This window comes from Adiantum capillus-veneris, chromosome 30 (genome assembly GCF_014529385.1).
Source record: "Adiantum capillus-veneris isolate H3 chromosome 30, ASM1452938v2, whole genome shotgun sequence".
NCBI lineage: Eukaryota > Viridiplantae > Streptophyta > Polypodiopsida > Polypodiales > Pteridaceae > Adiantum > Adiantum capillus-veneris.
Window position 1 is genome coordinate 27,408,734 of NC_140960.1, and position 72,089 is coordinate 27,480,822.

Genomic DNA, 72,089 nt, shown 5'->3' on the forward strand with positions numbered 1-72,089 from the left:
TTTTTTGAATGATGTCTCTCACATCTTTGGACATGTATTGAGCATCCTTCTTGCGTTTATCGTTGATAGAACACAATCATCATATTTCTTGTGTTCTAAATTGCAACCTTCACCATATATGGTGTGCAGATTCTACGATCTTATCTTATACGTCTTCTCGCAACCAGATATGGATATGGCTATTCTCGTCAACGGATTTCCTTCTGGCCAGCGTTCTATTCCTCCTTTCCAAGGCCAAGGATTTCCAGGGTGGAAAGCAAAGATGTTGTTAATTATTGAAGGCGATGAACTCTCTGATGTTGTCCTTGGAAATCGTGTTTGTCCACCTCAGCCTATTGATACAGATCATGATAACGCGCTTATCACTGAAGGACCTATATTTGAAGATTGGAATGTTGCATATACGGATTGGCAATGACGTGATAAAGCAGCTCGTCGGTATATTCTTTCTGCTCTTAGTGATTCTCTTTTGCTTGATATGTATGAGCTACCTACTTCTCACAACGTATGGAAGTACCTTATTGCAAACTTTCAGAAGAAATCTGTTACAGAAATACTTTATTTGAGAGGGTTGCTTAAGAAACTACAATATGAAGTTGGTACTGCCATGACGGGACATATTGAGTCTTTCAAATCTATTATTAATCAACTTGTTGTTGCCGGTGATCCTGTTCCACAAAAGAAACTGATTACACTTCTCCTTGATATAGTGAAGGACTCTGCTTATGATAACATTGTTACTATTCTCTCTAATAAAGATGGTCTTGATTTCGACCAAGCCTGTATGTCTTTAATTGAATACTGTCCACGTCAAGAACGACGTAATGTTGGTCATGATATAACTATGATTTCACAAGAGGAGACTGAGTCACAACAAATGGAACGTGTTTTTTATGCTCGAAGGCGTCCGTTTCAAAGAGGAAACCGCAGAGGTGGCCATCGTGGTCATATTTTCTCTCGTCTCAAATATCCTAGTAAGCAATGTTCTTACTGCAACATAAATTGTTGGGCATGTCAATATGATAAAGAACACAATATTACTACGAAACAACCACGTTTATCTAGAGACTCTTCTTCTTCTTCTTGTGAATATTATGGACGATCTGATCATCCCACTCATATGTGCTATAAGCATCGATTCGACACAAATCGTAATAGAGCATATGCTACTGAACATCAAAACAACATTGTAGCAGAAACAAGCTGCCTGCTATGTTCAGTTGCTCCAGACAGAATACTTCATGTACGTGATGGTTCACTTTTTAATGTTGATTCTAGTGCTACTGGAAAGATGACATATCAGTCTAAGTGGCTCCATAACTATCACCCACTACCAGCTCAACGTGTTGTTTATCTTGCTGATGATACGACTTGTCAAGTAAAGGATATTGGATATTTATATCTTGGTACCTTATCTTCTTCCACTTGAATTTTTCGAGGAGTATTACATGTACCAGATCTTTAACGTAATCTTCTTTCAGTTGCTAGACTTAATGTTGATCTTGGTCTCTTTGTTGGATTTGATCATATCAAATGCCGAATTGAGAAAGATGGACAGACTATAGCCACTGCTTCTCGAAACGGTAATTTCTTTGAACTCTCTCTCAATGATGCTATAGCAAATGTTGTTACTTCTCTAGGTGATCATGATTGCAAAGTATGGCATCACCGCTTTGTTCATGCTAATTTCTCAAAACTCCTTCATCTTCAGCGTCGTGATCTTGTTCATGGCATGGATCTTAAAGCTCATCCCCATATGGGAATTTGTGAGTTTTGTGCTCTTGGAAAACATAATCATAAACCCTTTACTCTTTCAAGTACAACTCATTCTCATGACATATTGGATCTTGTTTATACTGATATATGTGGACCTCTACCTCCTTCGAGATCACAATATTGCTACTTCATTACTTTCATTGATGATTTCTCACAGTATACGACTGTATTTTTACTTAGACAAAAATCTAAGGCCTTATCTGTTTTCCAACAATTCCACAAGGCTGTGGAACTTCAAACTGGTCGTTGTCTGAAGAAGCTTCGTAGTGACAATGGAGGCAAATATGTTTCTCGAGAGTTTGTGAATTACTGCGCTGACAGTGGAATTCATCATGAACACACTATTCCATATTCACCTCAACAGAACAGCGTTGCTGAACGAAAGAATCGCACTATTCTCAATGCTGTAAGATGTATGTTGATTCATTCTGGTTTATCTCATGTTTTCTGGGTTGAAGCTACTTTGACAACAGTATTTATTCAAAATCATGTTCCTACTACTGCACCCTCTGGTAAGATATCCATCACAACATGGACAGGTGACATTCCTTCTGTATCTCATTTCAGAACCTTTGGATGTATTGCTTCTATTCATGTTCCCAAAGAAACATGAACAAAGCTTGATGCTCCTGGTCTTAAAGTTATTTTTATTGGATATTCTGACACTTCCAAAGGCTACAAATTCTATGACCCTTCCTCCAAGAAAGTAATTGTGAATCGTGATGCTACTTTTAACGAACAGCTTATGGGAGGTTCATGGTCCATCGATGATTCTGATGATACTAAATCATTGCTTTAAGCTTTTCCATTTCTTTCAGATGATGCAAATGGATCTTTTGACAAGTTCAAGGCACTTTTAGTTGCAAAAGGTTAGTCCCAAGTAGTTGGTGTTGATTATCAAGAGACCTTTTCACCAGTTGTTCGCATTACAAGTGTTCGAGTTTTATTGGCATTTGCTGTTCAATTTGATTTAGAAGCTCATCAAATGGATGTGCGAACTGCTTTTCTTAATGGCGACTTGGAAGAGGAAATTTATATGGAACAACCAAAAGGGTTTTCTATTCCAGGTAAAGAAGACCTTGTTGCTCAACTCCATAAGGCACTATATGGTCTCAAATAAGCTTCGCGACTCTGGTATACATGATCTTTTTCTGACCTCTAAAGGATTCATCTCTTGATCTTCAGACCCCAACTTATACATAAAAGGCCAAGGTAGCAGTTTTGTCATTCTTGCTCTTTATGTGGATGATACCATCCTTGTTTCCAATGATTTAGGATTTCTTCAGCAAGTGAAAAAATTATTGTCTTCTGCATTTGATATGGTGGATCTTGGAGAGATTCATTCGTGTTTTGGCATTAAAATCCAACGGAATCGTACAAAAGGTATTTTATTCCTTCAACAGTCAAAGTTCATTGCAAATACTATTCAAAAGTTTGGTATGGAATCTGCACATTCAACCAACACACCTTGTCTTGCGAGCTCTACGAAGAACACTTCTGACAATGGTGATCAACTTGTCACAAATCAGCCTTATGCTAACTTGATTGGATGTCTTTAGTTTGTTGGCATGAACACTCGTCCTGATTTTTTGTTTTTTGCTAATTATCTTGGACAACATCTTGCACGTCCTTCTCTTAAGCATTGGTCTGCAGCAAAGCGTGTGTTGAAATACTTGAAAGGCACTACAGATTTTGGTTTGGTCTATCGACGACAACTCACATCGGATTCTATACAATCTCTTTCTCTTTTGGGTTACACTGATGCAGAATGGGCAAGGTCACATTTATCTATGCGATCTACTAGTGGAAACTGATTCTTTATAAATGGTTGTCTTGTTTCTTGGACCAGTAAGAAACAACGTTGTGTTGCAGTTTCTACGACTGAGTCAGAATATGTTGCAGCATCACTTGCAGCTCGTGAGTTGATATGGCTTCGACAAATGCTGGTTGATATTGGTCACTCTCATCTTTCTAGAACACCCTTGTGGTGTGACAACCAAAGTTCTATTAGTCTTGCAAAAGACTATATTCAACATAATAAATCAAAGCACATTGTTGTCCATTATCATTATGTCAGGTATGAAGTACGCAAAGGAACCATTATGGTTGAATACTGTCCAAGTGATCAAATGATTTAAGAGATTCTGACCAAAGGCCTCAACGAGTCACGTTTCATCCTCTTGCGCTTAGAGCTTGGAGTTTCTTCGGCCTCACTCTTTCTAGTGAGGCGGTCCGGGGCGGACAACAAGAGAGGCGACCTCTAAACACCCCTCAAGGCTCCCCTGCTGCTCAATTGGGGCTGGGGCAACCACAAGCACAACACAACAACAACCCCACAGCCAAAACCCAAACAAGATAGGGGCACCACCTAGTTATGGTATGCGAACTAGGACGCAAGAGAGGTTTTGGCACAACCAAGAAGATGCACCACACAACACACACAAGCAACCTCACACCAAGACACACATGAAATGGACCAGAGAGAGCTAGAGCAAAGGGAAGAGAGAGAGGAAAGGATCTTGCGTAATACCTTATTTGTGACTTGCAAATGGAGATGGTTCATTATGATGCTATCATAGAACTTGTACAAAACTCACTCAATGCTTAGTGATTGCTAATCATTGACAAAACACACACACACTGTCTTAGGGTGTGGGAGACCTCTCACCACAATACCCTCTTACAATGGACACAAAACTGGCAATGAAAAACACACTAAAACACTTTCTAAAATCAAGATCAACCGATAAAAACTCAAATACACAAGTCACCTTGAATTCACCAAACCGTATTGCACAAATGGAAGGACAAAGATTTGAACGTTGAATCACGCCTTTGATGCACCAAACCTCAATTTATTGATGATGAAGGAGCATATACAATAGTGGTTTTGAGATTTGTGGAACTCACGCTCTCTCACTTGCAATGTGTAGCTTGAAGGCTTCTCTCACACCAAGAGTGAAGCTCACAAGTGGTTGCTACACCTATGTCTCTCCTCACGCATAGAGTGTTGGGGTGCTATGTGAGATGTTGGAGGTTGTTTTACAAGAAGGAGAGGGGCCTATTTATAGGTTGGAGACCCCTCATTAAGATTATTAGAAATCCTAATTTACAAGCTAACAAATCAGGATTATGATTTTTTTGAATATCAAAACATTGCGGGCCTTCTTTGTCTGCTTGAGTCATGGGTGTGGGCTCAAAAGAGAGCATTATTGATGGTAGATAAGGTGAAAGTAAGTAAGGAGAGAGAGAGAGAGAGAGAGAGAGAGAGAGAGAGAGAGAGAGAGAGTTACTATACACATGTCTTGAGGTGAGGTGTCTTTTATGGTTAGGTCAATGGCTATTTTGTGTTAGTATGTTAGTGGTTAGTGTTAGTAATCACTAGAAAGTTAATGTTACATTTACAATGGGTAGAATGAGGTGGATGGTTGAAGTAAGATGGTTGAATGAAGTGAGCAAATCCTTGTGATGGTGAAGCTTGAAGAAGTTTTGGACTTACTTGTGTAGGTTCTCAAAATGACTATCGATCTTCTTCTTCGTCTTCCCTTCTTTACGCCACCGCCGCCAAGGTTGATTATCGTGATGAAAATGGTAATTCTGTTGATGAGATCTCTTGATTTGCAGAGGTGAATCATGGTACACATGCTGAATTTATGTATATATATAAGGGGTAAGATGGAATTGTACTTTGGAAGTAATAGAGAGAGGCATAGAGATGGTGTATGTACATGGAGAGCTCATATGAGAGCTATGGGAGTAAGAGGGGAGGTTAGTGGTGAAGAAGGTGAGAGAAACCATTGAAGGTGCAGGTTTGAGTGAGGGATTGAGAGGAATGTGTGTGTGTGTGTGTGTGTGTGTGTAGAAGTGTGGAAAGAGGTGAGAGAAGACTATGGGCTACTTGTGAGAAAAGTGGGCAGACTGGGGTCCACTCAAAAAATTATAGCTCACTGCTGGTAGCTCCAAAAATCATGAAAAATTTTGAGGTGATTATTCAGCGCATGGGCTACATTTTCTCTTCTGACCACCGCTCCAAATTCGGAGTGAATATAGGTGCCAAAATTCTCACCAAAAATCCTGTTTTTATGCCTGCAAAAGTCTTTTAGTGGCCCCCTCCTTTGTTGAATTTGTACAATGGATCCAAGAGTGAGCCCCTCCTTTGTCATATTATAATACAAAGCATCCAAGTTTCCCTTGACTCATGCATGGAGGAGGATTATTGGTGAATAAAGAAATATATACATGGTGGGACTAGTGTATGGACTATTCATGGACTTTAGCTCAATGAGCACATGGTGTTAGAATAATGATAAAAATATGGAGGAGTTATGGATATGAAAAGATATTAGAATCATATGGTATGGTCCCTCCTTGAATTATTTTGGGTGAAAGAGGAAAAGGTATGCAAGTAAATAATATAATAAACGTAACGAATGAGTAGAAATCAATTTTTTGTTTTAACGAGGGTGAGGGTGAAAATGTGCGAGTGATTTGTATAAAGGAAAAATATGAGGTTAGAGTATGTACATATTGGCAAAAAATATAATTATGGTGTAAGAGGATGAAAGAAGGTGTACATAGGTTTAATAAAACACACACCTAAGTAGAAATATTTAAATAAAATACCAAAATAATTATAAAAAATCCCTATATTTAGGCCATATATACAATGAAATATTTACACACAAAGAGGCCCTAATATACTTTTATTTTTTTATTTTTTTGGCTCAACTAGCCCAGTGACTAGCTAGCTGAGGGTTTTTAAAGAAAATATGGGAAAAGCCCCCTAACTCACACACGCCTATGTACAATGAAATGGTAGGGATAGCCATAGTGTTTGAGTGAATTTGGTAGGGTGAGGTAGCTTACTATGACAATTATGGAAAGCCGAAAAACGGCTATGACTAGATTAGCTTCTTTGCTATTGTAATAGCTTTGTACATATGACATTGTAATCCTATAGGTACCATGCACTATGCACACTCCACATCTACACATTGTGATCTTTGAGTCACTTGTATATTTGTATATAGATGCACAATTCACTTTCACATCATCATCATTGGTTCATATTTTCACATTGTATAGGGGCTTGGGTTTTTCCCTTGAACTCCCCAAGGGTTTTTTCATCCAAAGCTAGAGACCTTTGTTTGAGTGGGGGTGTTGGAGCTATATATGGCTCACTCTACTCAACTTAGTCTCACCTATATATTTGTATCTTGTCCTCAATATGAATCCATCTTTGGGAGCATACATGGTGTGTCTCTTGTCTCGTCTCTCTCTCTTTCTCTCTACATCTCAACATTCTTGAACTTCACTATCATCCGTGTTGTCTGCGTTATCATTTTCTTCATTTCCATCAACATCCACTCCACTGCTTTATTGCTCATCGATGTTAAGACTGTTGAGGTGAATATGGAATAGTGTGTTCATGGATGAATTCCACTGTCAACACTAGAGAGATAAGAGTGATTACTAATAAGAAGTACATAAATCTCTCAAATCTAGAATAATGAAAGTGTAATACTACTCCATGAAAAGATGAAATGTAGAGAAGATTAGACTAATGAGAAAATAGGAATTAAATTAATCAAGAAGAGCTTACACTAATTATAATGGTTAGCACTAGCCTCTCAAGCATAGACATTAAGCTCAAGGCTAGGCCAAAGATTGAACACTCTAGAGAGAGAGAGAGATCTCAAAAGTGGATCCTCAAGAGTGGATACTCAAGAATGAAGCCTCCTTACACAAAGGATTTCTTTTAAAGGTTTTCACTACTTTCCCTTCTACTATGGGTTTAAGCTTGAGCCCTCAAACTACCATATATAACTTTGGAACTCCAAGTGAGCGCAGGACTTATACAAAGTGAGGAAAAATATTATGCACAACCATAGATATCTCCCGCTTGATTCATATTCGGTGTCGCCTATGTTAGCTGTTGTTAACATTCCCCCCTTCGTAATTTGGCGCACATCCTTGTGTGCCGATGAAGCAAGCCATGGTGACGTAATAGAAATCAAGTCCGTGGAAGAAATGTTGAGATGCAAAATAAAGATCAAGTAATGAGCATCAAAAGGCCAATAAGGATACAAAACATAAAGTACAATGAATAATCATGCAAAGTGAAATTTGTTTTGGTTATAAAAAATGGATGAATCATATTAAAAAACTAGACAACATAAAGAAAAAAAACACCTATATTATTGTGAAGACTAAACCACTTGAAATTTCAATTTTATGCATGAAACATAAGCAATCAATTAAGAACCTAGGCTAATGAAAGTTCATAAACTTACTAGCCTAAAACTATGTGACCAATATTAATAAATCATTCAAGTCTATAGTGTCTACGGGCTATAAAAAATCTCCTAATCTATTAGTACATTTGTCAAAGCTTTTTGAAGCTCATGGAAGTTTTGATTTTGTCATTCATTGAAAAATTAAAGCACAATACAAGGCTACCACCCCAAGGAAAGTCTAGGTGTGACTCTCGGCTCCTTGAACCCTCAAGAAGGTACTCCAAAAGCCTACTAGCCTACCAAGGTGACAGCTAACCCTGATCAGTCCAAGGCATTGGTTTAGGGCCTTGACTAAGCGCACCAAGGTGATTTCCCTCGCCTGCCAAGTGCCAATAAGACGTTAGGCCTCACAAAGACATAACATAGGAATTTTATGTTCATGTGTTTAGTATCATTTTTGCTACTTTTTGTTGACACTTTTTTGCTTCATTCATTCATTTTTAGCACTTTTTTATTGCTTCCAAATTGAGATGCTAATGGAAATTGGACTAAAGGACTAAAGCCTAATCATAGCCCTAGGTCATGTTAAAAATCAATGGAGTATTAAGACTATCACTAAGAGTCTAGGACTAATGAGAAATGAACCTACATTAAGCTAAGGTCAAGGTCAATTACCTATGATTAGCACACATAAAACCTAACTTTTTGATGAGTTAATTTTCACAAAGAAAAGTGTTGAGACTTTACAATGCCTACCTTTTGAACATGAAAAAACCATAGCTTAGAAGAAAATTTTACTTAAGCCAAGCATGGAGAATGGAGAAATGAACAAAAGAGAAAAATCATGGAAGGATTACACCTATTCATGTTCTTTGAGCATCTTTGAGCAAGCATCCCCTTTGTAGATAATTCTCTTTATGCTTTTTATTTGCAATAGCATCTTTTGGAAGCTAAGTGTATTCACAAGCTCCAAAAGCCAATTATTGAAAGCCACACAAAAAACACACAGAAATAAAAACCTAAAGCTAGGGTCTTGCATACCCGAATTTGGCAAAGGGAAAAAACCCGAAGGAAAAAAGTGCCTTTGGTTATGCACATGGTGCTTTTTGTAGTAAATTTATGCATACATACCAACAATGAGAGATAAAACGAGCTTCTACATAAGCAAATTTTTTAACTTTTAGTATCTCATGCATGATTCAAAAGTTGATTAGTTTCAAGCTCAATGAAATATGGAAAAAATAAGCCAAGATCTGAAAATAATGCAACTTTGAATGAATTTGAAGTGGATCTTGATACCCAAATTTTACAATTTGAAGTTTTCCGAACCAAAAAGTTGGCTAACAACTAGTTCATGAAATTTTCAATTTTACAAGCAAACTATGAGCTAGAGATGACTTCAACTTGATGAAATAAAAATGAATGGCTCTCAATAGCCAAATTATGTACTTGAAAGCTAAAGAGTTTACTATTGAGGTGGCACATGTCATTGAGGACTCATAGGAGTAGAAGGAAATTGATTCCACCACCCTCAGATACTAGATGGAAACAAAGAAGAGTATTGATCCTTGAACTCAATGGTGTTTTACTTAAGACCATTGAAATGCAACATGGTGATGTATGCCCAGATTGGCGAAAACATATGCATCTCGTTGAAGAGAGTACAAATGTGTGGCATTTTATTTGCAAAGATGCATTCACTTTCCATGATTTTTGCATGCAATGGTTTGAGGTGTGGATTTGGAGCACTAATAGATTGCAAAGGACTCGTCATATTCTTGAGTTATGCTTTCCACAACACCATCAAAAATTTAATGTCATAGCATGACATACAACATGGCAAAATACAGATCTTCTAATTGGATATCGATTTGTATACCACAAAAACTTGGATGTAGCATGGAGAAATTTTCTTGATTTGGATGGAAATAATACCTTAATTTTTGACAAGGCCCTTTACAGTGTAAAACCTACTTGATTTTTTCAAAAATGTGGAATCAATCAAAAGAAGAGTTTGAATTTTTTTTGGAGAGAACAATTACTGCATGGTTACTTGGTTGGATCTATGCAAGGGACAAACGAGAGTATACTTGCAATATGTTGGTAAATGAAGAAGCTTGTGATAGAGAAACCTTGTACGTATTGGAGAAATACATGAGAAAACGCAAAGTTTAATGATATATTTATAGTCGTTGAGCCTCTTGACATAGTATCATTTCCTCGAATGAGCTGTAAAATACTTGGATCCATGTAAATATATGAATTGGATTTTATTTTCTATCTTGAAGTTTCTAAACACCGCACTTTTTTGAGGTCCCTTCAATTCTAAATTTTGTTTTTGATTATTGTAGATTGTTTTCATGAGTGTTGATATAGCCAATTCTTTAACGTTCATGTCTCAAATTTGAGCTATTGATTCAAAGAACTTTTCCTACATGAATACTGTTGTATAGTGCAAATTGAGTTTAGTGCCATGCTTCCCTCATGCTTTTGATGTCATTGTAGTTGATGCATATAAGTATCTATATAAATACACATATCCCTATAGATATGTGTTAAGGGGTATATGAAACATAGAGTGTAACCGTCAATAGATGATAGCTCAAATTACACAAAAATACTAAGTTTTGAAATAGCGTTATAAGAAATGGGACTTGAATAATTCCCAAAATTCCTAAATAGGTCTTTTATGCCATTTCCCTCTTGAATAACAGGTCTTGAGTTCAACTCCTCGTCGACTAGATCTTTAAGGTCTCTTGGGATAGTTTCCTACGACATTAAGACTCTCTTCTTCTTCTTCTTCTCTCTCTCTTTCTCTCCCTCTCTCTCTCTCTCTCTCTCTCTCTCTCTCTCTCTCACACACACACACACACACACACACACACACACACACACACACACACACACAAACACAATGTGTGTGTGTGTGTGAGACAGAGAGAGAGAGGGAGAGAGAAAGAGGGGAAGGGAACATGAGAGTGAGGAGAGGGAAGGAGCATACGTGGCTCTCCTTCCTCTCCTCGTGTGTGTGTGTGTGTGTGTGTGTGTGTGAGTGGAGAAGAAAGAGAGAGAGAGAGAGAGCGCGGGTTACCTTTGCTTGCTTGAGCACGCATCGAAAACTCAGATCTGAGATCTGAGTTTTCAAACGCTCTCGGTTATTTTTTTACCCCTGTCGACATCTCTATAGGCGTCGCTATGAGCGTCACTAAGTTACTTATAATGTAGCGACGCCCATAGCGAAGCCATGGGTTTTCACATTTGAGCATCGCACTGCGAGTATCGCTAATATTAAGTACCCCTTGTAGTGCCTCTAGATCGACGTGTGCGGGGATCGGGCTTGGGTAGAGAATGCGAGGGTGTCATGTATTGTCATATACTTAGTAGTGTGTAGTAATAACAACTAGTGTTTTAATTATTTATTGCATCATTGGTAGATAAAGTATGGACAATAGGATGGCGTGTCCTTGTGCGCATTGCAAGCATCAGATCTTTCAAAAACGAAAAATCTGCTACCAACACATGCAATCACAGTCTCTTTGAAATAGAGCAACTACAAGACATGCGTTATTGATGTCATGGTCTAGAGATTGAAGGTCAAACTCCACAAGTAGATATTGCTCCAACTTCATCCCAGAGAAGAAGATTTTCAAACATTTAGCCATCGGTTGAGTCCTCCCAACTAATACCTGATGCGGCATTTCAAGAAGTACAGATGGAGCAGATGCTGGATGCGTTCTTTGACATGGATTCCAACATAGAAGGCGACAACATTGAAGACAACATTGTGGAGCCAACCTCAGCCATCCCGTTCATATCGATGGCATGATAGCAATGATAAAGAGGGCGAGATAATGCAAAGTCTTTCGCGCATGTCGTTCTACACTGGTGCAAAAATCTCAGTTCTCTGTACCACGTTGGCAATGCTTAATTTGCAGTCTGGTCTGACGCCTCAATTACGGAGCTTTTCAGGTAAATACATTGTATCCTAAGCATGATAAAGTGCAAATTACAGTTTATATAAAGTGATCAAAGGGCTGACTTGTTCATGTAACGATAGATTGCTCAATGAACAAATCTTGCCAGAAGGGAATCACATGCCCCCTACCCATCCAACATCTAAAAAGCTTCTTACTAATTTGGGCTTGGATTATTACAAAATACATGCATGTACTAATGATTGTATACTTTTTTTCAATGAGTATGCAAACTTGGAACAATGTCCCAATTGTGGATCAAACAAGTACAGGGAGGACAAACAAGGAAAATGTATCACTGCAAAGGTCCTTCGACACTTTCCTATCATTCCAAGAATAAAGAGCATGTTCAGGTGCAAGGCCATAGCCACTCTGATATAGGGCACTCAAATACTAGATCGATAGATGATGTGATGTGGGTACCTGCTGACTCTTGTGCATGGAAGCACATAGAGGAAAGTTGGCCTATAGTTAGGAACGAGCCTCGATGTATCCGCTTTGGTTTGGCAATGGACACAGTAAACCCATTCAGATTATGTACTTTGTCATGGAGCACATGGCCTATTTGTATGGTTAATTATAATCTTCCACCATGGCTCGCTATTAAGAAGGGCCATATGTTGTTGTCATTGATCGTCCCAAGAAAGTACAAAGCAAAGAACATGGACATCTATCTCACACCACTTATAGAAGAGCTCCAAATCTTGTGGACATGAATCAATCTGGTTGATATGTCCCAACCAATCGGACGACGGAATGTATATGTGCAAGACATTCTCATGTGGACCATGCACAGTTGCCAGGCTTTGGTGAGTGCTCAAGTAAGTTCCTTTAAAACCCTCACACACATGTGATTCTTGGCTATGGCAACGCTTTTATATTTTAGTTTTGTGATGTTTCAGGCTTGAGTTACTTGGACAATCATGCATGTATGAAATGTGGTCCTCGACTTGGCTTCCACCGCTTTGCACATTTGAGCAAGACAATTTACAAAATTATGAGGAGCATGGTAGATTTTTGTTTGAAGTACATGAGCTACATGGACCAAACATATGAAAACATGACATGCATCCACTCAAAGCGAGTGATTGGAAAAACATGTGGCTGGAGAGGGGAGATTGGATGCCACCTGGAATGAAAAGACTTTCTATGTGATGAATCATATGCTCAACCCAATGCACATCTTTGAGAATGTGGGGGAGATTATATGGAAAACCATCACTGGAAAAAGGGAGAGCAAGGCCCAAAGAGATGACCTGCAGGCTGTGGGTACGCATACGTCATTGGAAGTACGCATTTCATACACATCAAGCAAAAGGAAATCAATAAGAACAGAAAGAATACACCGATGAGCTGCTTTATATCCGTATACGCAACATGCCAATCTTCAAATACAGGTCCTTCAGTGATAAGCACATTGTCATGATCCGTATCAATAGGTTGAGGCAGGCATACATGATTTCCAAGGACAATATCAAAGAGTTCATCGCCTCAAGGAATCAACAACATGTTTTCTTTCCAACCTAGAAATCCTTGGCCTTGGAAACGAGGAACAAAATGCTAGCCAGAAGGAAAATTATTGACAAAAATGGTCATAACCATATCTAGTTGTGAGAAGACGTATAAGATAAGATCACAGAATCTTCACACCATATAAGGTGAAGGTTGCAATTGAGGATGAGAGAAATATGACGAAAGTATTCTGTCAATAATAAACGCAAGAAGGATGCTCAATAAATGTCAAATATGTGAGCGATGTCACCCAAAAAAGTAGGGAAAAGGAGACGTTAATAAGAAAAGAGTTCCCAAAATAGAGTGACATTGGATAGGGGGAAGGGGGTATGCACCCAGGACACAAACAATTTTCCTCTCTATAGCTCAGGGTAAACACAACACCCGAATCCACTGGGATTCACCTTCAAAATTCTCTTTCCTCTTATGCAAACCACCGCCTACGCACCTCATGAGTCGATCATACTATATTACGCAGTACATGACAAACTTCCTAGATTCCCACGCACACCCAAAGCTTGTTTCTCTCTCTTTTCCACAAGACATCGCCGGTTCAATGGTGACAAACCTCCCCACATACGCACCCAACACCGCGGGCACAACACAAGGGCAAGAGAATAAAGGGGGGAAGGAAAAGTGACACCAAAAATGTGGAAAATCCTTACTTTCATTTTCTTAGCACAGTCTAGTACAATCCTCCTTGTCGGCACAACCTCGATGGGCACAAAAGATTGATCATGGGAACCCTCGTTGGTGCCATCGTCAGGACTTGAATTTTCCTCCCTTGCCTTCGTTTTTGAAGCGTGCACGCATGCACATGAACTCTTTTCTCTCTCGATCCTTCATCACCCAAAATCCATCTCTCCACAAGACCCTCCTCGGACTTTCTTTACCCTTGAAAAAGCCGAAGAAGAAGCTCCTGCAAAAACTTGCCCGTTTCCTTTGAGGGAAAACCCTCTTCCTCTTGTTTTTTTTCCTCCTCCTCTACTTTTTTGGCGATACTTTCTCTCTTTCAGCTTAGCAAACAAGGAGATTCTCTTCCTCTCGGCCTTTGCTAACAAAGGGGATACATCCTCTTAGGCTTAAGCAAGGGCTTAGCAACCAAGGCAACCAAGGCAACCAAGGAGACTCTTTCTCATCGGCTTAAGCAAGGAGAGATCAACAAAGGCTTGTAAGAAGTCATAGGAGAAGAAATAATCTTCGACATAGACAGTGATTAAAGACAAATCAAACAGATGGAATCGACACAATAGGATTTTCCTCGTCAGCAGGCAAGATAGTTTAATTATCTCTTTCTGATGAATTACGAAGCCGTTAACGGCCCGGAGTGATTTGTAATGGGAGTTTAAGCTCCTAAACTATCATTAGCATTATTTAATGGTGTCGTTAATGACACTATTTCTTTCCTTCCTTGTCTTCTTTCCCTTTCCTTTCCTTCCTTGATTTCCTTCCTTGCTTTCCTTTCCTTTCCTTCACTCCTTTACTTTCTTTTCGTTCTTCCCTTTCTCGACGACAACATCCTCGCTTCTTTGGCTTCCTTTTTCAAAATAAATATCCCACCCCTTTTAGAAACTAATGCTCTTCTCCCTTAGAGTCTTAAGACTTTTTTAAAAAACCTTTAGGAGGGTCCCATGCCCTTTTGTGTGGTTGCACCTGCACAGATCGCCTACCACATCCCTTCAGCACTATCGCCCGAAACCCGCCATTGCCTTGCTCGTAGGCGTCGTGCATGACTTCACCGCTTCCGCTATTAACGGTCCACCGAACGAAGCGAGGAAAAATGGGCCAACATTATTCATACCCACCTTCTCGTAAATTGAATCCAACTTTTCCGAGTTGTATTCCTCTTTCCATAAACCCGATTGTTGCACCATCACTTTTGACTAGCTCTACATAGTGTACATCGCTCCAAGAACCTTGGCAAGGATAAGAAACTTCCAAATGGCGTGCTCGGTGGTACGACCAAACCATGCCAAAACTGGCTCTCGAAAAACTCTTCATCGATCCATAACTTGCACATCCGGATGTCGATGGATGATCTGCCACTTCCCATCAAATCCACATGCAATGCACCACCCTGGGGACCCTTGGCAAGGCTTCAAAACTTCAAGATGGCAAGTTCTCTAATATGACCCTATGGGGACATAACTGCTCCCCTACAACCTTTCACATGGCCATAACTTTTTCATTCAGACCCTAATCGACTTTGAGCATATATTTTTGTTGCCATTGTCGTGCCCACGTCTCCCATATTGGCTTCAACCCTTTACTATGCACCTCTCTGTATACACAACATTGCACTTAACACTTTTCAACATGGACCAACTTTGGCTGTCCACTTTGGCTGCACCATCATTGCCCACCCCCCTGTTGATTCATAACCAAAAGCATATTTGCAGAACTTGAAACCTGCAACACTTTGTTGGCACTCAAGCATATTGAAAAAGACACGACCATATATACAATATGTGCAATATGTACAACATTGTATATCCGCTACTTCTAAGTCTCCTAAAGCTGGTTTCCCAACCCCCTTGGCTACAACCTATTTTGCATGAGCCACCAAACCTCTATCAAAGTATAGCTTACGCTACACCCCTTTCACCATGTTTCTAAGAAGCTTGCATTTGCTCTTATTAATTGATAGGTCCTGTTTGGAAAATATTTTTGTACCTTGTATGGACCTATCCACTTCTTCTTGAACTTCTTTTGGAAAGTAAAATACAAATAGCTCACTACAACGGATCACTTGGTTACCGATGCCATTTTTCCGACGTCGATGGCGGGCACCGGTATAAGCATTGATAAAAATGGAGGGAGACATTGCTCAATTCAAAATTCAAATCTTAAATTTCATCACATATACGGACGCCTATACCAACGCTCATACCAGCACCTATACCGACGCAAACCCCAATGCATATACCGATGCTCATACTGACACCTATACGAACGGTTTTTTAAATCGACACATGTACCTATGTGTATACGGACGTCTATATCAGCGCCTTTATAGACATCTGTACCAATGACCTGCTGCTTTACAAGACCCAAGAGCTCATTTTTTGTGTTTTATCTCTTCTCCACACCGCACCCACCTCCATAGCTCCTCCCCATCTCCTCCTCCCTCCTTGTCGACCTTCATGGTGTTGCCTCTTCCGACTTCTCGATCATCTATGCTTCCACCCATTTCTACACAAAGAAGGTATATTTTTTGTTGTATTTGAGTAAGAAAAACTGTGTTTGGGTGTGTGGATAACAAAATGCTTATGCTTTGTTTTTGTAGGTATTTGCTTGACCCTTCGTACTTCTCGCACACTCACATTCTTTAAATGTAAGTGCTCCTTCTTTTTATTTCATGCACACACACATACATATAAATATTTGTGTTTCTATGTGTGGGTAAAAATGTTTATGCTTTGTTTTTGCAGGTGTTTGCTTAACTCTTCGTACTTCTCGCACACTCACATTCTTTAAATGTGAGTGCTTCTTCTTTTTCTTTCATGCACACACACATGTACACATAAATATACACACATAAATACACACACACATAATCACTATTTATGATTATGATTAAGATTATGATGCACATAATGAAAATGTTTATAATTCTAACAATACCTTTATTGTTATGCTTATGCTTACGATAATGCTTATGGCTATAGTTTATTTTTTGCTATGTCACTAACAATCGTTATTGTTTATTTTTTATTATGCTAGCAACAACGGTTATGGTTTTGATAACTCTTTTATGGTTATGGTTATGTTTATGTTTCACTACAAGAGGTACTTAATATTAGCGACGCTCGCAGTACGACACTCAAATGTGAAAACCCACGGCGCCGCTATGGGCGTCGCTAAGTTATAAGTAACTTAGCAACGCTCATAGCGACGCCCATAGCGACGCCTATAATGACGCCGACAGGGGTAAAAAAATAACGGAGAGCGTTCAAAAACTTAGATCTCAGATCTGAGTTTTTGATGTGCGCTCAAGCAAGAAAAGGTAACTCGCGCTCTCCCTCTCTCTCTCTTTCTTCCCCCCCCCCCCCCCCCCACACACACACACACACATACACATGAGGAGAGGAAGGAGAGCCAGGTATGCTCGTTCCCTCTCCTCACTCAAATGTTCCCTTCCTTTCTTGCTCTCTCCCTCTCTCTCTCTCACACACACACATTCACACATTATGTTTTTGAGAGAGAGAGAGAGAGAGAGAGAGAGAGAGAGCACATGCATAAACAGAAAATGTACACACACATGCATAAACAAAGAATGTATACACACACATTGAGAGAAGAAAAGAGAGAGAGAGAGAGAGAGAGAGAGAGAGAGAGAGAGAGAGAGAGAAGAAGAAGAAGAAGAAGAAGAGAGTCTTAACATCGTAGGAAACTATCCCAAGTGACCTTAAAGTTCTAGTGGACGAGGAGTTGAACTCAACACCTGTTATTCAAGAGGGAAATGAAATAACCAATCTATCACACTTGGGTGATAGAAAGGTTATACCATTTTCCTCCTTTTATTGGTGTGCACACACACACACACCCGAGAAGAAGAGAGACCTTAAAGATCTAGCCGACAAGCAGTTGAACTCAAGACCTATTATTCAAGTGGGAAATGGCATAACCAATCTACCACACTTGGGTGATAGAAAGGTTATACCATTTTCCTCTTTTTATTGGCACACACACACACCCACACACACACACAAGAAGAAGAGAATTTTAACGTCGTAGGAAACTATCCTAAGAGACGTTAAAGATTAGGTTAGATGTAGACTTACATTAGACTAGATTTAGGTTTATTTAAGTTAGATTTAGGTTTATTTTTAGTTAGATTTATGTTAGATTAGATTTAGGTTTATTTACAATAGATTTATATTTACTTTATATTAGATTAGATTTAGGTTTATTTTGAGTTTAAGATTAAATTAGATCTAGATTTATGTTTGATGAACTAGCTTCTTTTAGATTTAGGTTAGATTTTAGTGCATGTCAATGAAGGTGTGCTCATGATGGTAAGCATTGTATGAAAAACACTTGCTCGTATGAAAAACACTGAAAAAGACTCCGTTTTTCTACATGAGAAAATTTCCTACGCTCATAGCCTCGACAGTCCATGCGGACCAGCAATTCCACCTGCACGACAACTACTACCCTACAATAAGCCGTCATGATCAACCAATGGAAGAGTAAATTGAGCCTACACAGAAGTTAGCATGCAAGATGACGATTCCAAGGGTCTCTCTCTCACACACACACACCACAACCCATCAAATCTAGAGTAAGAATTAAGTGCTTTGAGTAGGCATCAGCTACATTGCAAGAATGGCATAGTTGCATGCTACAGACAAAGATCTACTGTGAAAAGATGTTAAGATGATGTGAAATGCTACAGCTAGAGAAGACGCAAAGGGGTTTTGTCCACTACATGCACTATCATGTAGAGGTGGGTCTGTAGATTTCTTGTACTTAGAAATATAGGCATTGACCAATAAAGACGAGATTATAACCCGGTGGTTCTGATCTTCGTGCACCTCTAGACTCAGGTATGCGGGGATTGGACATGACTAGAGAATGTGAGGTAGTTTACAGTGTGAACAAAGAGAGAGAGAGAGAGAGAGAGAGAGAGAGAGAGAGAGAGAGAGAGAGAGATAAAAGACGAAGAATGCCAATAGAAGATCAAATTTGTTGTCCAGGTTATAAGGTTTTTACCCTCATTATGAGTAGTGATGAGGATGTGGGGCCGTCCAACCAAAATACCTATCTTTCAACGAGGATCTTATGTCCTTGTAATCAATGCAAGCATGCTGTGTGACAGACAAGACGCGTTTCTTTGCAGCACGTTCGTGAATTTGGCGAGTTCGATCCATCTATTATAGATCGAGTTGTTGCCAATTATAACTCGTCGGACTTTGACACTGCCAACAGGCAGTAATCTTGCAACCCAATAGACGTATTCGCAGGCGCTTTGGTCAAGTAGCATATGTGAGGCCACAAGATGTAGGCTCTGACAGCTCGGGGGATGACCATGCGGACCACATTCCCAACAAGGAAATGTTTGAGCCCAAGATCGATGAAATGATTGAGACGATCATGGATTCAGAAAGGCTTACCTATGATGATATGAAAAGTGAAGCCGATATGCCATTGTATAATGGAGCATGTGTGTTTAGATTGAAGGCGCTCCTGGTTCTTCTCAACATGTAGGCAAAGTTTGGATGGAGTGACACTAGCGTCAAAGCGCTTTTCAGGCGATGCCAGATTCCTGAGAGGAAGCAAGAAAGATTTTGCGAAACTAAGGGATGGATTACAATTCGATCCACGCTTGTCCTAACGACTGCATTCTTTGTAGAGGGGAATACATAGACATGGAGAAGTATCCGAAATATGATTCCGAGAGATATCGAGTAGATCTCCATGGAACAAAAATTCTACAAAAGGTTTTTCGACATTTTTCTCTGCTTCCTCGCATCAAGCATTTCTTCGAATGTAAGTCCATGGCCACCTAGCATCATGGAATGAGGAGAACAAATCTTTGGATGGTGTGCTACGGATTCTTGTAGATTGTGCAGCCTGGAAACATATAGATGAAACATGGTCTGATTTTGTCAGGGAAGCTCAAAATTTGCACTTAGGCCTGGCTATGCATGGCGTAAATCCATTTGGTCAAAGATCAACATCTTACAATGTATGGCCCGTTGTCATCATCAACTACAACATTCCCCCGTGGTTGACTACAAAGAAGCGGCACCTATGGCTAAGCTTGATTGTGTCAGGGCGATATATATTGCGTCCGATGGATCGATAAAACTCCCTAAAGCACCATGGACTTTCACAAGAGCCCAAGAACGCAAAGTAGAAGAGACCATTTGATCTTTGCAGACCCCCACTGGCGTAATGCACTCACTCCGAATGTGTTTTAATAAAGAAGGAAAGCATACCGGTTTGAAGTCACACGACTGGCATAAAATGTGTGAGGTATGTTCATAGTGGAATATATCATAGTGGGAATTGTGTAACAAATTCGTGTGTGGACTTTAATATCATTGCTACACGTGTTTTGCAGTTTATTTTACCGGTGGCCATTGAGAGATGTTTGTCTTTTGACCTCCGTAACACAATCTACAAACTTTCGAAGTTGGTGCAATGGATCTCACAAAAGGAGATCAACATAGACTCCATACCATTCGCCAAACTAAACACTGTGGATGTTGTGTGCATGTTTGAGAAACATTTTCCTACTACCATGCTAACCATTTAGGTGCATCTTCTTGTTCACATAGTTGATGATGTGGAAATAGCTGGCACAGTACATTCTAGATGGATGTTCTTTTTAGAACGTTTCATGAAAACGCTCAAGGGATATGTGCAGCAGAAGGCACGTCCGGAGGGTACCATGGCAGACGGTTGGTTGGTATCAGAGTCCATAATGTACATTGTAGATTGGCTAGATGGATTTGATAAATCCCGGGACACGGTGGTGCAGCTAAAGTTGGTCGAAGCTAGGAGATGGTCAATTCCAGGCAGAGGCAGCAGCTGGGTGCGGTGCAGAAGGCTAGGGCTGGTGCCAAGGCCCTTGGCAGCCAAAGGATAGCGAGAAAGTATGCCTGATGCGGTTTTTTAGGCCAGAAGTGCAACGGAATGGTCTAGATGAAGATGTTTGAAATGCCAAGTCAAAGCTCTAGAATGTGGAGTTCAGCGTGCTCTAGAAGCCGGTCTAGACGGCCCATCAAATGGAGCCCCGGTGCTCAAGATATTGCAGTTTAAAGAAAGGGTATGTAGCAGATCCCCGATGGACAGGGCAACTAGGGGCAGGTGGCCCGGGCTGATGTCAGTGCATATGTGTGTAGTGCTCGAGTTATGGAGCCTGCCTGTCTTCTCAAAATGCGAATCGGGGCTTCAGATGACAAGTTATAGTCAGTTGAAGATTTTCCAGGGGCCGGGTCGGTGCTCATTGGTCTGCATTGGGAAATGTGCCATCTGGCAGTCTGATGGCCTCGCCAAGGATCTCAGAAATAGTTTGCATTACGTGGAGCTATTCGGAATCAACTGCGCGTCAATCAGATGCTTGGTCGGCCAGATACAGCAAAACTAAGTTGGGATCATTGGACGGTAAAAGGTTGCAGATGTTTTTCCCGGTTTTTTGTGACCTTGGATAGTGAACTTCGGGGAGTCGGAATATAGGGGGGTTTGCACAGCTTGGGAACCTATACAGCAAGGGTCTAGATTGGCTTTGCGGTGTGAGGGTTTATCACCGGGGCGGTATAACAAAGCTAGGAGAAGAAAGCAAGAAAAAGAGGTTTTCTTCATTAAAAGGGGAAAATTTTTGAAGGCCTTGGAGGCTACCCAAGGGAGGATCACCCACGGGATGCCACGTGGCACCGGGGAAAGTCCCACAGGCGCAAGGCAGTGCAAGGGCCACGTTATATAAAGACCGCAAGCGGGCACCCTATGGAGTATCACAACGTGGAGCGAGAGCTTGGAGCTCCGTGAGATGTGGGCTATGGTGGAAAGCGCCGGTGGCGGGTGGCAGTTTTAGGCAGCGATCGGCAAGGCGCGGCGGCTCCGCCCGTGCGAGAGAGGAGGTGGTGGTGATGTGGCACCCAGTCATGAGCTAAAGATGGTTGCACAACCAATTGAAAAGCACACAATAGTGCGGTGAAGAAGTGACTGAGAAAGAGTAGGAGTACTCTCAGGGTTGCCTGACCAAGGTAAGTTTGCAATGTACGACTAGTGACTTTCTAGATGTTTGAACGGCCACTCATAATCTTTGTTCATTGTAGTATAAGTCATACATAACAACATGGTGTAAAAGTCGATATTTTAGGGTGGAACGGATCGACAAAAAGCGTTTTACTCAAGATTGTGGAATCATGGCAAAATTTGAACAGTCTAGTCAACGACAATCCTCTCACATAGATCCTGTGGTGGTGGAACTCACTTACTTCGGCACGCTACAGGAGATTTTGAGGATTGATTGTAAAGGATTTTTTGTCGACTTGTTCGACGTGCAATGGTTCAAGATAGTCATGGAGGGTCGCAACACTATTGTGTGTAGAGGAGAGTCTAGTTTTCTTGAGATGGATTCAACTAAGAAATGGTCTAACCTAAGAGACACTTTATTAGTACCCGAGCATTGTGAACAAGTAAGTATGTACATAGTTAACATCCCATTTAAGTAGTTATGTGCTTGGAAGCTCTCATGTAAGTTATGTTTGAACGGTAGGTGATATTTCATCCTACAAAGTCTGCATCAAACTGGTGGTACGTCATAGAGGTAGCCCCTCACAGTGCACGGATGTATGAAGGCTACCATGTGCCAATCACAATGGCATCAATGGAGGAGATTGGAGAAGATGCTCAGTCAGAAGCCGTTGAGGTGGTGCTAGACGAGCATCAAGCTGCTACTCTCTATGGGGTGCATGTAGAGGATCTACAAAATGAAACGGAGGAAATCTGTCTAAATTGAGAGCTCTATATAGATATAGGAAGTTATGCTGAGATATGCGAGGATGAGAGAGATACCTCTTAAAGCCATAAATATTGTATTTGAACAATTTTGCTCCGTTTTATAAAAACTTTGGCTCCCTAGGTAACTTTCATTTTGTATAACGCTCTTTTGATTTTGCGCTCACATCTTGGGCAATCCATGGCCACATGCAATTTCACTTCGTTACCATCTATGCTGAGCTTTGTATTCACGTGCCTTCTTGTATTTGAACAAATTTGCTCCATTTTATAATATATATTGTATTCATGTGGCTTTTTGTCCATTTCTATTTATATGCGTCATTGTATTTAATGGTCTTTGCGTCCACTCCAGGTATGTATGCTTTAGGTATGTTCTCACAAGCAGGGACGATGAGCACTATGCTCCGAGTGGGATGGAGACTGATGCATATGTATCATGAGATGACGTGTATACGTCTTTTTGTAACTATTGAAAAACCATGTATATTTTTTGACTAGTGACAATGGTGTTGTAACTATTTACATTTGCAAAATTTAACAATCAACTGATTTTTCCTATGATGTCTACAATTGTTATGGATTTACTTTCATCAATTTACTTTTGTAAGTTTTGTATCTCTATTCTACAAACAATACTATGAATGATGGAGTTAATGGTTATATTGTCTTGTGAGTGACTACTTTGGGTTTATATCTAAGCTTGCACTTTCTTTCAAAGGTGAATCTTGTTGAATCGGAGGGAGAGAGAGCAACTAGACGAGAGAAGACACCATCATATGAAATGCCCAAAGTGTGTCTACTGATCACATGAGATGTGTTTATGTAGAGGGGACCAGGGTGCTATATATAGAGACACTATATATAGCTCAACACCCCCACTCAAATGAAGGTCCCTAACTGTGGATGAAAAAACCCTTGGGGGCTCAAGGAAAAAACCCACAGCTCTATATATACTCACCGTTATATTAAAATATTTTAAATATACATTTACAATGTTCAGAGGAGCTACATCACTCCTGTTTTACAATGTGCTCTTTCAAGGGTCTTTAACAATATATACAGTTGAATTGATGGAAATTCCTCAATATCTTTGAAAACCTTCAATCTCTTTGGGCAGCTTGAATATCTTTGAGCCTCTATACACATTGCTTGATGTGACTTTCATCCTGTGAACAATCTCAGCTCAAGAAACATATCGAGACGTGAAGGTTAGAAATAACCACATCACATTGTCCTTACAGACGGTTGGCGACGCCGCCGTGGAGACGACATAGAAACAAACATGATGCCGATACAATCACATGTGCAAACATATATACAAAGCGGATATGTAATGAACATATTGAGGTCCTTAAGATCTCAACAGCTGGCAGTTGTCATCATCATGGATTTACGTACCATGGCATTAGAGATGCTCAAAAAAGCTTTAAAATAGCAATCATCATGGCTTTAAGTACCATGGCATTAGAGACGTTTTGTTCATGGCTTTACGTACCATGGCATCAAAGAAGCTTTCAAAAAATAAAAACTATGAAATACCAATCATCATGGATTTACATACCATGGCATCAGAGACGCTTTCTTCAAATAGAAACTGTAAAATAGTAATCGCCATCATGGCTTTACGTACCATGGCAACATAGACGCTAGTTCTGTGCAAAATCTACAAAACCTCAAGACAATAAATATTGTAAAATAGTAATCACCATCATGGCTTTATGTACCATGGCAACGTAGACACTAGTTTTGTGTAAAATCTGCAAAACCTCAAGACAATGACTAGTCAATAGATAACTGCTTTGTAAAATCACGTGAAATATTTCATGAAAATTTGTGACGAGATTAGTAGCATGTATCAAGAACCAAAGCCATGATCAATGGAGAAAATAAAAACACAACAAATAATATCACCTTGATCCATGGATGAAGATAATAAAGACGCATCATGTAACTTCACCCATGAACCATGGAGCTCGATTTGATCCTTCACGTAGTTCCTTGTGTGAGGACGTTTGACGGCTCTCCAGGGGCTCAATTTGGTGAACCTCTTAAGGAGGTCATCTCTTTCATTCAGAAGGTGAAGTATATGTCACGCTTCGTTCACTTAGCCTCGGAGTTACTTCACCCTTTGCAAAAGTTGACACAACAAGTAGAATTTGCATGGTCTGATGAGCTTGAAGAGTATTTTTGTAACATTAAAGTCATTTTGTCAGAGCTACCAACACTCATGCCTCCTTGTTGGGAGTACACATTCTTTGTTAGCTCTAGTGTTGGAAGGGAAACAATTGGTGCTGTGTTGCTACAACAAGATCCCCACAGTACAAGGATGCGACCCATCTACTTTGCTAGTAGGGTCATGAATGCTTTAGAGAGAGGCTACACGGAGGCAGAACTCATGATGCTTTCTCTCATGTTTGCGATAAGGAAGTTTAGATCCTACTTGCTCCCAAAACCTTTTGTAATCCTCACCGCAGAGAATTTGTTCCCTTGGGTGTCATCTCAAATGAATCTTAGTACTAGGATCTCAAAGTGGATTATGGAGTTGCAAGAGTTTCAATACTCTTTCAAGGTAGAAGATAGTGTGCGTGCACAATTGGCAGGGATTCTCACTTATAGGGTGCATGAAAAGGAGATTAAGGTGCCTGAAGTAAAGACCCTACCATTGCCACCACCAAAAAGTATTCCTAATGCTTTTACCTTGTTCTTTGATGGAGCTTTTTGTTGAGCCACAGGAAAAGCAGGGGGAGGGCTAGTGTTGCTCAACCCAAGTGGAGAGGTGGTCATGAAAGAGAAGTTCAATCTACCAAGTTCAGCTAGCAACAATGAATCAGAATATGACACACTACTTCATGGTTTAAAAATATGCATTGGCCATGGTATACAACGTCTCATGGTAAAAGGCGATGCACTTCTCATTGTGAAGCAGATTTTAGGCATTTGGGCATGCAAAAATGAAAGACTAAGGGCCAAAGTTCATACCATCCGTAGGCTATTTAATCAATTTGAGGAGGTGCAATTATATCATATTCCTAGGAAACAAAATGAAGATGCTGATTTACTTGCACAACAAGCCGTTGCATGTGTAAAGAAAGAAATGCAGGTCATCATGGTGGCGGCTGCTGTGAAGAAACCGAGGTACCAGGGATTGGAGTCATTGGCTCCCATCATTGGCTACATTTTGGAGGGTGAGTTTCCACCAGACTTCACAAAAGCTCAGAAGAGGAGACTCATGAAGAAGGCAAGCATGTATCTCTTCCTAGAAGGCTCCCTCTATCAAAGAGGGAAGGATCAAGTGTGCAGACGAGTACCAACTATCGAGGAAATTCCAGCCATTCTAAAAGGTTTGCATGAAGCGGCATGTGGTGGTCATTTTGCCCAAGAATTAACTGTGAAGAATATTTTGCTTTCGGGGTATGTTTGGCCAAGTTTTCATGTGGATGTTCAACATTGGTGTAAAAGCTGTCACACTTGTCAGATAAATGGAAATAGAAGGTTGGTGCATGGCCCGAGGCAAATAGTGCTTGCAAATGGACCCTTTGAAAAGTGGGGCATTGATGCTATGGGTCCTCTGCCTAGGACAAAAAATGGTAAACTCTACATTCTAGTGGCTGTAGACTATATGACTAGGTGGGTGGAAGCACATAGTGTGGCAAAGGTAAATGAGAAGACAGTGAGCAAATTCGTCTACACTCACATTTGTTGTAGATTTGGCACACCTTTGGAGATTGTTTCTGATAATGGTCCAGGGTTTAGAAAGGGATTGCTCACAGAAGTCTGTGAAGAACTTCACATTCTACATCGTCACAGTACACCCTACTATCCCCAATCAAATGGTTTGGTAGAAAAAGCTAATGGTGTCATTGCAGGCATCATTAGAAAGATGGTGAAAAACAAGACGAAGTTGTGGGATGACTTCTTGGATGGTGCCTTGTGGGCGTATCGAACCACATATAGGGAAGCCACGGAGTTCACACCATTTCACTTGGTCTATGGTCAAGAGGCTTTACAGCCAATTGAGCTAAACATTCCAACAATGCGACTTCATGGCAAATCAGCACAAGATGATCAAGAAGCATGGATGGATCGACTTCTTACCTTAGTTGAGCTTGAGTGGAAAAGAGAAGCAGCATAGGAGTGCTAGAAGAGGAAAGCCACACAGACAAAGGAGAAGCTTGACAAGAAACTGAAGGACAAAGGCATCAATGAAGGAGATCTTGTGCTAAGGTATGACAATCGACTTGATAATCGTTTTGATGCCAAATTTGAAACTAGATGGCAAGGGCCATACATAGTCAAGAAGGCTTTCAATTCAAGTTACTATCAGCTTATGGACTTGAATGGTAAAGAGCACTCCAGGAAAGTAAACGGGTATCGCTTGAAGCCCTATTTGAGTCGCCTTCTACCAAAGGATCTACCAAACATCTGTCAAAAGGCCACTGTCTCATGTAAGTATTGTTACATGAGGCATGAGTGTAACTCTAGCCAAAATTCTGAGGGGCCAAACAATAAAGATCTCTTCAAGGACTCTGAAGCACTCTCTTTGGAAAAGATGCTCTATGATGGTACATGAATATACCATCATCCAGGGGGAGGGCTAATGATAGCCGTTTTTTGGCTCTTTGTAATTGCCACAGTGAGTTACCTCACCCTACCAAAATCACCCAAAAACTGTGGCTATCCCTACCATTTCACTGTACATAGGCGTGCGTGAGTCACGTGACTTTTCCCATATCTTCTTAAAAAACCCTCAATTAGCTAGGCATTGGGCTAGTTGAGCCAAAAAAAAAAAAAAAAAAAAAGTATATTATGGCCCATGCGTATGTAAATATTTCTTTGTATATAGGGCCTAAATAAAAGATTTTTTCATAATTATTTTGGTATTTATTTAAATATTTCTACCTAGGTGTGTGTTATTTATGCTCTGTACATTGCCTCACCATTACCACAATTTTTCTTACCATTTTTCATACTCTTTATTCCATATAGAAATAATTTCATGTAAGCTTCTATTATATTTGGTGTAACTCCATCCCAACAAAAATCCAAAAAAACTAGTTCTATTTATGTGTATATTTTTTTCACTATTGTGATTTTTTCCTTCCTACATATATTCTCTATTACTCTCATAAATTAGACCACCAAAAATATTCATCTTTTTATGGTAGCCTTATAATGAGAGAGATTTATTTTGACCCCTTTATATTTTTCCACCTATATTATTTATATTTGACATGTACATATTTTTAGACCCCTCAATATTTGATTTTCTTAGTTGTACTATTCACTTATATCATGATCTCAACAATATCTTCAATTATAGGCCTACCAAATAAGGTCAAGGGTAGGTGGCATGCATACATGCACTATGGAGGGCTCACTCTTGGAGGTATTCAAAAGAATCATCCAAAGAAGGACCCCACAAGGACCTTGTGCAGTGGAAAAAAACGGTCGGTTTTGCTGAATTTTTAAAGTTCACTTGCTCTCCGAATTTGAAAAGGTGATACAAACAAAAGTTGTAGCTCGTGGGCTGAACTTTTGCCTCAAATGTTTTCATATTTTTTTGAGCTACGAGCTGTGAGCTAGGATTTTATTAGTGGACCCCACTTTTCCCATGCTATGCAGCCACACTCTCTCTTCCACTTTATCATTTTCCTCTTTCACACACACTTCTCCACTCATCATCCCAACCTCTCTCACCACTCCTCTCTGCACCCTACTCACCTTCTCCTCAACCTTGAAGAATAAGAGAAACCATGGTGAACTCATACCTCCCACACACAATTCCATTCCAAAATTGACCACCTAGTCTCATTTTTCCTCCTCCAAGTTACCCATATCTTTCAAAAAAACCACAAAATTCAGCCTCTTCTCTTAAAAGACAGCATCATGGTGGTTGATTACTCAGCTTCAATTACCTTGTCTCTCAAGGAAGGTCAAGAGTGGAGAAAAAATGCACCGTCAAAGCTAGTGGACCGTCAACAAGCGTCAAAATCGGCCCTACTCAAGACACTTGGAGCATCAACCTTGTAAGAAATCCACCTTTTCTTACCTCTTAAGAGTTTTTCTTCCTTATTTGTATCCTACATGGATACTCCCATTGTAAATATCCAATTCCATTTGTAAATTAATACTAACTCTACTAACACTAACCCACTATGAAAAGTCCTATCACTTCCATTTCTCTCCTCTCTCTTTCCCCACCAACTTCTTGATAATTCCAAGCAAAAGAAATTAGATAAATGACTGAAAATCTAACCCAACCATGGTTAGAGGAGTAACCCTAGCCTTCAAAATTGCTATAAAAGGAGGGTGTGGCTAGCACAAAAGGAGGAGCCATAAGCAAGAGCACTATGCTATAGCTTGAGAAGCCAAGCTCAACCTCTCTAGAAGGAGCTCTTGAGTGGAAGCTCATTGTCTTATGCATGTGCATGTGTTGTAATAGGGGATTAGCAAGGGAACTCTATGCCATTGTAAGAGAGAGAGTGATCATTCAATTGAGAGTACGAAATCTATCATTTCTCCTACTAGTGTAAGCCCAACATTTGCTGAATCAAGGAGGGTGGATTTGGACTAAGCTTGGATACTTTGTCTCCCTTCCAACGTGAAGTAATGGACAACAATGATGCGTAAGTGTCTTGGTGTTTTTTGTTAAGTTCTTGATAGCTTGTCTCTGGTGTTGTCATCAATCTAGCCATAAATCCCACATACTGTAAGAGGGCGATAGAGTGGAGAGGACTCCCCTGGCTTTAAGACAGTGATTGGGGTGGCTTTTCTTGTGATGTGTTGTGGTGAAATTTACGCAAGCTATGTTGAACAAATACTAATCTCACTTTGATTTGTCATGACAGATTTGTAAGAAGGTATTAATGCAACAAGCACCCCCTCCCCCTTTCTCTCTCTTTCTTAAATATCTAGTTGTGTTTGCTTGATCATTGCCGATACGTTTCAAAGCAGCCCGAGCACTATCTCTCTCTCTCTCTCTCTCTCTCTCTCTCTCTCTCTCTCTCTCTCTCTCTCTCTCTCTCTCTCTCTCTCTCTCTCTCTCTCTCGTGTTTTAGTGTGTGAGAGTGTTTCATTGGTGTTAGGGTTAGTGTAAATTCCTTGCTTGTTTGTGGGTTGCTCTAACGATTCTCCTCTTTTGCGTCCTAGTTCGCTCTTAAACTAGGTGGTGCCCCTTGTGTAGTTGGGATTTGGCTGTGGGTTTTTTGTTTTGGTTTGTGTTGTGTTGTGCCCCAGCCCCATTGAGCAGCACGGGAGCCTTGAAGGGTGTCTAGAGGTTGCTCTTCTTGTTGCCCGCCCCGGACCGCCTCACTACAAGTAGCAACACGTTAGCTTACAAACAGATATACACAGGTAATATCTATTTTGTTTGATCCAATCAAGAAGTGATCAAACTTTTTTTATGATGGTACAAAATGATGTTTTTAATTTGATTATCACGTGGATTTGGTTGCACAAGTATGTTCTTTTGGCTATTTTGTAGACGATGCAGAAACCAATGTGTGAAATAGGATCTGTGCAAGGTGTCTTGATATTGGGATTGTGATTGTGTTGTGATTTCAATTATGTTACTATCAAGAGATTGAGATTGAGATTGAGAGTGAGAGTGTGATTGAGATTGAGAGTGAGAGTATAATTGATATTGAGATTGTGATTGAGAGTGAGATTGAGATAGCTCAGGGGTGGTTGGGAGGTTATGAAATGAGCTATGATCTTCCTGTAATCATTATCTTGTATCCATACAAACTCTTTATTTCATATATTCACTCTACGTACTCTGTATATTCCTTGTTCATCTCAATGTATTTCGCTCTTCCATGTCGCATCACACGCCATGCGACAGAGGATTTGATAGCTCTGTATGATTCAGCTTGATCACTCTGTGAGATGGAGGTTTGGGATAACCTTTATGTTGAAAGAAAGAATTACATCATCAAAGCCATTCACAGATAGTACAGGCCGGCAGAGGGGTACGATCTAGTCTTGAATGGTTGGATTTTGAGCATGGAGAAGTCCACAATGTCACACTATCGGTCAGAGGTGAGAGAAAGGTACCATGGCAGTAGTCCCAAGCCGGCATGGTTGGACGTAGAGGAGTAGGCGGGGATTTCATGAGAGACACAAGACAACTCTCAAAGACTTCAGCAGTAGAGAGATGCAGTCATAGCACGTTTGGAGTCTGCTGGAGCATCACATCTTGGGAGTGGAGGCTACGATACACTTTGACATGAGTTTGTAAGTATTATATGTATGCTTTAAATTATGAAAAATATATATGCTATTTGAAGATTTATCTAATGATTAAACTATAACTTTACAAGAAGTTAAAAAGTCCCCAGACATGCCGAGATGAGAAGTATGGGTACGAGCATGGACTGGTGACCCTTTTGACCCAGCTACAGCAGGAGGGAGAGGACGTCGGCTGGGAGGCATTACCATGAGGGTCTTCTCACTTAGTGATTGTTTGCATATGCACAATTTTGTAGTGCTTATGTTTATGGTTTATGGTATGAACAGATGTTATGGTTAAGATTTGACTGTCAAGTTAAGTTTATGGTTTTAGTATGATGGTATGGCGATCATGTGATGGTTATGGTTATGGTTATGGCTATGGCTATGACTATGGCTATGGTTATGGTTATGGTTATGGTTATGGTTATGGTTATGGTTATGGTTATGGTTATGGTTATGGTTATGGTTATGGTTGTACAATGATGGTATGGATGTTATGGTTATGGTATGACAAGCAAGTTATGGTAATGGTTATGGTATGGCAAATAGGTTATGTTTATGGTTTTGCATTTTCTAACTCATGTTTTTATTATGATTATAAAATCTTTATGTCGTCATGCCATGACCAAGATGTTGATTTTGTGGTTATGTTTTTCTTACAATCGTGCTAATTTTCATACACTCGCTCTTTAGCGTCTGCTTGTAGGAGGAGTGCGGTTGCTTGTACACTCTTCCTTTGGGAAGAGAGGGCTATTTTCTTTTGCTGCAGCACATGAAGTATCAGTTCCCAGCCCTCTTTGCTCCAAAAAATTTGAAGGTTTGGTCGTTGGTACAGAGTACGGTACAAGCGTCGGTATAGACCTCATTAGCCACGTCGGTATATACTATAGTATTACTGGCAATTATTTCATAGCATATACTGACGCTCATTTCATCGATTATTTTGACGCTCAAAATACCGGTACTTATACCGATGTTACGATACCGGCGTCTCTTTTGAGGCCTATTTCAACGCTTTTTAGTTTTAAAACTAACTTTGGTAGAAGTTTGTGCTCAATCAAGCTCCTCCTTAGTTTCATCCCGCACTACCCTGAGGTAGATTGACAAATCAATAGCCTTGCTGACTAGAATATCTATCAGGTGAGATCCACTTGTATGGTCATCTTTGAATTCAAACTCAAACTCTTGCAACTCTATTACTCACTTCATGATCCGCTTCCGTGTCTTCCAGTGAAACACTACCTCCGGCTATATGGCACCCAGGTCCCCTCTATATATACATCATCTCATGTGTGTATTCTACACACTTTGGGGTTCTATTTCTGTGCTCTCTCTCTCTCTCTCTCTCTCTCTCTCTCTCTCTCTCTCTCTCTCTCAACATGGTATCAGAGCAATACGTTTTTTGTTTTCGATTTCTCTCCTAATTGAAAGCGATTTTGCAGAAACTAACTTGTTTGGGACCGGAATCAATGTGGTCTACAACTATGCAGAAGAAAGTTTTTTCAAATTCTGCACGGATTTTGAGTTATCGTTTGCGGACTGCGTACATACCTGAAAAACAACTTTTGCTTTTTGTTTTTGATTGTTCTGATAATTGAAAACGATTTTGCAAAAACTACCCTTGGAAGGCATCGGAATCAATGTGGTCTACAACTTTGCAGAAGAAAGTTTTTTCAAATTCTGCATCGATTTTGAGTTATCGTTCGAAGACTACGTACATGCCTGAAAAGCAACTTTCGCTTTTTGTTTTTTATTTTTTTGCTGATTGAAAACAATTTTGCAGAAACTACCCACCTGAGGCTCCGGAATCGATGTGGTCTACAACTTTGCAGAAGAAAGTTTTTTTTCAAATTCTGCACCAATTTTGACTTATCGTTCGTAGACTGCGTACATGCCTGAAAAGAAACTTCGCTTTTTGTTTTTGATTTTTCTCCTGATTGACAACAATTTTGCAGAAACTAGCCGCTGTTGGCATTGGAATTGATGTGGTATACAACTTGGTAGAAGTTTTTTTCTTTTCTTTTCTTTTTTTCCAAATTCTGCACTGGTTTTGAGTTGTCCTGGCGAAACTATTCACTTGAGCCATCGGAATCGATGTGGTCTACAACTTTGTAGAAGAAAGTTTCTCTAAATTTTGCACCAATTTTGGGTTATCGTATCGAACTGCGTACATGTTTGAAAAGCAAAATTTTACTTTTTGCTTTTGATTTTCCTCATAATTGAAAACTTCTCAATTATATTTTTTCTTCGTCAATCATATATTTGTTACTGATGTAACTTTGTTGCAGAAGCTAGTTACATATCGTTCCGATTCAGTCGAGCCGTTGATGATCGTCCAAATTCTATCGAGCTATTGTTGGTACATGATCTTTTGTTATATAATATACTCGTTCATTGATTCTCGTATAATTATTCTTCTAGAGATATAGTTTATGTCGTTTTATTGATAATTTCTCGTTGATACCATAGTGATTTTGATGGTTGATGATGTTTTTTTAGTACTTTGGTCATGGTGATTCTCGTTGATACCATGATGATATTTCATTGATACCATGGTTATTCTCGGTGTTGCCATGATGATATTTCGTTGATACCATGGTTATTCTCGGTGATGCCATGATGATATTTCGTTGATTCCATGGTGATTTCGTTGATACTATGATGATGTTTCGTTGATACCATGGTTATTCTCGGTGATGCCATGATGATATTTCGTTGATTCCATGGTGATTTCGTTGATACTATGATGATGTTTCGTTGATACCATGGTTATTCTCGGTGATACCATGATGTTGTTTTCGTTGATACCATGGTTATTCTCGGTGATGCCATGAGGATGTTTGGTTGATTCCATGGTGATTTTCGTTGATATCATGATGATGTTTCGTTGATACCATGGTTATTCTCGGTGATACCATGATGTTGTTTCGTTGATACCATGGTTATTCTCGGTGATGCCATGATATTGTTTCCTTGATACAATGATTATTCTCGGTGATATCATAATGTTGTTTCGTTGATACCATGGTTATTCTCGGTGATTATACCATGATGTTGTTTCGTTGATACAATGATTATTCTATGATTATTTTCATTGATACCATGATGATTTATTCATTTTTATTGATACAATGATGATATTTTGTTAATACTTTGATGATACTCATTGATATCACTACGTTGATAAATGTCGTTTTATGTAGTATATACACATGTCATTTGCATCACGTATCATGCATATTGTACTTTTTATGTTCATATTTTATGTCCACATATGTTGTCGTGCGTATATCTATTGTCAAAAGAGTGCCGTTGCGAGCCATCTCTTATGACATTGTGAACGTAATTATTTCACTAACGACACTAATAATTCTCATGACTATGTTTTTTGAGTCTATGATCTATGTAGGATTGATTAAAGAATTAATTTTATGAAGACAAACTTGGTCACAATAAAAGATTTCTGAAGACATGTTTGGTGATGCCATTTTGATGACAACATGAAGATATGTTTGGTGATGCGATCACGGAGACACTTCTGATTACGAGCTAATCGATAGCCTTTACACCTCTTTATTGAACCTTTGTATTCATTATTGTATTTGATAGAATAGGAGTAATGTAACTCCTCATAACACATTCATTGTTAAAGGAGTGATGTAGCTCCTCATAACATATTCATTGTAAAAGGAGTGATGTAGCTCCTCATGAACATTTGTATATTCATTGATTTTTATAATATAACAGTGGGTGTATATAGAGCTGTGGGTTTTTCCCTTGATCCCCCAAGGGTTTTTTCATCCACAGTTAGGGACCCTTATTTGAGCGGGGGTGTTGAGCTTATATGTAAAGCTACTTAATATATGGCTTCTCTATATATGGCACCCAGGTCCCCTCTATATATACATCATCTCATGTGTGTATTCTACACACTTTGAGGTTCTATTTCTGTGCTCTCTCTCTCTCTCTCTCTCTCTCTCTCTCTCTCTCTCTCTCTCAACACTTTGAACTTCCTGCAAGCAAAAACTACGTCCATGACCCACTGTTCGGCTTTGATGTAGGTCTCCTCCCCAGGACTTATCACCCTGCTTTCAAAATAAATAGATTTATAGCTTCTTTACACCTTCTGCAATAGTACTGCCCCAATGGCTACGGTTCCTACCGTCATGGCAACATAAAATTGTCCTCATGATTGGGAGGACACACAGTAGGCAGTTGACACAGGATTTCCTTCACCCTGTCAAAAGCTACTTGAGCCTCTTCATCCCATTTAAAACCATGCACTTGTTGCGGCCTCTTTTGAAGGAGGTATACATCTTGCAACAACATCCAAAAAAACCTCTCCAAGTACTTTATCATGTGCATGAATGACACCAAAGCCTATGCACTGGGAGGAGGCTCCATCAAGACTAGAGCCTTGACCTTTTCTGGATCTTCTTCAATCCCATTTTGTGATACCACATGGCACAAAAATGATGCTCGAGGTTGTGCTAATTTGCACTTCTTGGGGCTCAATTGACCTCCCTCTTCATCCAGTCTCTAAAATCACAGTTGCAACTTTGACAAATGATCCACCCTTGAACTATAACATCCAATGTCGTCCATGAAAGCCCTAATGAACCTACTCAGATAGGGACCAAAAACCTTGTTTTTCCAGTCTTGAAAGGTAGCATAGGAATTTACCAGCCCAAAAGACATCCGGCGGTATGCAAAGCAACCCCATGGAGATATGAATGTTATCTTCCATTGGTCTTCAAGAGAAATCCCTATTTGAGGGTAGCCTAAAAACGCATACATAATGGAATACCTTTCATGGCCAGCCACCTGATTCAAAATCTCATCTTGAAACGGAGATGGATAGTGACTCCTCCTGGTTGTAGCATTTAATGGCTTATAATCGACACACACCCTCCATCTACCATTATTTTTAGGATTGATAACCATCGAGAAAATCCACTTTAATTCCTTTACAAGGTATATAACACATGCATCCAATAATTGATTGATCTCCTGCCAAAGAGCTTCCTTTTTAATTTCACCCAATCTTCTTAGCTATTGCGCCTTAGGCTTGTATCCCTCCTGGAGGATTATTTTTTGCTCAACACCCTTGGCTCCTCACAAATCTTTATACTCCTTTGCAAATAAGTTTGGAAAGGATGCACCCAACTAGACATAGCTTTCTTTCTCCTTCTTGGTCAAGTCTCCACTTAGCATATTGACCACCTCTTCAGTGTTGGAGCTATATATGGCTCACTCTACTCAACGTGGTCTCACCTATATATTTGTATCTTGTCCTCAATATGAATCAGTCTTTGGGAGCGTACATGGTGTGTCTCTTGTCTCATATCTCTTCTCTCTTTCTCTCTACATCTAAACATGGTATCAAAGTTGTAACAATCACGCGCCGATTCAATTTATGGTGACAAAATAGTATATGTATGTGACTCGCATGTAAGATTCAAAATTTTATTTTTGAGCACTGATTCTTGTTAAGTGTGGTTGCTTTGTGTTAAGAAGAATATGACTAGTGGTTTGTGTAGTGTTTATTGCTAATTGATATAATGAATCGTCGATTACCTTTTCTTGTTGATTTGTTTTTTGACACCCTGAACTTCATCTCAATTTTTGGGGGTCTCCTACTCAAAATTTGGAGAAACGGGAAAAGCGTCATGGAGCACAGTGCACATGGCACTTTTCATCCAAAACTTGTTCGTCTCCTCAAGATCTTCAATTTGAGTTCTAGGTTTGCGTCAATCGGAGTTTGAACATAAAGTTATGATGTTTTTACTGCAATTGAGCTGGACGTAGCTTTTGTCCTCGTGCGTCTTCGTGAAGCTTCCGCGATCGTTTTTCTAATTCTGGCATCAACTTTTTTGAGCAAATTTAGCTTTCTATTAATCATATTGTGGCCATCAATCTTGCATCTCACCTTACTCTATTTTGAGGACTCTTTTATTATTAGTGTCTCCTTTTTTCCTAATTTTTTGGGTGATGTCTCTCACATCTTTGGACATTTATTGAGCATCCTTCTTGTGTTTATCTTCGATAGCACAGAGTCATCATATTTCTCTCGTTCGTTCTCAATTGCAGCCTTCACCATATATGGTGTGAAAATTCAGTGACCTTATCTTATACGTCTTCTCGCAACAAGATATGGCTATGACTATTCTCGTCAATGGCTTTCCTTCTAGCTAGTGTTCTACTCCTCCTTTCCAAGGCCAAGGATTTACAGGCTGGAAAGCAAAGATGTTGTTAAATTTTGAAGGCGATGAACTCTCTGATGTTGTCCTTGGAAATCGTGTTTGTATGCCTCAGCCTATTGGTACGGATCATGATAACGTGCTTATCACTGAGGACCTATATTTGAAGATTGGAATGTTGCGTATACGAATTGGCAATGACGTGATAAAGTAGCTCGTTGGTATATTCTTTCTGCTCTTACTGAATTCCTTTTGCTTGATATGTATGAACTCTCTACTTCCCATGACGTATGGAAGTACCTTATTGCAAACTTTCAGAAGAAATATGTTACGGAAATAATTTATTTGAGAGGGTTTCTTCACAAGTTACAATATGAAGTTGGTACTACCATGACCGGACATATTGAGTCTTTTAAATCTATTATTAATCAACTTACTGCTGCCGATGATCCTGTCCCACACAAACAAGTGATAACACTTCTTCTTGATACGGTGAAGGACTCCTCTTATGATAACATTGCTACTATTTTCTCTAATAAAGATGGTCTTCATTTCGACCAAGCCTGCATGTCTTTAATTGAATACTGTCAACGGCAAGAACGATGGAATGTTGGTCATGATACAACTATGATTTCACAAGAGGAGAATGAGGAAACCACCAAGGTGACCGTCGCGATAATATTTTCTCTAGTCTCAAATTTTCTATTAAGCAATGCTCTTACTACAACAAAAATGGCCATACTGAAGATGATTGTTGGGCACGTCAATATGATGAAGAACACAATACCACAAAACAACCACGTTTATCTATATACTCTTATTCTTCTTATTGTGAACATTGTGGACGATCTAATCATCCCACTCATATGTGTTGTAAACGTCGATTCAACACAAATTGTAATAGAGCATATGTTACTGAACATCAAAACAATATTGTACCAGAAACAAGCTACATCCTGTGTTTAGTTCCTCTAGACAAAATACTTCATGTACGTGATGGATCACTTTTTATTGTCAATTCTGGTGCTACAAGAAACATGACATATCAATCTAAGTGGCTCCATAACTATCATCCACTACCAGTTCAAAGTATTTTTTATCTTTTTGATGATACAACTTATCAAGTAAAGGGTATTGGAGACTTATATTTAAGTACATTATCTTCTTCCACTCAATTTTTGCGAGGAGTATTATGTTGAGCTTATATGCGAAGCTACTCAATATATGGCTTCTCTATATATGGCACCCAGGCCCCCTCTATATACACATCATCTCATGTGTGTATTCTACACACTTTGGAGTTCTATTTATGTGCTCTCTCTTTCTCTCTCAACATGGTATCAGAGCAGTACGTTTTTGTTTTCGATTTTTCTCCTGATCGAAAACAATTTGGCAAAAACTAAACATGATAGGCACTAAAATCGATGTGGTCTACAAATTTGCAAAAGGAAGTTTTTTCAAATTCTGCACCGATTTTGAGTTATCGTTTGCGGACTGCGTACATACCTGAAAATAAACTTTCGCTTTTTGTTTTTTATTTTTCTACTAATTCAAAACGATTTTGCAAAAACTAGTCGTGATAGGCATCGGAATTAATGTGGTCTACAAATTTGCAGAAGGATTTTTTTTCAGATTCTGCACCGATTTTGAGTTATTGTTTGCGGACTGTGTACATACCTAAAAAGAAACTTTCGTTTTTTGTTTTTTATTTTCCTGCTAATTCAAAACGATTTTGCAAAAACTACTTGCTTAGGGCACTAGAATCGATGTGGTCTACAACTTTGTAGAAGGAAGTTTTTTCAAATTCTTCACTGATTTTGAGTTATCGTTGGCGGGCTGCGTACATGCCTGAAAAGCAACTTTCGTTTTTGTTTTTTGATTTTTCTCTTAATTCAAAACGATTTTGCAGAAACAGCCTGCGGAGGCACGGGAATCGATATGGTCTACAACTTTGCAGAAGAAAGTTTTTTTTTTCAAATTCTGCACTGATTTTTAGTTATTGTTTGCGGACTGCGTACATGCCTGAAAAGCAAGTTTTGTTTTTGGTTTTTTTATTTTTCTGTTAATTGCAAATGATTTTGCAGAAACTATTTGCTCGAGCCATCGGAATCGATGTGGTGTATAACTTTGCAGAAGAAAGTTTCTCTAAATTCTTCACCGATTTTGGATAGTACTGCGAATATGTTTGAAAAGCAAATTTTACTTTTTGCTTTTGATTTTCCTCATAATCGAAAACTTCTCAATTATATTTTCTCTTCATCAATCATATATTTATTACTGACGTAACTTTGCTGCAGAAGCCAGTCACATATCGTTCTGATTTAGTCGAGCCGTTGATGATCGTCCAAATTCTATCGAGCTACTATTGGTACATGATCTTTTGTTATATGGTATACTCGTTCATTGATTCTCGTATAATTATTCTTCTATAGATATAGTTTATGTCATTTTATTGATAATTTCTCGTTGATATCATAGTGATTTTGAGGGTACTATGATGATGTTTTTTTAGTACTTTGGTCATGGTGATTTTCGTTGATACCATGATGATATTTCATTGATACCATGGTTATTCTCGGTGTTGCCTTGATGATATATCATTGATACCATGGTTATTCTCGGTGTTGCCATTGTTGAGAGAGAGAGAGAGAGAGAGCACAGAAATAGAACCCCAAAGTGTGTAGAATACACACATTAGATGATGTATATACACTACAAGAGGTTGTGTGCTCTTGTGACGCTGTTAGCGACGGAAATACACTGGGTTTTTATAACCCCTGGCGTCGCTAAAACCGTCGCTAATAGCGTCGCTACGAGAGCGTCGCTATATGCGTCGCTATATAGAGATGCTCATAGCGACGGTTATAGCGACGGTTATAGCGACGTTTACATAGCAATCTATAGCGACGCTCATAGCGACGCCACAGAGCCATAAATAGCGACGGCCGAGAGAATTTTTTTTTGGTGACAGGGCATTGAATGCCCTGCCACCCATCAACCATATTGTACTTGATTCACTTTTAAAAAAAAGTGCAAGGGTAGATAATAGACCCAAAATAGTCACCCACAAGGCGTATTGTTTGCAAAATTGACAAGAGTAAAATTGACAATTGTACACATCATAGGAAAAATGAATTGATTGGCAAATGTAATAATGACAATTGTACAACATCATAGGCATAAAGAATTGATTGGAAAAATGAATTGATTGACAAATGTAATAATATACATGGTTCAAAAAGACGTATAAAATCCGTCTCATGATACATAAGCTATGAGAAACCCTAAACTAATGCTATCTAGCTACGGCTAAATTGACGTCGTCTAGTCAGACGTCTCATCGCGTCCAAGCGGCGTATCTGTCGGATTCTGCAAAAAAGGACAATAAGACAGCTTTCTGTAAGTATAACCATATAACGACATTTATAAAACAATACAAAAAATAGAAAAGAGTAAACCCTAATACTAACCATGCCGCCGCGAGAACTCAGAATGTCCATCAGGGCGTTTAAGCCCTTCTTGCCTGCGTACTCGCGCTCATACGGTGTGGGATCACGTCCTGTCATCGACCACTGTCAAAACATACAAAGATTTCATTATGTTAGAATTAAAAAACCCATAAACCCTAAACTATCAAACATAAAGAGCAATGCGAAAACACTTACAAAATCAGCCTCAAATGATGCCCATCCACCGCTCCCCAAGTGGTGCGAGCTCCCTGATCTACTCGCGCTCTGGCTGCATCCTTTTGTTGCTTCCACTTGTCGGGATTCTCGCGCGCTGCTTTCTTTGTATTCTTCCAATCTTCTTTGGCCAGCCAATCTGGCCTGTTCCACCCATGCTTGATTGCTTTTTGCACTTCGGAACGCTTGTGTTTGCAGTATTCGCGCATTCGAATCTTCATCAGGTCTTCATTGAAGCGTTGATCACGTGTTGGAACGGGAAACTCATCATGAAGTATGCTGATGACTCTGTCTTTTAAATCACTTGGTACTTCACTCCATTTGTTTAGTATGTAGTGTCTAAACAGCTGAGAGCAAAGACCACGCATGCGCGAGATCACCTTCTTGCCGTCATCATCCATGATGATGCCGCCCCTGAAGTCGACAGAGTAAGGCAAGCCCTCTGGCCGGTGACGCGTGAACCTCGGTGTCCCGGCAGGGGTCTCTAGCGGCGTGTCGATGGGGGTACGGACGTCAGGTGTCTCCACCGGAGTCTGGGCCCCGAAGCGAGGAGTGTAGAGTGGGGTGGCTCCTAGCGGAGTAGGTAGAGGTGTGTAGCTGCTAGGAACAGTCAGGCGCGCAAAACCTGGAGTAGATGGCGATGCTGTGGCTGGTGTGAGGGCGGGCAAAGAAGGGGAGGGTAAAGAGCCTCGTCGAACACGAGGCGGTGTGGAGGCATCGGCGGCGGAATCCCCACAACAACTGCCACCGCCACCACTAGAGCGTCGGTGCCTAGACGAGTGTGAAGATCGTCTCGTCGACACCGAAGCTTCGGAGCGCGCCGAATGGTACGAAGGAGAGGGAGATGCGGATGGAGTAGGAACGCGAGATGATGTGCCAGAGTGATGACGCTCCACATACCACTGTCTTTGTTGCGGTGACAAAGAAGAAAGAAACTCCCTATCATCCATACCTGCATTAAACACACAAATATTTAAACTTAATATTGAATGAATAGAGTAGACAATGACGCAAAGACCATTAAATACAATGATGTAATGACGCATATAAATACAATGACGCAATGAATTGAGTGATAAAAGAGGCAAGTCGAAAACTCATAATTTTCAATCAAAAGATGTGAGCGCGAGTAGAAAAGAGCGTTATACACCATGGAAGGTACTTAGAGAGCCAGAGCTTTTACAACACGGAGCAAAATTGTTCAAATACAATATTTGTGGCTTTAAGAGATCTCTCTCTCATCCTCGCATAACTCAGCATAACTTCCTATATCTATATAGAGCTCTCCGTTTAAACACATGTCCTCTATTTCATTTTGTAGATCCTCTGCATGCACCCCATATAGAGTAGTAGCATCTTGATGCTCGTCTGGCACCACCGCAGCGGCTTCTGATTGAGAATATTCTCTGATCTCCTCCATTGATGCCGCTGTGATTGGCACATGGTATCCTTCATACGTCCTTGCACTATGAGGGGCTACCTCTATGGCATACCACCAGTTTGATGTAGACTTTGTAAGATGAAATATTACCTGCCAGAGCCACATAACTTACATGAGAGCTTTCAAGCACATAACTTGTAAAAGGGGGATGTTAACTATTTACATACTTACTTGTTCACAATGCTCGGGTAGGATGAAATATTACCTGCCAGAGCCACATAGGATGTAGACTTTGTAGGATGAAATATTACCTGCCAGAGCCACATAACTTACATGAGAGCTTTCAAGCACATAACTTGTAAAAGGGGGATGTTAACTATTTACATACTTACTTGTTCACAATGCTCGGGTAGTACAAAAGTGTCTCTTAGATCAGTCCATTTCTTAGTAGAATCCACCTCAAGAAAACTAGACTCTCCTCTACGCACAGTAGCATTGCGGCCCTCCATGATTATCTTGAATCATTGCACATCGAACAAGTCGACAAAAAATCCTCTATAATCAATCCTCAAAATCTCTTGTAGCGTGCCGAAGTAAGTGAGTTCCGCCACCACAGGATCTGCATCAGAGGAACGTCGTCGACTAGACTGTTCAAATTTTGCCATGATTCCACAATCTTGAGTAAAACGCTTTTTGTCGATCCGTGCCACCCTAAAATGTCGACATTTACACCATGCTGTTGTGCATGAATTATACTACAACGAACAAAGATTATGAGTGGCCGTCCAAATGTTTAGAAATAAAGTCACTAGCTAGTCGTACATTGCAAACTTACCTTGGTCGCGCAACCCCGAGAGTACTCCCACTCTTCCTCAGTCACTTCTTCACCGAATTGTTGTGCGCTTTTCAATTGGTTGTGCAACCATCTTAAGCTCATGAATGTTGGTAGGATCTCCAGACCCGTCGAATAGTGCATCGGTGGTCGTCTTCCCCGTCTCCACTCGATTCGTTCCCTTTGTCGCTCTTGCTTTGCATCCTCATATTGTGAAATCCACTTTTGCATCACTGGATTGTGAAGCATGAAAAATCGGTTGATTTTAGCCTCTAGATCTTCCGTCATATTCTTCTCAACACCGAGATTGCACATGACAATCCCAGATATGCGCTCATCATCTATGGTTCGCCATAGCGTGTCCCAGGCTTTATCAAATCTGTCTAGCCACTCTCCAATGTACACTAGGGACTCTGATACCTGTCAACCTTCTGCCATGCTACCCTCCAGACGTGCCTTTTGACGCACATATCCCTTGAGCATTTTCATGAAACGTTCTAAGAAGAACATCCATCTGGAATGTATTGTGCCAGCTATATCCACCTCATCAACTATGTGAACAAGAAGATGTACCTGAATGGTAAGCATGGTAGTAGGAAAATGTTTCTCAAACATGCACACAAGCTCCGCAGCGTTTAGTTTGGCGAATGATATGGAGTCTACGTTGATCTCCTTTTGTGAGATCCATTGCACTAGCTTCGCAAGTTTTTAGATTGTGTTACGGACGTCGAGAGACAAACATCCCTCAATGGCAACCGGTCAAATAAACTGTAAAGTATGTGCAACAATGATATTAAAGTCCACTATGAACGTACCTGACACATTTTATGCCAGTCGTGTGACTTCAAACCGGTAAGCTTTCCTTCTTTAGTAAAACACGTTCGGAGCGAGTACATTACGCCACTGGGGGTCCGCAAAGATCGAATGGTCTCTTTTACTTTGCGTTCTTGGGCTCCTGTGAAAATCCATGGTGCTTTAGGGAGTTTTATCGATCCATCAGACGCTGTTTGCGGCCAATATTGCTCCATATGATCCACATTTCTAAGGTCAACTCTGGCTCCCAAAGTATCTTTCTTGCCAGTCAGATGGTCCCATAGTTGATTACCCACATTCTTGAATATGTGCATTGGATCGAGCCAGTGATTGATCATGAGTCGGGGCCAGTATGGTAACTCGTACCATAGAGATAGTCTCTTCATCCCTAGGGGCAATCCGTCATCACACATCTCCTTCTGCTCTAACAATGCTTGTGCAGAAATCCTCGGTGGCTCTCTTCCCAAAAAGCCGTCGCGTAACACATGATTCTCTGGAAGATACGCTTAATGACCTTCGTAGATTTTCTTCTTCAGTGAGGGCGCCCTACGTGCATTCAGTCTAGGTCCACATGTGACACATGCTCTGTATCCGCTTGTTTGAAGCCCTGCATGTATACACATGATAATAGATCAACTTGGGAAAAAACAAGATTTATAGTGTCTGAGTGAGGAGTGTAAATAGATCACCTGAGCATTCTGTTAGCCCGGGATAGTCATGCATGGTCCACATAAGAATGCCTCTGATCAAAGCATTCCATTGACCTGTGTGTCGGCTCATATCCACCACCTCGATGCCAATCCACAATTGTTGTAGCTCTTCCAATAGTGGACGAAGATACACATCCATATTCTTCACTTTATATCGCCCTGGCACAATCAAGCTTAGCCATAGGTGGCCCTTCTTTGTAGTCAACCACGAGGGAATGTTGTAGCTGACGATGACAACGGGACATACACTGTAAGATGTTGATCTTTGATCAAATGGATTTACGCGCGCCATCCATAGCTAGGCCTAAGCGCAAATTTCGAGCTTCCCTGGCAAAATCCGACCATGCTCCATATATATGTTTCCAGGCTGTGCAATCTGCAGGAATTCGTAGCACACCATCCGAAGATTTATTCTCCTCATGCCATGATGCTAGGGCGGCCATGGACTTACATTTGAAGAAATGCTTGATGCGAGGAAGCAGAGGAAAATGTCGCAAAACCTTTTGTGGATGTTTTGTCCCGTGGAGATCTACTCGATATCTTTCGGAATCACATTTCGGACACTTCTCCATGTCTATGTATTCCCCTCTGAAAAGAATGCAGTCATTAGGACAAGCGTGGATAGAATTGTAATCCATCCCCAAGTTTCGCAAAATGTTTCTTGCTTCATCTCGGGAATCTGGCATCACATTATCAGCTGGTAGTATGTGCTCTTTGAGCAATCTACACAACATAAAAATACGATACAGTTGTGTAAAAATCTATCAGATCATTATATATTTAGAGTTTTATTAAAGTAAACTAATTGTAATAGATCACCTGAAAAACGCTGTGACGCTAGTGTCACTCCATCCAAACTTTGCCTGCATGTTGAGAAGAACCAGGAGTGCTTTCAATCTAGACATACGTGCTCCATTATACAATGGCGTATCGGCTTCACTTTTCATATCATCATAGATAAGCCTTTCTGAATCCATGATCATCTCGATCATTTCATCAATGTCGGAAGAATGCGCTCTGCATGATCATCCCCCGAGCTGTCAGAGGCTACGTCTTGTGGCCTCACATATGCTGCTTGACCAAAGCGCCTGCGAACACGTCTATTGGGTTGCAAGATTGCTGCTTGTTGGCCAGCGTCAGAGTCCGACGAGTTATAATTGGCAACAACTCGATCTATAATAGATGGATCGAACTCACCAAATTTGTGAACGTTCTGCAAAGAAACACGTCTTGTCCATCGCACAACATGCTTGCATTGATTACAAGGACATAAGACCCTCGTTGAGAGATAGGTGTTTCGGTTGGACGGTCCCACATCCTCGTCACTACTCATAATGAGGATAAAAATCTTATAACCTGGACAACAAATTTAAAATTCTATTGGCATTCTTCGTCTTTTCTCTCTCTCTCTCTCTCTCTCTCTCTCTCTCTCTCTCTCTCTCTCTCTCTCTCTCTCTCTCTCTCTCTCTCTCTCTCTCTCTCTACCTCACATTCTCTAGTCATGTCCAATTCCCGACACCTCGGTCTAGAGGTGCATGAAGATCAGAACCACCGGGTTATAATCTCGTCTTTATTGGTCAATACCTATATTTGTGGGTACAAGAAATCTACAGACCCACGTCTACAGGTTACTGCATGTAGTGGACAAAACCCCTTTGCCTCTTCTCTAGCTGTAGCACTTCACAACATCTTAACATCTTTTCACAGTAGATCTTTTCATTGTTCATCTAACTCTAAACCCTAAACCGTAAGTAATTCTTGCGTGGACTCGATCTAACGTAAATAAGCATAAATCTAATCAAACGTAAATCTAACTAAAAATAAACCTAAATCTAATCTAATTTAACTACCCTAAACCTAAATCTAATTTAACGTAATTCTACATCTAACCTAATCTTTAACGTCTTTTGGGATAGTTTCCTACGACATTAAAACTCTCTTCTTCTTGTGTGTGTGTGTGTGGGTAAACCTAGATAAACCTAAGTCTAATCTAATATAACATAAATCTAAATCTAACGTAAATTATGTTATATTAAAAAAAAAGAACTAACCTAGCAGGGATTATAAGAACCTTAAAATTGATTTAACACATAAGTTTTCACATAACTCGGCAAGAGTTGGCATTCTCATCGCTAAAGATGTGAGAGTTAACTTCCGGCGGTGACGCTACCTCATCTCCATCCACATCTGACGACAACAATTGGCCCTTTGGACCGTTATTGCTCTTGTTACTAACTTTGAAGTTGATGCTGAATGACTAGAGGTTGTCTAGATGGTCATTGTCGGGGATGTACTGACTCTTGCGGCCCTGAGGATCCACCTTCTTCGCTATCTTCTGAAGACATTTCACCAGTACTTTTGGATCGACGGAGCCCACCATGAGTGAAGGCAACAATACCCTATATTCCATTGAGGGCTTTCTTCCCCGCTTCATGCAGGCATCGCAGTCTATGGAGACCTAAATCTAATCTAATATAACATAAATCTAAAACTAGCGTAAATAAACGTAAATCTAACTAAAAATAAACCTAAATCTAATCTAATTTAACTCAAATAAACCTAAATCTAATTTAACGTAAGTCTACATCTAACCTAATCTTTAACGTCTTTTGGGATAGTTTCCTACGACGTTATAACTCTCTTCTTCTTGTGTGTGTGCGCGTGTGTGGATGTGTGTGTGCCAATAAAAAGAGATAAATGGTATAACCTTTCTATCACCCATGCAAAGTATGGTAGATTGGTTATGCCATTTCCCTCTTGAATAATAGGTCTTGAGTTCAACTCCTCATCCGCTAGATCTTTAGGTCTTTTAATTTTAATTAGTTTCCTACGACGTTAAATTAGTTTCTTTCTCTTTCTCTCTCTCTCTCTCTCTCTCTCTTTCTCTCTCTCTCAATGTGTGTGCGTTTTTTTGTTTATGCATGTTTTCTCTCTCTTTTCCTCTCTCAATGTGTGCGTTTTTTGTTGATACATGTTCTCTCTCTCTTTTCCTCTCTCAATGTGTGCATTTTTTGTTTATGCATGCTTTCTCTCTCTTTCCCTCTCTCAATCTGTGTGTGCATTCTTTGTTTATGTATGTGTGTGTGCGTTTTTGGTTATGTTTGTGCTCTCTCTCTCTCTCTCTCTCTCTCTCTCTCTCTCTCTCAAAAACACAATGTGTGTGTGTGTGAGAGAGAGAGAGAGAGAGAGAGAGGGAGAGAGAAAGAGGGGAAGGGAACATGAGAGTGAGGAGAGGGAAGGAGCATACCTGGCTCTCCTTCCTCTCCTCCTGTGTGTGTGTGTGTGTGGAGAAGAAAGAGAGAGAGAGAGAGAGAGAGAGAGAGAGAGAGAGAGGGAGAGCGTTACCTGCTTCTTGCTTGAGGGCGCCGAAAAACTCAAATCTGAGATCTGAGTTTTTGGGTGCTCTCTGTTATTTTTTTTAGCCAAGCCGGCGTCGCTATGAGCATCGCAAATTTACTTGTAAATTTGCGACGCTCATAGCGACGCCGGGAAAAAAAAAATTGAGCGTCACTGTACGAGCGTCGCTAATATGAATAGTCTTTTGTAGTGATATAGAGGGGACCTGGGTACCATATTTAGAGAAGCCATATATTGAGTAGATTCACATATAAGCTCAACACCCCCACTCAAATAAGGGTCCCTAATCCCTAACTGTGGATGAAAAAAACCCTTGGGGGATCAAGGGAAAAACCCACAGCTCTATATACACCCACCATTATATTATAAAAATCATTGAATATACAAATGTTGATGAGGAGCTACATCACTCCTTTTAGAATGAATTACATTACTCATATCCTATCAAATACAATAATGAATACAAAGGTTAAATAAAGAGGTGTAAAGGCTATCGATTAGCTCGTAATCAAAAGTGTCTCCGTCAATCTGTTATGTAGCTTGTCATCACTATCGTATCACCAAACATATCTTCATGTTGTCATCAATATGGCATCACCAAACATGTCTTCATAAATCTTTTATTGTCACCAAGTTTGTCTTCATGAAATCAATTTTTTTATGAATCCTACATAGATCATAGATTCAAAAAACATAGTCATGAAAATTATTAGCCTCGTTAGTGAAATAATTACGTTCACAATGCCATAAAAGATGGTTCGTGACGCCACTCTTTTGACGACATATATACGCACAACAACATATGTGGACATAAAGTATGAACATAAAAAGTACAAGATGCATGATACGTGATGCAAATGATATATGTACATACTACATAAAACAACATTTATCAACGTAGTGATATCAATGAGTATCATCAAAGTATTAACAAAATATCATCATCGTATCAATAAAAATGAATAAATCATCATGGTATCAACGAAAAGCATCATTGTATCAACGAAACAACATCATGGTATCACCGAGAATAACCATGGTATCAATGAAACATCATGATGGTATCAACAAAAATCACCATGGAATCAACGAAATATCATCATGGTATCACCGAGAATAACCATGGTATCAACATCATGGTATCACCGAGAATAACCATGGTATCAAGGAAACATCATCATAGTATCAACGAAAATCGCCATGCAATCAACGAAATATCATCATGGCATCACCGAGAATAACCATGGTATCAACGAAATATCATCATGGCAACACCGAGAATAACCATGGTATCAATGAAATATCAGCATGGCAACACTGAGAATAACAATGGTATCAATGAAATATCATCATGGTATCAACAAAAATCACCATGACCAAAGTACTAACAAAACATCATCATGGTACCATCAAAATCACTATGGTATCAACAAGAAATTATCAATAAAACGACATAAACTATATCTCTAGAAGAATAATTATACGAGAATCAATGAACGAGTATATCATATAACAAAAGATCATGTACCAATAGTAGCTCGATAGAATTTGGACGATCATCAAAGGCTGAACTGAATCGGAATGATATGTAACTGGCTTCTGTAGCAAAGTTACATCAGTAACAAATATATGATTGATGAAGAAAACATATAATTAAGAAGTTTTCAATTATGAAAAAAAAATCAAAAGCAAAAAGTAAAATTTTGCTTTTCAAACATATTCGCAGTTCGAGTCGATAACCCAAAATCGGTGCAGAATTTATAGAAACTTTCTTCTGCAAAGTTATAGACCACATTGATTCCGATGGCTCAAGCGAATAGTTTCTCATCGATTCCGCTGCCTGCAGCGACAAGTTTTTCTGCAAAGTAGTAGACCACATCGATTCTGACCCCTCACGCGGGTAGTTTCTGCAAAATCGTTTTCAATTAGCAGAAAAATCAAAAACAAAAAGCGAAACTTGCTTTTCAGGTATGTACGCAGTCCGCGAACGATAACTCAAAATCGGTGCAGAATTTGAAAAAACTGCCATCTGCAAAGTTGTAAACCACATCGATTACGATTCCTTTTGCAGATAGATTCTGCAAATTCGTTTTCAATTAGCAGAAAAATCAAAACCATAAAACAAAACTTGCTTTTCGGAGATGCACGCAGTCCGCAAACGATAACTCAAAATTGATGCAGAATTTGAAAAAACTTCCTTCTCCAAAGTTGTAGACCACATCGATTCCAGTCCCTATGGCTGGTAGTTTCTGCAAAATTGTTTTCAATTAGCAGAGAAATCAAAAACAAATACGAAACTTCCTTTTCGGAGATGTACGCAGTCCGCGAACGATAACTCAAAATCGGTGCAGAATTTGAAAAAACTTTCTTCTGCAAAGTTGTAGACCACATCGATTTCGGTCTGTTTTGCAAGCAGTTTCTGCAAAATCGTTTTCAATTAGCAGAAAAATCAAAACCAAAAAGTGAAACTTGCTTTTCAGGTATGTACGCAGTCCGCCAACGATCACTCAAAATCAGTGCAGAATTTGAAAAAACTTCCTTTTGCAAAGTTGTAGACCACATCAATTCCAGTCCCACTAGCGAATAGTTTCTTCATAATCGGATTTGATTAGGAGAAAAAACAAAAACTAAAATGTATTGCTCTGATACCATGTTGAGAGAGAGAGAGAGAGAGAGAGAGACAGAGAGAGAGAGAGAGAGAGAGAGAGAGATAGAGAGAGAGAGAGAGAGAGAGAGAGAGAGAGAGAGAGCACTGAAATAGAACCCCAAAGTGTGTAGAATACACACATGAGATGATGTATATATAGAGGGGACCTGGGTGCCATATATAGAGAAGCCATATATTGAGTAGCTTCACATATAAACTCAACAGCCATGATGATATTTCATTTATACCATGGTTATTTTCAGTGTTTCCATGATGATATTTCGTTGATACCATGGTTATTCTCGGTGATGCCATGATGATATTTTGTTGATTCCATGGTGATTTTCGTTGATACTATGATGATGTTTCGTTGATACCATGGTTATTCTCGGTGATACCATGATGTTGTTTTCGTTGATACCATGGTTATTCTCGGTGATGCCATGATGATATTTTGTTGATTCCATGGTGATTTTCGTTGATACCATGATGATGTTTCATTGATACCATGGTTAGTCTCGGTGATACCATGATGTTGTTTCGTTGATACCATGACGATTTATTCATTTTTATTGATACAATGATGATATTTCGTTAATACTTTGACGATACTCATTGATATCACTATGTTGATAAATGTTGTTTTATGTAGTATATACACATGTCATTTGCATCACGTATCATGCATCTTGTACTTTTTATGTTCATACTTTATGTCCACATATGTTATCAAAAGAGTGGCGTCGCGAACCATCTCTTATGGCATTGTGAACGCAATTATTTCACTAACGATGCTAATAATTCTCATGACTATGTTTTTTGAGTCTATGATCTATGTAGGATTGATCAAAGAATTGATTTCATGAAGACAAACTTGGTCACAATAAAAGATTTATGAAGACATGTTTGGTGATGCCATTTTGATGACAACATGAAGATATGTTTGGCGATGCGATAGTGATGACAAGCTACACAGCAGATTCACGGAGACACTTCTGATTACGAGCTAATCGATAGCCTTTACACCTCTTTATTGAACCTTTGTATTCATTATTGTATTTGATAGAATAGGAGTAATGTAACTCCTCATAAAACATTCATTGTCAAAGGAGTGATGTAGCTCCTCATAACATATTCATTGTAAAAGGAGTGATGTAGCTCCTTATGAACATTTTTATATTCAATGATTTTTATAATATAACGGTGGGTGTATATAGAGCTGTGGGTTTTTCCCTTGATCCACCAAGGGTTTTTGTATCCACAGTTAGGGACCCTTATTTGAGCGGAGGTGTTCAGCTTATATGTGAAGCTACTCAATATATGGCTTCTCTATATATGGGACTGAGGTCCCCTCTATATATACATCATCTCATGTGTGTATTCTACACACTTTGGGGTTCTATTTCTGTGCTCTCTATTTCTCTCTCAACATATTACATGTACCAGATCTTCAACGTAATCTTCTTTCAGTTGCTAGACTTGTTGGTCTTGGTCTGTTTGTTGGATTTGATCATACCAAATGCGGAATTGAGTAAGATGAATAGACTATAGCCACTGCTTCTCGAAATGGTAATTTGTTTGAACTCTCTCTCAATGATGCTGTAGCAAATGGTGTCACTTCTCCGGGTGATCATAATTGAAAAGTATGGCATCACCGTTTTGTTCATGTTGATTTCTCAAAACTCCTTGATCTTCAACTTCGTGGTCTTGTTCATGGTATGGATCTTAAAGCCCATCCCCACATGGGAATTTGTGAGTTTTGTGCTCTTGGGAAACATGATTGTAAACCATTTCCTCTTTCAAATACAACGCATTCACATGACATATTGGATTTTGCTCATTCCGATATATGTGGACCTCTACCTTCTTCGAGCTCACAATATGGCTACTTCAGTACTTTCATTGATGATTTCTCACAGTATACGACTGTATTTTTACTTAGACAAAAATATGCGGCCTTATCTATTTTCAAACAATCCCACAAGGCTGCGGAATTTCAAACTGGTCATCGCCTTAAGAAGCTTCATAGTGACAATGGAGGCGAATATGTTTCTCGAGAGTTTGTGAGTTACTGTGTTGACAATGGAATTCATCATGAATACTTTATTCCATATTCACCTCAACAGAACGGCATTGCTGAACAAAAGAATTGCACTATTCTCAATGTTGTAAGATGTATGTTGATTCATTCTGGTTTATCTCGTGTTTTCTGGGCTGAAGCTACTTTGACAATAGTATTTATTCAGAATCATCTTCCTACTACTACACCCTCGGGTAAGATACCCATCACAGCATGGACAGGTGACGTTCCTTTTGTATCTCGTTTTTGAACCTTTGGATTTATTGCTTATACTCATATTCCCAAAGAAACATGAACAAATATTGATGCTCTTGGTCTTAAGGTTATTTTTATTGGATATTGTGACACTTCCAAAGGCTAAAAGTTCTATGACCCTTCCTCCAAGAAAGTAACTGTGAATGGTGATGCTACTTTTAACGAACAGCTTATGGGAGGCACGTGGTCCATGAATGATTCTGATGATAGTAAATCATTGCTTCACGCTTTTTCATTTCTTTCAGATGATGAAACTCTTCCTATAAAGGAGCCTGCTTCTCCCAACCATCCATTCCGAATGTTTCCAGTGATGATATTGATATTTTTGTGGATCGGCCTATCGATTTTGAACATGGCTCAGGTCATGTTTGTGATGATGATATTATTTATAATGCTTTCTCTACTTTTGAAGATCACGTTACTTGTGATGAAGCTATCTCTTCACCACAAAAGGATCAATGCCAAGAGGCTATGGAAGCAGAGTACAATTCTTTTATCTCTAAGGTACATGGATACTAACTGAACTACCTTCTGGTCATATAGCTATTAAGTGTAAGTGGGTGTATAAGACAAAAGAAAAAGCAGATGGATCTTTTGACAAGTTCAAGGCACGTTTAGTTACAAAAGGCTACTCCCAAGTAGTTGGTGTTGATTATCAAGAGACCTTTTGACCAATTGCTCACATTACAAGTGTTTGAGTTTTATTGTTAGTTGCTGTTCAATTTTATTTAGAAGCTCATCAAATGGATGTGCAAAATGCTTTTCTTAATGGTGACTTGAAAGAGGAAATTTATATGGAACAACTAGAAGGTTTCGCGAGCCTGGTATACAAAATTTGATCTTTCTCTCACCTCTAAAGGATTCATCTCTTGCTCTTCAGACCCCAACTTATACATAAAATGCCAAGGTAGCCGTCTTGGGATTCTTGCTCTTTATGTGGATGATACCATCCTTGTTTCCAATAATTTGAGATTTCTTTAGCAGGTAAAAAAGTTATTGTCTTTTGTGTTTGATATGGTGGATCTTGGAGAGATTCACTCTTGTTTTGGCATTCGGATCCAATGGAACCGTACAAAAGGTATTTGATTCCTTCGACAGTCAAAGGTTATTGTAGATACTATTCAAAAATTTGGTATGGAATCTGCACATTCGAAAAACACACCTTGTCTTGCGAGCTCTACGAATAACACTTCTGACAATGGAGGTCAACTTGTCACAAATTAACCTTATGCTAACTTGATTGGATGTCTTTAGTTTGTTGGAATGAAACCTCCTCCTGATATTCTGTTTGTTGCTAATTATCTTGGACATCTTGCACGTCCTTCTCTTAAGCATTGGTCTGCACTATACGTAAAGCGTGTATTGGAATACTTGAAAGGCACTATAGATTCTGGTTTGTTCTATCGATGACAACTCACATCGTATTCTATGCAATCTCTTTCTCTTTTGAGTTACAAAAATGTAGACTAGTCAAGCTCACATTTATCTATGCGATCTACTAGTGGAAGTTTCTTCTTTATAAATGGTTGTCTTGTTTCTTAGTCCACCAAGAAACAACGCTATGTTGCAGTCTCTACGAGTGAGTCAGAATATGTTGCGGCATCACTTGCAGCTCGTGAGATAATCTGGCTTCGACAAATGCTTGTTGATATTGGTCCCTCTCCTCTTTCTAGCACACCCTTGCGGTGTGACAACTGGAGTGCTATTAGTCTTGCAAAAGACTATGTTCAACATAATAAGTCAAAGCACATTGTTGTCCATTATCATTATGTTAGGTATGAAGTACGCAATGGAACCATTATGGTTGAACACTGTCCAAGTGACCAAATGATTGTAGACATTCTTACAAAAGGCCTCAACGAGTCACATTTCATCCTCTTGCGCTCGGAGCTTGGAGTTGCTTTGGCCTCACTCTTTCTAGATTAGCTTCTTTGCTATTGTAATAGCTTTGTACATATGACATTTGTATTCCTATATTATATATAGGACTGTGATCTCTAAGTCATTTGTATATTTGTACATAGATACACAATTCACTTTCATATCATCATTCACTGGTTCATATTTTCACATTGTATAGGGGCTTGGGTTTTTCCCTTGAACTCCCCAAGGGTATTTTCATCCAAAGCTAAAGACCTTTGCTTCAGTGGGGGTGTTCGAGCTATATATGTCTCATTCTACTCAACTTGGTCTCACCTATATATTTATATATTTTCCTCAATATGAATCTGTCTTTGGGAGCATACATGGTGTGTCTCTTGTCTCTCCTCTCTCTCTTTCTCTCTACATCTCAACATTCAATAACCATGGAATGCAACTGTGCTTGCACCTCCTTTTTTGCACAAGGTTCTTCCACAATGACCCTAAACAAGTCAGCATCAATCTTGAGCATATCTTCCTCGCTTTCTTCCTCCTCTATATCTGTATAGCCTTCATCATAGGCCATTCCAATATCATACTTATAGCTGGTGGTGTCATCCTCATCCCTTGCCGCCATAGGATGGAAATTGATTTCCTTGGCCTTCAGATCTAGCACCACTTGTCTTCCTTTCTCTTTATCAGGCAAGGTAAACATCCTGCTTTCCCAATCTTGTTTGGCACCTATTGCCAACAACCACCACCTACCCAAGATGATAGGCTTTTCATTATCCCCATTTTTCATCACAAAGAAGTTGATCAGGCACTCTATGCCCATCACTTTTACTCTTACATCCTGGGCCACGCCTAAACACCTAGCTTTAGCATGGTTAGCCATCCTCATGGGCACATTCAACTTGTCTACCGCCTTAACCCCTGTTTCCCTCATTGTAGCTTCTGTCATGACACAAATATGTGCTCCACCAAGACTGCATCCTGAACCTGCATCCTTTTCTCAATGAAAGTATCCACCAAAGGAAGAACATCCGTGGGGCTACTCACCCTGAATGTCATATTTTACACCGTCTACGCATTGTCCTTACCCCTTGGAAACTTGGTGCTAACTCTAGTTGACCACTGTGGCCTCAACGTTGGGTTCAATGCCAAAAACTATCCAAAAGTAATATTAGATCTTTGACTTCGACCATCACTCACTCTTTTGTCTTGGCCTAACTCTTTTGTTCCAACACTTCACAGCTTTTATCCACCCCAAGATGTTCACCCTAGGGACGTCACCGCCATCTGTTTGGGCTTGCTGCACTGGATTCTCAATTGCCTCCTCCCTCGAGCCATTAAATTGTGCTTGGCCTCTCCCTCTTCCAAACAATGGGTAGATACGACCTCTTTCCCTCAACGAATGAGGAAAATCTGGTACAGAATTCCCTTCTTCACCGCAATTATAGCACCTTCTAGGTACAGGCCTTGCCCTACCCCTTGCTCCTGTCCCCTATACATGAAACTCAACCGTAGCTCTTACATCTGCTCTGATAGATCCTGAACCGTACATATCCACTGCTACGGAATAGCTTGCTATGCCTGATCTATCTTTTTAAATTTTTTCTACTTTTTGACCTTGCAATTGCCACTGCCCCATTGTAGTTCTCTGGGCTTTCAAAGTATACTTTCTCTTGCACCTTCGGATGTAAGCATGCCATAAACTTATCCAATTTGAAGCACTCACCATTGGCTAGCTGCATAGCCATTGCTAACTCTGCCCAACATGCTTTGAAACGATCCAGAAACAAGAAAAATTTCTCATCTGCATCTTGCTTTAGAGCCTTTAGCCTCACATCCATCTCAGCTGGATATGCTTCTTTGCGAAAGTCATGTAAAAATCTTGCTAACACTCTTTTAGATAAAATGGGAAAATTCCACATCTTTGGGACTGATTTCAATGCCTATGGATTCCTATTTCCCATTTGATTTGGTAAAATTTCAATTATTTTGGGACTTGTCTTGAGGACTTGTGTTACATTAGACAAAGAGATATATTCTCAAGAAAATGGTGGTGTTGAGAAACACCTTTTTTTCTCATTTTGGTGTTAATTGATACTTTATAAAACATACATAGACACGGATAGCAAGAAAAACAATATATGAAAATGAAATGCTAGTCAATTTCTCCTATTAAGCTAGCTTGTGCTTTCTCCACAACATTGGATGGGATTTTAATTGCTTCTGCAAGTCTTCCACCCCTTGGAGTCCATGACCACACAATTGAATCAACACACTCCCAATGCTTTGGGTCAGCAAGATTGCAGCACCAATTCTTTTTCCAACAATCCTCATATTGTTCTTGGATTGTGGGATTTTTTTCCGATGTTTTGGTGCCCAATATTGAATGAAAACTTTCTTGTAGTTAGGAGATGAGCTGTCTACATCAACATCTGACTCTGCAACTCCTAGCCATATCGGATATTCTGGATCTGCGGGTCTCACAAGAACAAAATCCCCTTTCCTTACATAAATTTGAGGCCTAAAATCTTCCTGTGGCCTTGCACTTTGAGGACCAACATAGTGATCATTCAATTCTTCATATCCTTGAAACTCATCTGTGTCTTCCTCTATCTGTTGCATTCTATGACTCCATGTAGTCTTTGGCCAAAATGATGTATATTCACCAAGTTGTTTATTGGCTGGTTGTTCAAGCTCACTAATTATTTTTTGCCAATAAATAATAACTGGGTCCATGTATTTTGTAGAATCGTGCTCTTTTCCCTTTAGTAGAGTCCATTTTTTCCAAAATTCAAGATATGTCTTAATCCCTTGAATAACAAGTGGACTATCCCTCACATAGTCTGCTATAGGAACCACATATGGACAACCTACTGGCAATTTTGGTTTCCCTTGATCATCTTTTTTCCACAACTCAATTCTTGACTCCCTCGGCATCCAATCAGGTGATTTGGGGTGAATTTTGTACTCCATTATTGGGATTTCACCTTGCATAAAGAAACAAAATTGAAGTGGCTTAGAGTGTCCAACAAGAGCATCTTGTCCATCACACATGTAACCTTTAACAAAGGATTTGAAGTCAGGAACTTGCGTCATCAAAAATGGTGCTGGAGCTGAACTTTCACATTTTTGAAAATGTTCCATCAAATGTGGAAAAGTGTAGGTCATTCCTGTTCGTAATCTCTCTGAGAACCTGCTAAACATTGCATCTATGTCCTCATGTGTATGACCCACCATTAAGAATCCCAAATGCACGGTTTTGAAAACACCTTTTGCTACTAGCAAGGATAAGTATGCAAATAAATATCGATTCTTATTCTATCCTGCACAATTATCTAGCTGTAGGAGAAGATTCTCAGGCAATTTTTGAAACACGGGAGTGGACATGGTATCCACAACACATTGAGAGGAGGATGATTGCAAGTTAGAAATCTCTCCATTACATCCTTCAATAGCCAACGGTGGTGTTACTGCTGCTGATGCATTCCTCTCACGCTCTTTCATCATTCTGTTTTGGTGGTCTAAAGCTTTCCTTGAATTCAATGCATTGAACAATGTTACATTGCTGCGTGGCATACCATCATGACATAAATCTCCTAGCCCATGGTTTTCTGTTCTTTCCAAATTCTGTAAGCATAATGCAAGGGAACCAATTGTAGAATTCGGATCTAAAGGCCATAGACCATTCAATGAGAAATGACCATACATACCATGCCCATATCCATGTGTTATCATACCTGTTAATGATACTTGCAACTGATATGCATTCGCATAGTCTTTTGAGTTCACTCGCAATCTAGGTATTGTTGCCTTTTTTTGGTCCATTTTATCATGTATAATGCATAAGTACTTATCCTTTTGCATTTGCGAGAACTTACGCCAACTGTAGTACACATTTCTACAGCTTTGTTGTTGCATCATGTGAATTGTACGTTCATCCTTCAAACGTGAAATCAGCTCATCATCCTTTGTTGACTCTAGTTGAGACTTTATTCGACTACACACAACACATTTTGAGAACTCGCTTGTTTTTGACAAGGTCACATTAGCAAACTCTGTATTCCAAACCCTATTGAATGTAGTGCTAGACATTGGCTTGAGACACATACTCTCGAGTGTTTTATTGACATCATGTAAGATGTCTATTTGCTTGTACGTGTTTGGTATTGCAAGCAAGGTTTCTGTGGTACCATCTTCCATAGTTCTACTCTTATGTGGCATTTCCTCTGAGTTATCATCTACAAAAGAGCGCATCAATGCCCTTCCCATTTCTGTATGGTCTCTTCCTTTTCTTATGACACTGAAGCGGTCCGGGGCGGGCAACAAGAAGAGCAACCTCTAGACACCCTTCAAGGCTCCCGTGCTACTCAATGGGGCTGGGGCACAACACAACACAAACCAAAACAACAAACCCCCAACCAAATCCCAACTACACAAGGGGCATCACCTAGTTTAAGAGCGAACTAGGACGCAAAAGAGGAGAATCGTTAGCGCAACCCACAAACAAGCAAGGAATTTACACTAACCCTAACACCAATGGAACACTCTCACACACTAAAACACGAGAGAGAGAGAGAGAGAGAGAGAGAGAGAGAGAGAGAGAGAGAGAGAGAGAGAGAGAGATGGTGCTCGGGCTGCTTTGAAGTGTATCGTTAATGATCAAGCAAACATAAATATATATATGTAAGAAAGAGAGAGAAGGGGGAAGGGGGTGCTTGTTGCACTAATGCCTTCTTACAAATCTGTCATGACCAATCAAAGTGAGATTAGTATTTGTTAAACATAGCCTGAGTAAATTACACCACAACACATCACAAGAAAAAAGCCACCCCAATCACTGTCGTAAGGCTAGGGGAGTCCTCTCCACCCTGTCGCCCTCTTACAGCATGTGGGATTTATGGCTAAATTGATAACAATACCCGGAGACAAGCTATCAAGAACTTAAATAAACACCAAGACACTTACACATCATTATTGTCCATGACTTCACGTTGGAAGGGAGACAAGGTATCCATTCTTAGTCCAAATTCACCCTCGATTCAGCAAATGTTGGGCTTACTCTAGTAGGAGAAATGATAGATTTCCTACTCTCAATTTAATGATCACTCTCTCTTACAATGGCATAGATTTTCCTTGCTAATCACCCCTAATACAACACATACATATGCCTAATGCCAATGAGATTCCACTCAAGAGGTTGAGCTTGGCTTCTCAAGCTATAGCATAGTGCTCTTTCTTCTCCCCCCTTTTTGTGCTAGCTACACCCTCCTTTTATAGCAATTTTGAAGGCTAGGGTTACTCCTCTAACCATGGTTGGGTTAGATTTTCAGCAATTTATCTAATTTCTTTTGCTTGGAATTATCAAGAAGTTGGTGGGGGAAGAGAGAGGAGAGAAATGGAGGTGATAGGACTTTTCATAGTGGGTTAGTGTTAGTATAGTTAGTATTAATTTACAAATGGAATTGGATATTTACAATGGGAGTATCCATGTAGGATACAAATAAGGAAGAAAAACTCTTAAGAGGTAAGAAAAGGTGGATTTCTTACAAGGTTGATGCTCCAAGTGTCTTGAGTAGGGCCAATTTTGACGCTTGTTGATGGTCCACTAGCTTTGACGGTACATTTTTTCTCCACTCTTGACCTTCCTTGAGAGACAAGGTAATTGAAGCTGAGTAATCAACCACCATGATGCTGTCTTTTAAGAGAAGAGGCTGAATTTTGTGGTTTTTTTGATAGATATGGATAATTTGGAGGAGGAAAAATGAGACTAGGTGGTCAATTTTGGAATGGAATTGTGTGTGGGAGGTATGAGTTCACCATGGTTTCTCTTATTCTTCAAGGTTGAGGAGAAGGTGAGTAGGGTGCAGAGAGGAGTGGTGAGAGAGGTGGGGATGATGAGTGGAGAAGTGTGTGTGAAAGAGGAAAATGATAAAGTGGAAGAGAGAGTGTGGCTGCATAGCATGGGAAAATTGGGGTCCACTAATAAAATCATAGCTCACAGCTCATAGCTCAAAAAAATATGAAAACATTTGAGGCAAAAGTTCAGCCCACGAGCTACAACTTTTGTTTGTATCACCTTTTCAAATTCGGAGAGCAAGTGAACTTTAAAAATTCAACAAAACCGACCGTTTTTTTCCACTGCACAAGGTCCTTGTGGGGTCCTTCTTTGGATGATTCTTTTGAATACCTCCAAGAGTGAGCCCTCCATAGTGCATGTATGCATGCCACCTACCCTTGACCTTATTTGGTAGGTCTATAATTGAAGATATTGTTGAGATCATGATATAAGTGAATAGTACAACTAAGAAAATCACATATTGAGGGGTCTATAAAATATGTACATGTCAAATATAAATAATATAAGTGGAAAAAATATAAAGGGGTCAAAAAAAATCTCTCTCATTTTACACCATGCTGCTGTGTATGACTTATACTATAACGAACAAAGATTATGAGTGGCCGTTCAAACGTTTAGAAATAAAGTCACTAGCTAGTCGTACATTGCAAACTTACCTTGGTCGCGCAACCCCAAGAGTACTCCCACTCTTCCTCAGTCACTTCGTCACCGCATTGTTGTGCGCTTTTCAATTGGTTGTGCAACCATCTTAAGCTCATGAATGTTGGTACGCTCTCCAGACCCGTCAGATAGTGCATCGGTGGTCATCTTCCCCGTCTCCACTCAATTCGTGCCCTTTGTCGCTCTTGCTTTGCATCCTCATATTGTGAAATCCACTTTTGCATCACTGGATTGTGAAGCATGCAAAATCGGTTGATTTTAGCCTCTAGATCTTCCGTCATCATCTTCTCAACACCGAGATTGCACATGACAATCCCAGATATGCGCTCATCATCTATGGTTCGCCATAGCGTGTCCCGGGCTTTATCAAATCCGTCTAGCCACTCTCCAATGTACACTAGGGACTGTGATACCAACCAACCTTCTGCCATGCTACCCTCCGGACGTGCCTTTTGACGCACATATCCCTTAAGCGTTTTCATGAAACGTTCTAAGAAGAACATCCATCTGGAATGAACTGTGCCAGCTATTTCCACCTCATCAACTATGTGAACACGAAGATGCACCTGAATGGTTAGCATGGTAGTAGGAAAATGTTTGTCAAACATGCACACAAGCTCCGCAGCATTTAGTTTGGCGAATGGTATGGAGTCTACGTTGATCTCCTTTTGTGAGATCCATTGCACCAGCTTTGCAAGTTTGTAGATTGTGTTACGGATGTTGAGAGACAAACATCCCTCAATGGAAACCGGTAAAATAAACTATAAAGTATGTGCAGTAATGATATTAAAATCCACATTTTATGCAATGATATTAAAGTCCACTATGAACATACCTGACACATTTTATGCCAATCGTGTGACTTCAAACCGGTAAGCTTTCCTTCTTTAGTAAAACACGTTCGGAGCGAGTGCATTACGCCAGTGGGGGTCCGCAAAGATCGAATGGTCTCTTTTACTTTGCGTTCTTGGGCTCCTTTGAAAATCCATGGTGCTTTAGGGAGTTTTATCGATCCATCAGACGCTGTTTGTGGCCAATATTGCTCCATACGATCCTCATTTCTAAGGTCAACTCTGGCTCCCAAAGTATCTTTCTTGCCAGTCAGATGGTCCCATAGTAGATTACCCACATTCTTGAATATGTGCATTGGATCGAGCAAGTGATTGATCATGAGTCGGGGCCAGTATGGTAACTCGTACCATAGAGATAGTCTCTTCATCCCTGGAGGCAATCCGTCATCGCACATCTCCTTCTGCTCTAACCATGCTTGTGCAGACATCCTTGGTGGCTCTCTTCCCAAAAAGCCGTCGCTTAACACATGATTGTCTGGAAGATACGCTTGATGACCTTCGTAGATTTGCTTCTTCAGTGAGGGCGCCCTACGTGCATTCAATCTAGGTCCACATGTGACACATGCTCTGTATCTGCTTGTTTGAAGCCCTCCATGTATACACATGATAATAGATCAACTATGGGAAAAAACAAGATTTACAGTGTCTGAGTGAGGAGTGTCAATAGATCACCTGAGCATTCTATTAGCCCGGGATAGTCATGCATGGTCCACATTAGAATGCCTCTGATCAAAGCATTCCGTCGTCCTGTGTGTCGGCTCATATCCACCACCTCTATACCAATCCACAATTGTTGTAGCTTTTCCAATAGTGGACGAAGATAAACATCCATATTCTCCACGTTATATCCCCCTGGCACAATCAAGCTTAGCCATAGGTGCCCCTTCTTTGTAGTCAACCACGGGGGAATGTTGTAGTTGACGATGACAACGGGCCATACACTGTAAGATGTATAGCCAGGCCTAAGCGCAAATTTCGAGCTTCCCTAGCAAAATCCGACCATGTTCCATCTATATGTTTCCAGGCTGCGTAATCTGCAGGAATTCATAGCACACCATCCGAAGATTTATTCGTGACACACAACATAAAAATACGATACAGCCGTGTAAAAATCTATCAGATCATTATACATTTAGAGTGCTATTAAAGTAAACTAATTGTAATAGATCACCTGAAAAGCACTATGACACTAGTGTCACTCCATCCAAAATTTGCCTGCATGTTGAGAAGAACCAGAAGTGCTTTCAATCTAGACATACATGCTCCATTATACAATGGCGTATCGGCTTCACTTTTCATATCATCATAGATAAGCCTTTCTGAATCCATGATCGTCTCGATCATTTCATCAATCTCGGGCTCAAACATTGCCTCGTTGGGAATGTGCTCTGCATGATCATCCCCCGAGCTGTCAGAGGCTACATCTTGTGGCCTCACATATGCTGCTTGACCAAAGCGCCTGTGAACACGTCTATTGGGTTGCAAGCTTGCTGCTTGTTGGCCAGCGTCAGAGTCCGACGAGTTATAATTGGCAACAACTCGATCTATAATAGATGGATCGAACTCGCCAAATTTGCGAACGTGCTGCAAAGAAACACGTCTTGTCCGTCGCACAGCATGCTTGCATTGAATACAAGGACATAAGACCCTCGTTGAGAGATAGGTGTTTCGGTTGGACGGTCCCACATCCTCGTCACTACTCATAATGAGAATAAAAATCTTATAACCTCGACAACACATTTAATATTCTATTGGTATTCTTCGTCTTATCGCTCTCTCTCTCTCTCTCTCTCTCTCTCTCTCTCTCTCTCTCTCTCTCTCTCTCTCTCTCTCTCTCTCTCTCTTACATTCTCTAGTCATGTCCAATCCCCGCACACCTCGGTCTAGAGGTGCACGGAGATCAGAACCATCGGGTTATAATCTCCTCTTTATTGGTCAATACCTATATTTGTGGGTACAAGAAATCTACAGACCCACGTCTACATGATACTGCATGTGTAGTGGACAAAACCCCTTTGCCTCTTCTCTAGCTGTAGCACGTACTTCACAGCATCTTAACATCTTTTCACTTTTCGTCTAACTCTAAATCCTAAACCGTAAGTAATTCTTTCGTGGACTCGATCTAACATAAATAAGCGTAAATCTAACTAAAAATAAACCTAAATCTAATTTAACGTAAGTTTACATCTAACCTAATCTTTAACGTCTTTTGGGATAGTTTCCTACGACGTTAAAACTCTCTTCTTCTTGTGTGTGTGTGTGTGTCTGTGTGTGGGTAAACCTAAATAAACCTAAGTCTAATCTAATATAACATAAATCTAAATCTAACGTAAATTATGTTATATTAAAAACAAAGAGCTAAACTAACAGGGATTATAAGAACCTTAAAACGGATTTAACACATAATTTTTCACATAACTCGGCAAGAGTTGGCATTCTCATCACTAAAGATGTGAGAGTTAACTTCCGGCGGTGACGCTGCCTCATCTCCATCCACATCTGACGACAGCAATTGGCCCTTTGGACCGTTCTTGCTCTTGTTACTAACTTTGAAGTTGCTGTTGAATGACTAGTGGTTGTCTAGATGGTCATTGTGAGGGATGTAGTGACTCTTGCCGCCCTGAAGATCCACCTTCTTCCCTATCTTCTGAAGACATTTCACAAGTACTTTTGGATCGATGGAGCCCACCATGAGTGAAGGCAGTAATACCCTATATTCCATTGAGGGCTTTCTTCACCCGCTTAATGCAGGCATCGCAGTCTATGGAGACCTAAATCTAATCTAATATAACGTAAATCTAAATCTAGCATAAATAAATGTAAATCTAAATAAAAATAAACCTAAATCTAATCTAATTTAACTTAAATAAATCTAAATCTAATCTAATTTAACTTAAATAAACCTAAATCTAATTTAACGTAAGTCTACATCTAACCTAATCTTTAACGTCTTTTAGGATAGTTTCCTACGACGTTATAACTCTCTTCTTCTTGTGTGTGTGCGCATGTGTGGATGTGTGTGCCAATAAAAAAAGATAAATGGTATAACCTTTCTATCACCCATGCCAAGTATGATAGATTGGTTATGCCATTTCCCTCTTGAATAATAGGTCTTGAGTTCAACTCCTCGTTGGCTAGATCTTTAGGTCTTTTAATTTTAATTAGTTTCCTACGACGTTAAATTAGTTTCTCTCTCTTTCTCTCTCAATGTGTGTGCATTTTTTTGTTTATGCATGTTTTCTCTCTCTTTTCCTCTCTCAATGTGTGCGTTTTTTGTTTATGCATGTTCTCTCTCTCTTTTCCTCTCTCAATGTGTGCGTTTTTTGTTTATGCATGCTCTCTCTCTCTTTTCCTCTCTCAATGTGTGTGTGCATTCTTTGTTTATGTATGTGTGTGTGCGTTTTTGTTTATGTTTGTACTCTTTCTCTCTCTCTCTCTCTCTCTCTCTCTCTCAAAAACACTATGTGTGTGTGTGAGAGAGAGAGAGAGAGGGAGAGAGAAAGAGGGGAAGGGAACATGAGAGTGAGGAGAGGGAAGGAGCATACCTGGCTCTCCTTCCTCTCCTCGTGTGTGTGTGTGTGTGTGTGTGGAGAAGAAAGAGAGAGAGAGAGAGAGAGAGAGAGAGAGAGAGAGGGAGAGCGTTACCTGCTCCTTGCTTGAGGGCGCCGAAAAACTCAGATCTGAGATCTGAGTTTTTGGGCCCTCTCTGTTATTTTTTTTAGCCCAGTCGGCGTCGCTATGAGCGTCGCAAATTTACAAGTAAATTTGCGACGCTCATAGCGACGCCGGGATTTTTTTTTTTTGAGCGTCGCTAATATGAATAGCCTCTTGTAGTGTTAGGCATTCGGTCAATTCGATTATCACACCAAGTATACTTGCGAGAATAAGATAAGAACGTGATTGCTAAGCGATCCGTAAAGGTTAGATTTTTATATCTTGACACTTTGCAGAGATCCTGTTTCACACATTGATTTATGCATCGCCTACAAAATAGCCAAAAGAACATACTTGTGCAACCATTTCAACATGATAATCAAAGTAAAAAAACCTAATTATGTACCTTCATAATCTCAATTACAATAGTCTACCATGAAGAAATCTCTCTCACCTATATTTGTTGATTGTTCTCATCATAGGATCTAAGGAATCTTATAACATACAATCAATCATGTGATTGTAAAGAGTTTGAACTAGTGCTATGCATAGCATAACTCCTATCCTTGTTGTTTTCTATTAACGCTAGCCATCTCAAAGAGATTTCCTTCACAAAGAAAAGTTATTCAAGGTATGTTTCTAGTAATATGGACTTTTTAATGGTTGGTGTTAGACATCCATCAGAAGGACTTCATCAACTTATGGTGGAAAAATGATATTCTTATTTCACCATTGTGTTACTACTATTGGCTTTCTACTAACTTGTATCATCAAACTAGTAAGAGACATTGTGGATGTATCTTTGTGTCCACAATCTCTATTCTCTACTTGGGGGGTTCACCGTTAAGTACCCTCCTATATAACGTGCATTCGCGGGGTATTAAAAAACCCCCTCTTTTAATATGTTTGAATGAATAAAATGACCCCTTATTTTATAAAATTTTCTCAAAATTGAATATAAAGACTAAAATTGACTAAAATTTGACCAGAATTTTCTCTTGTACATTGACTAAAATTGTTGCATTCTAAAACCCCTCCTTTTGAACTTACTCATGTTATACATTAACATGATTACATAGTGCACACTCCGATAGGTCATGAAGCATGTTTAAAATACAAGTAAATATATCCTTATTCTGAATCTTCACTCTCATGTGTAACTAAGGCATAGTAGTGTGTTGCTTCCAAACAAAATCAATGTACATAAATATATATATCTTTAGGAGCTACAAAATTGTTGGAGCAATATAGAGAGCCCACACTTATGCTATATATAGCTAAGAGTCCCCACTATATATGTGTACTCAGTGTGTGCTCTACACACACTTTGGGGATTGCAGGTGATTGTGTCATCTCTCTCTCTTCTCCCTCGTCTTGTGTCGCGTCTATCTTCAACATGGTATCAGAGATTTTCTCATCCACTAGATGGTGCTGTCCTCATTGAGTAGACGGTCGACCTTTTCTCAACCTGATTCATAAATTGCACTTCTATGATTTATAGTCGATCGGGGCTGCAGAGAATCTTTATAATTCAAGATACAAAAAAGTGGTATTTTTGTTTTTTTTTGTTTGTTTAATGAGAGACACTTTATTTATTCTTGAAGTGGGTGTTTAGTGCGTCAGCATGGACATGCTAACTTTCTGAGAAATATATCCTCCTAGCATCCCCACAACTAGAGACGTAGACACCTAGAAAGGATCCCCTTTCAGACTATGAAACTAAGCATGAATCTGTTCTAGGTTTTGTAACTAGTTCTATTGATGAGCGTGTATAGTTATGGTATATGGTTTCGCAACTAGTTAAGTTTGTGCTTGTCCTAGGAGTGATAAACTTCTCAAACCTATGTGATATAATTATGAGCTTAAGAATATTGTGACATACAAGTATTTACAGTTAACTGGACTATGTGCACCCTCTTTGCTCGTGAGCGATATTATTTTAGGTGTTGTAGGGAGATGTTCTCTTCTTGTTGGCGACCGTAAGACCTAAGGGAGTCGTCCTCTTCAGCAAGCAGAGGTGGCGAAAAAAGCAGTCAAAGTGTGCGGCCCTCTTGTTGCCCACTCTATATTTGCGTGATGCCAAAATTAGAGCATGAATAATCTATATGTATCTAATTGCTCTATATTTGGTTGATGCCAGTACTAGATACATAACGCATTATATAGCTTAGGTATGTAGCTACTTTTAATGTTGTTGGTATGCCTTCGTATTAGTGATTACTGTTGTTGAAACACTCATCATCCCGGTGAGCCCATTGTATTACATCCTATTGTAGAATCCTTGTCGCCTATAACCGTGCAAATAATGCTAGAGCTATGAGATCGTACAACAACTACTACATTTTGCCCAACTCTGGTGCGATGAGAATGGAAATGCTTTAAGATGCATTTGTACTTTCTTTCTTCAATATTTTTCTCAATCATAATCATCCCCCCTCCTATCATGAGGAGACATTGTGCCTCCTAAAGAGCCACCAAGCACGTCTACCGCTGCTCGTCGAGAAACTCGCCCTGTGAAAAGTGATGTAACCTTTGAAAAACAAAGTGTTGTTGACAACTTTTACTTTAGTCGAAGTCGGGTGACATGTTTCATGTGTAAAATCCCTGTTAAAAGCATTGATAGCCCTATTATTATTACTTTTCTTTATTTTACATAGAATCCTACTTTTACTTTGATGCTATTTTAAGAGAATACAATGCACCGGGGGCTAATATTATGGAGGTAGAGGGACACCTCTATTACTTTGTGAGAAGTACGCGATAACCATCGTCGGACACTATTCTGTTGTGGATTTGACTTGCGGCTATAGTGGGTGCCCCATGCCGACTTAAGAGATTCATGTCTAGTCCTCTTGAGTTAATAAGCCTATTATTAGTGACCCAAAGACCTGCAAGAATTATTAACCTCCTCATTGAGTCGTCTTAAGTTGCATGAGCCTCAACATTTTTCCTGCAATTTTGCTATTTTTTTAAAAACAATCATCACATCAAATTTGATAAGAAAAGATAATTGTGAGATCCTTAAACGTTGTTTATCGAGCATTGTTTTTAAACTCATAAAAAAGTCATCTGATGTGGATCATTAAGTACATGTTTGATTACTACCTCATCATTCATGCAGTTTGACACTTACTCTTTATACATCATGACTTTACTAATTCTTTTCTTGATGATGTGATAGATCATCTTTCATTTATCAGGGATCATGGAGCCTCGTGTCTTGTGGTAGAGACCTTGATGCTTATAATGGATATTCCATGGCACTATGATTGTTATCATCCTATTTTACCCTTGTAATTGGTATTTCATAATGCTATCGACTTATTGCACGTCATTGTTGCTATTAATTGAATACACCCTCGTCATTGGTGAAATGGTTGTTATCGTCCTATTGCACCCTCGTCATCATTCTCGTCAGTAGGGATTTGGCAGTTGTTACTATGCAACACTAATGTTTTGTAGCATTTGTGTGTCGTCTTGTGTACATGTGTGCACATTGCATTGTTGTCATATATACACGTGGCATCATTATTTGTTTCTCTGTCGTCTCTAGAGCGGCGTTGCAAATTGTCCCTAAGGACAATGTGATGTGATTTTTCCAACCTTTACATCTCAATATGTTTCTTGAGTTGCTGTTGTCAAGAGGATAAAAATCACATCAAGCAACCCACACTTATGCTTTATATAGCTAGAAGTGTTCACTATATATGTTTTCTCAGTGTTTGGGGCTTGCAGATGATTGTGTCACGCGAGCTAGCACTTGGCCTGTTTATCGATTTGGTACACTTGACCCGCCACGGATCGAGTGTTGAGATGTAGAGAGAGAGAGAGAGAGAGAGAGAGAGAGAGAGAGAGAGAGAGAGAGAGAGAGAGAGAGAGAGAGAGAGAGAGAGAGAGAGAGAGGAGACAAGAGACACATCATATATGCTCCCAAAGACTGATTTATATTGAGGACAATATATAAATTTATATAGGTGAGACCAAGTTGAGTAGAGTGAGCCATATATAGCTCCAACACCCCCACTCAAACAAAGGTCTCTAGCTTTGGATTAAAAAACCCTTGGGAAGAGTTCAAGGGAAAAACCCAAGCCCCTATACAAATGTGAAAATATGAACCAACGATGATGATGTGAAAGTGAATTGTGTATTTATGTTCAGATATACAAGTGACTAAGAGATCACTGTGTGCAAGTGTGGAGCGTGCATAGTGCATGGTACCTATATGATTACAATGTCATATGTACAAGGCTATCATAATAGCAGATAAGATAATCTAGAAAGAGTGAGGCTGAAGCAACTCCAAGCTCCGAGCGTAAGAGGATGAAGGTTGACTCGTTGAGCCCTTTGGTATGAATGTTTGCAATAATCTGGTCACTTGGAGAGTGTTCAACCATTATGGTGCTTTTGTGTACTTCATACCGAACAGATTGATAATGCACAACAATGTACTTTGAGATGGTTCACGATGCTACTTGATGCTACTTGCTGTGATTTTAATGTTGTAAATAGTAGCAGTAATCATGGTCATGGATTTAGGTACCATGGCATTAGAAACCCTTTCAACAAGTCAAATAAAAAATTTAAAATAGTAATCAGCATCATGGATTTGCATACCATGGCCTCAGAGATGCTTTCAACAAATCAAATTAAAAATTTAAAATATTAATTATCATGATGGCTCTACGTACCATGGCATGAGAGACGTTGTAGGGAAACAAGCAAACTGAAACACCTCTATAGCGATGTCACCCAAGAGCGTCGAAAGAGAAATAGAAGACACAAAAGCTTTTCACAATCCCTTTGAAACACCACAAGTCCAGCAAGAGTAGTCCCCTTCGCAATTTAATTCCCGATTTAGATACAAGTTTCCAGTTATATGCGCTTTCCAAGTCCTATCGAAGTTCGTCCTGATAAAAATACTTGATGCAGGTGAGGGTCTCTGCCGCTATCCTACCACCACTGAAGAAGCACAACGCTTGTGCTAAATCTCCATGCAGGGCAAACATAGCCAGTCACCGTCACCCTTGTGACATAGTCCTCAACTACGTCGCCGCTAGGGTTGTCACGTTGAAGACTACATGCACTTTAGGGTCTTGTTCCCGATCAATCATCTTCTTTAACTCCACCATATTCGTGGCTACTGTTGATCTTCCTTTAAAAATCTCCATTTCCACTATTATTCTTAGACGACCTAATTATCTTGTTCATCTGAATTGAATATATTCATTAATTTCTTTCAAACTGTATTTTTTAAGTTTTCAGAGTCTAATCTGTCTCAAAAAATTGATTCTTAGCACATATTGAAAATACAAAAAAGGAATGGATTTGAAGTTTGGAAAACGTCTCCTCATTCATGATTTCTCTCTCACACGGACAACCATCCATACGGCTCAACAATTTCAGTTTCATTCTTATTTTTATAGTATTGTATCTCTCTCACCTATATTTGTTGATTGTTCTCATCATAGGATCTAAGGAATCTTATAACATGCAATCAATCATGTGATTGCAATGAGTTTGAACTAGTGCTATGCATAGCATAACTCTTATCCTTGTTGTTTTCTATTAACGGTAGCCATCTCAAAGAGGATATGAGATTGCCTTCACAAAGAAAAGTTATTCAAGGTATGTTTCTAGTAATATGGACTTTTTAATGGTTGGTGTTAGACATCCATCAGAAGTACTTTATCAACTTATGGTGAAAAAATGAAATTCTTATTTCACCATTGTGTTACTACTATTGGCTTTCTACTAACTTGTATCATCAAACTAGTAGGAGACATTGTGGATGTATCTTTGTGTCCACAATCTCTGTTCTCCACTTGGGGTGTTCACCGTTAAGTACCCTCCTATATCACGTGCATTCACGGGGTATTAAAAAACCCCTCTTTTAATATGTTTGAATGAATAAAATGACCCCTTATTTTATAAAATTTTCTAAAAATTGAATATAAAGACACTTTATTTTAATGTATCTCTTGTACATTGACTAAAATTGTTGCATTTTAAAACCCCTCCTTTTGAACTCATGTT